Below are 72,089 nucleotides of genomic sequence, written 5' to 3' on the forward strand. Positions count from 1 at the left end.
TTTTCGCGCCTTGAGATGTGGTCTGGTGGGATATTGGGTATTCGTCCAAAAGTCGTTTAAATATTAGTTATATATCATGTGTACATATATTGTCCTAAAAGGTTCTTCCAGTTCAACATATGCCCTTGGGTAGCAAGGGTATACATCCATGTCCATACTTACCAGATAGATAACTAGTAACCTACCATATGGGTAGTTTAGGAAGATACTAGAATAATTACTAGAACGCGATATCATACAATGAGTCAGTTCATTCATAAGTCAATACTTGCTAGGTAGAGTGCACGTACATTTCAGCTAGAACAGTTCATTACATTACACTTACATTAATACGTTAATAAAATTGTGATCCACTGTATGGGAGCATGCCTTAATTGTCATGACCTCGGGTTGTAGCCAGAGTCTCTTGCAGGGAGAGCGTGAGTTTGCGTATAGATCTATACTGGATTGACTATCCTACACCTCACTGCTAGTTACAGCGGGACCGACAGGTCTGCAGGTGCCAAACGTCATACCTTATTTTCGACTATACGTTGTCGTTGTTACCAGTCTATAGTATGGTGCAATTTATCACATAATGCCTTAATATAAATCCGGTTTAAGGAAATTAGTACAGCAGTAGTTCTTATAGAGCTACGTTTTAGTACTACATTAATTTTCCCTGTTCAGATATTTAGTGATCTTCTCACTTAAACTATAAATGTAAAAACTATATTTTGATAATGATAGTTACACTTGGGAAAATTGCACACTTTTACGAGAAAGGAACATTTAGAACAGTTAGGTCTTGGTAGAAGACGCACTTTATATAATAGTAGGAAATTATAGGGATTTCTAAGGTTTTTCAAACATTTACAGTTGTTCTACAAACCTTTTCATACTTATTCGAGCTTTCTTTCAAAACAATGTCAAGTCTTAAAAATTATAAGTTTTACAAATTAAGACAAATTAATACTTATGATCTCACCAGCTTCAAAGCTGATACTCGCTTTCAAAATTTCTTGTATCCTCAGGTCATCATAGACAGGTACTGATGCAAGGAGAAAGGAAGATGGAGCTTGTTCAAGACTTATCTTTCATTTTGATTTATGCTTTAGTGTTTATCAAAATTTGACAGAACACATTTGTATAATAATTATATTATTAATGCAATGGATGATGTTGTTGCTTGTTTACTACTTTACATTGTTGTTGATATTATACATGACGTCCTCCGCCCTAGAACGTTTCCGTCGTTCCTGGTTTTGGGGTGTGACACTTGACCCGACCCGGCATGGTCCATTTGGGTTGCACTTCACCGACACAATTTATATGGATAATCTTTTGAGAATAGTATGTTTATGATTACATATTAATATATTATAAGTTCTAATATATTATTATGGAATCATATTATTTAATTAGTATTGATCAAGAATTAATTTATAATTAATTAAGTGATCAAAAGGAACTAATTAAATATGGACTCTTATATATATGGAATGGGCCAAGTTCATTTAGGTTGGGCTAAGCTTTCATGGATAGTCCATGGAGTGTTTAACCCATGGATCCTAGGAAATGAAAGGTCATGGGTATTAGGGTTTAACCCTAATCCTCCACACTATATAAAGATGTCCTTGGTTGGTGAAATTGGCACTAGTGTGGTACACTATGAAGGGCTAGCCAATGTCACTAGATAGAAACAAGTATTCATATTCTCTAAAGTCTTCCAAGGTGATTTGGTGACTTGTGATTCCATTTGAGGCTTCCACACTATTGGGGCTAAGCTCTTAAAGCTTGAAGACATCAAGCTACATCAAAAGGTATGTCATCTAACTAGTACTTTATAGTATAAGAACTTCATAATATGCTAGTTAGGATTAAAGCCTTGGAAAGTTCTTATTTGCATGTATTATAGAGAAAACATAGATCCAAGGTTTATAGGGTTGCATGTACACCATAGGAGTGTTAGAATGCTCAAAACCCAACAGTGGTATCAGAGCCTAGGCTTGTTTTCTTGTTTTACTTGCAAATTGAGCTAAAAATCGAGTTTTGATGTTGTCTGCCCAGCAGACTCACCGAGTCCATGAAGGGACTCAACGAGTCCAAGGCAAAAAGCATCGAACTCGCCGAGTTGGTTAGTGCACTCGATGAGTTGGACCCCCAGACAGCATAAATTCGACCTTTTTGGTTGGAATTGGACTAGGAACATTACCCTAAGAGGTTTTTGAACTTATAAACTTGTTTTTGATGTGGTAATGTTCATGCTAATCGAATTTCAAAGATAATTGTCAATAGATTCATGTTTTGAATTAGTTTAGTGATTAGGCTAATTAGATGAAAAAGTTTGATTTGAATTATCTTGTTCTTATGAGTTGCTTAGATGAATAGAAAAGTTAATTGATTATGTGTTTTCAATCCAAATTAATCTAAGATTTGATTCTAAAATGTGTTTTTGTAACTTGTCCTCAAGTTGTATGAAGAGTCACATTTAAGTTTCATAAAACTCATAAAAGTTGGCAATGGTTACAAAAGATGAAGAGTCTTGTCCTTAAGTTATGGAGGTTCAAGAGTCTCTTCATTAAATAATAAATAAATAAAAAGTGTAACCTTAATTAATTCCATAAGTTATAAAATAAAGAAAAGTTAATTCTTTTATTAGTTTAAAGTCTTCCATAACTTGTCCTCAAGTTATGGAACTTGAAGTGTTTTTGGATTAAAACTACTTTAAACACATAAGTTATGGAATTAATTAGTTTTGAATAGTTTCAAAACTTGCTCTCAAGTTTTGGAATTTGTAAAGTTTTCTCTTATGAATACTTTAATTCCAAGTTAGCCCTTAGAATTTTACGAGTTAATATTCAACCCTTATACTTTATAATACTATAAGTTAATAATATATATATATATATATATATATATATATATATATATATATATATATATATGTATGTATAAGAGTAAAGTCAGTCTTACCGCTAGTACGCCTCATTCACGAAGCCGGTCTATAAGGTGGGTATAAGGTTGTTGCCTATAAAATGGAAATTTAATGGGTGTCCACTCTCACCCACCACTTGCTTGAGTGGTAGAGGGTCGTTAGCCGAACGGGTTTGACAGGACTATAATTCTCCCTTCATTAAAAGTATTAATGATAAATACTAAGTAACTAAACTCTTAATAATACCCAATCTTAGTTACTTAGGAAAATGTGAATAAGGTGCTAATCCATGAAATTACACTTTGCACTTTGTTTAAGTCGGTTAGTGGAGCGTGTGTGGTTAACCGGCACACTAACTCGTATTTAACAAGGTAGGCAAAGGGTAACTTAATGTTTATCATAGTATCGATGGAGCGTGTGTGGTTTACCGGCACATTGATTGAGGGGTAAACACTTAAGGGTACCAAGTAATTTGCATGGTTACTTCACACCTTGTTTTGTGGTCCTCGGCATCCCAGTCACAAAACTTGAAGGGCACACTCGAGATTGAAACATGCCATTGAACAGTTCAATGAATTTCAAAGATCTAGGAGTTTCAAATCCAATTAAAACCTAATAATACATTTCGTTTATCTTGGTGGAAATTGGTGAATCGTCATTCACCTACCTTCAAATATTTTATAGTTTGGATTACGGCATACCTCTTATAAGTTATAAAATAATTTGTTGGGTCATAGCCTTAATATTTCATATTAGGTGTCATATTAAGGGCTATAAATCAACTATCTTGAATATCTCCCATAACATGTCTGGTTTAGACATTTATGATCTTCCCAAATCTCTTGAAACAAGCTTTCCTAAATGAAGATGAGTTCCCTTGGAAATCATACTTCTTTCACCTCCTCCGATTATTCTCCCTAACCCACAAGTTCTTGAAAAGTTTAAGGTCACTAAAGCCCTATTGGCAAGGCAAGGTCTAGGTGTGATCACATCTTGGAGATGTAGTCACATATTGACAAGTCAGGAGATTTGGGTGTCAAAGTCTTGAGAAAGTTGTAGGTTTAACTACTTTCTAAGTCACATAGTGAGTTCTTTTGGAACACCTATGAAACAGACTATGACAAGACCCTTAATGATTTTATCTATTTGCTAAGATCAACTTCCTAAAACTTTATGGACATTGACAATGATGACATTGGATATCTAGTAAAGCTCTCTCTTCCCAGTGGAAAGGGATCGACCATAGTCAACTCGGTTGACCAAATGGTAAAGAGAAAAGCTAAGTCTGTGATAGTCTCGCGTACCATTATCAAAAGGGTCCATATGTTTATATTGCTAAAGGAAGGGGCATTGGTTGCGAAGTTGCCAAATTTACCTAAGGATGTTAAAGTCAATAAGTTTGACTCTACTCCAGGTAAAGTCGACTATCTAACTCTGTTAAGTTTCTATTATGAGATTCTTGATACATGATGTGACTGGGTCACATGGTGATGTTTTAAGAATTAAGAAAAGTGAAGAAACTTAAAGAAAGAATATGCTGAATCTGATCGAGTAGATGGATTTCTATCGCATACTTTGAAGATCGGATTCTTGAGCTACTTCTTAGGAGTTATGAGATATTGCTTAGGAATAAATAACAACAAGATTTCATATGGATTGTAAGGATAAGTTTTTCCGCAAAGTTTTAAAATAAAAGGAAATTTTTGATTTTATTTATTTTAAAATATCCTTACAATGGCATTTGAGGAAAAATTGTTGCTTATATGATTCCATTAAGAGCAAGAGTGGAAATATGAAATTAAGTATTTCATTTGTGGTAATGTCTAGATTTACCAAATAAGGAAAGATTCTCATCACCCAAGTTTCAATTGGACCAGAACTTGGAATCATGCAAGTTGTATAGTATGATGAACGAGAACCTTCAAGTATTGGAAAATTAAGACTAATTACTTGCTCACATGGATGTGTGAGTCAAGTAAAGGACTAAGGGATCGAGTGCACATCATTGTGCACTGATTAAGTCCACCACAAAAGATTGATAAAACTATTCGCCATAGTTTACTAAAGCTCAGTAAATATGATTATACTTACAAGCTTAAGTGTAATTCTGAGACATTGGAAAAAGGTTCCAATGTAAGGCAGAGTGAATAAGAAGAATCAAATTAGGCAGAAGGATAGAAGTTTCTCAAATCTGAAAAGATGGGAGAGTACTTTAGTATCAGTTTTTGTGATCATCTTAATGATTAAGAAACCATAGCACAATTAGTTCTCTAAGGAAATCTTAGTGCATTCTTATGACTAAGAAGAGGGACTTGAATTGTTGAAATGGTTAAATCAAGAAGATGAGTCATACTTCGTTCAAAAACAATTTTTAGAGTCATACTCTAAGATTGTAACTTGAGTGACATGTCTCAAAGAAGGTTTAAAACACTTGTCAAATGTAAGAGTAAAAGTTTTCTACTATTGTACATTTGAAATTGGTAAGTTGTGATGTTTTGGATAAAACAAAGACCAACTAAGGCCAATTATGTGAAGTGTTTATCTTGATTAGAATCCACACTATCTCTTGGATGCTTGACAAGGGAGTCTTATATGTCAAGAGGACAGTGGGAGTCTTAAAGGTCTTGAAAGTCTCACGAACTAATCAAGAATAAAACCTGAAGTTCTTCACTAGCACACGACTTGAGGTTTATAACCTATCGTGTTGACATATTCTGTGCCCATTCCAGTTAAAGTTGGCTTTGCATATGAGTTCTTAGAATTCTCAATTTGTTGCACAACAACTTGGAAGCAATGGCAGGCCCTTGAGCTGCCAGGTGGCAAGAAATTAAGATTGAGTTCAGTCCATATGAGTTTGGATTTGTCATTATCCTTGTCTTGTGACTATGGTTTTGACAATTCACATGGATAAGAACACATACACCATTAAATCTAAGTGTCATAAGGTTTCTCTCCGAATCATGAAAATGATGGTGAGGAAACACTTTCACTAAGTAGATTTTAGCTAGATAGCAATTGTGATATTTGCGTTCTCAAAGTCGTTAGTGGAGCGTGTGTGGTTAACCGATACACTAACCTGGACTTGTGAGAAGTGGCAAAAAGGTCTAACCATTATGATTACGGCATCCCTCTTCATAATTGTTTAGATACGCAAGTGTGCTATCTAAGGGAATGTGTATGATTTTGTTAAAGTTTTATCAAAACAATCTAGTATCAGAAATCTGAACTTTGGTAAGAAAGTCAGCTGATTTCTGAGTACATGTCAAAGCTAGTGGGAGCATAAGTGTTATGCTAATAATCATCATGTTAGTAGGAGCATGATAATTATGATAAGTATTGCAAGTTAGCAATGTTAATTATAGAAAACAAAAGGTTTCAATTTGGAAAAGTTATTTTGCTATAATTAAGGGAGAGGAAATTATACTTCATCTCAAATCTATAAGCTTAGATCGTGAGGTTTTAATCATTTAGTCAAGGATATATATATATATGAATTTTATGTTGGAATGGCTCAACATAAGGAAATTCTGTATATGGGTCCATTATTTGCGTTCTTAAATTCGATTATGATTACGGCATCCCTTTTCATAATCTGAATTATGAGAACTTGGCAAATAGAAATGGAAATGTTATAGCAAAAGACTGGTTTAGTCTTTATGTGAGACGTCATGAATCGTGTCCCATATTCAAGGATATATATATATATATATATATATATATATATATATATATATATATATATGAATTTTATGTTGGAATGGCTCAACATAAGGAAATTCTGTATATGGGTCCATTATTTGCGTTCTTAAATTCGATTATGATTACGACATCCCTTTTCATAATCTAAATTATGAGAACTTGGAAAATAGAAATGGAAATGTTATAGCAAAAGACTGGTTTAGTCTTTCTGTGAGACGTCATGAATCATGTCCCATATGCTTCGGATATAGGATCGATTACATGTGATATATTCATCCTTTCTAAAAATTTCCAAATTCCTGGGCCATTAAGAAGGGAAAAGGTTTAGAACTGGATATGACTAAAAGGATTAAACAATTGTCAAGGACAATCTAAGGTTTACCAAAGATTGGTTGCTCAAGGACAGTTGGAAGTATAGTGATAATTCTAGAAGGACCATATCGACATAATCTGTAAGGAGACAACTCTTGTTCAGAAGTGATAGTCAAAATGGAATCTGGAAATGTTTCAAAGTTAGAATTTTCAATCTGTTTAAGATTAGGAAACTTAATGCAAGATGGATGTTTATAAGGAGCTGATCTCTTTTGGAATTCTCTGTAATGGTTGTTGTCAAGTCTGTCTGACTTTGTGCATAATCATTACGAGAGGATCAATACATATAAGTTTAAAATCTAACAGATTTCAGTAAATGACATGAATTTGGAATTCTTGTATTTGCAGTAAGGATTTGGGAGTGTGAAAAGAGAATCATTGAAGTTATGTTCAATTGATCTAGTTCACAAAGTAAAGATCATAGACAAACATAGTATGCATACTTGGTGTATGACATGACTAGTGCTTAGAAAACATAGTGTACGTGCTTGGAGCATGGGACAACTATTGTTTTAAATTCAAGAATAAAGTTGATAGCTGAAACAGTATACTATGAATAATGTGTAATCATATGGTGATAAATAAAAGGTGTTTTATTTATGTTCATAGGTTTTGATACCATATTGGATTCAATTATTATTGTGTTTCACTTTTCATGTTTTGACTTCCCGAATAAACTAGGTTATTCTTCCGGAATGACTAAGTTATTCAAACCATCCACAGTCAGTCATATGTTGGAAGTAGATATGAACTAAGACTGTCATGGGTTGGTTTGTAGAGGTCTAAGGTGTTGGACAAAGGGCTACAACACTCATGAGTGCTCATAAGTTCTGAGTATTGGATTCAACCGGCGCTCATTGGAATCACTTCATGGATTTTATCATGAGTGATTATGAGACGATAATATCTTATATTCTTCAAACCTAGAGATATGAGTTGTTACTATGAGTTGGTTGTACATTGATTGCGCGAAAACCACATTTGGTAACTCGGTGCTATAAAACGTGCCTTTGTTTATGATTCAACAAGTAGTAGAACAAGCTATATGAGTCGAAGTTTATCCATTCCTTTTACCTTCGGGATAAAAGCGATATCTGTGGGCCCCTCGATGATTTGATGATGACAAATGGAAGTGCTCGGCCGGGCCATGACTGATTTGATTTTTTCAATTAGTCAGTCGTCATAAATCAGAAATCGGGAAACAACAAATGGACAGAGAGAATGATTATAATCCATGTCTTAGTCCATATGATATCTAGAATGGAGGAATATATGATCCCTTATCTAATGGACAAGTTCGTTGACAAGATCAGAGTTCGACAGCGGCTTTAAGAGCTACGATTGCCAGTTAGGTTTGAAGTCATATGCAATAATAGTTTTAGACTTATCCAAGTGGGAGACTGTTGGATTAATGTCTAAGTCCATAACTATATTTGGTATGTACTTGACCCGACCCGGCATGGTCCATTTGGGTTGCACTTCACCGACACAATTTATATGGATAATCTTTTGAGAATAGTATGTTTATGATTACATATTAATATATTATAAGTTCTAATATATTATTATGGAATCATATTATTTAATTAATATTGATCAAGAATTAATTTATAATTAATTAAGTGATCAAAAGGAAGTAATTAAATATGGACTCTTATATATATATGGAATGGGCCAAGTTCATTTAGGTTGGGCTAAGCTTTCATGGATAGTCCATGGAGTGTTTAACCCATGGATCCTAGGAAATGAAAGGTCATGGGTATTAGGGTTTAACCCTAATCCTCCACACTATATAAAGATGTCCTTGGTTGGTGAAATTGGCACTAGTGTGGTACACTATGAAGGGCTAGCCGATTTCACTAGATAGAACCAAGTATTCATATTCTCTAAAGTCTTCCAAGGTGATTTGGTGATTTGTGATTCCATTTGAGGCTTCCACACTATTGGGGCTAAGCTCTTAAAGCTTGAAGACATCAAGCTACATCAAAAGGTATGTCATCTAACTAGTACTTTGTAGTATAAGAACTTCATAATATGCTAGTTAGGATTAAAGCCTTGGAAAGTTCTTATTTGCATGTATTATAGAGAAAACATAGATCCAAGGTTTATAGGGTTGCATGTACACCATAGGAGTGTTAGAATGCTCAAAACCCAACACCTACATCTAAGAGGTAGTTCGACTGCGTGGTGTACATGCATCCATTATCTCTGATCGAGATAGCAGGTTTACATCCAGATTTTGGCAGTCTCTCTAGAAGGCTCTTGGAACTAAACTAGACATGAGCACGACTTATCACCCTGAGACCGACGAACAAAGTGAGAGAACTATCCAAACCCTGGAAGACATGCTTAGGGCATGTGTCATTAATTTTGGCAAGTCGTGCGACACACATTTTCCATTGATCGAGTTCTCGTACAACAAGAGTTACCATACCAGCATCAAGGCTACTCTGGTTGAAGCCCTCTACGGTCGCAAGTGCAGATCCCCTGTGTGCTGGGACGAGGTAGGGGACACACAACTAGCCAAGAGTCGATTCCCCGACAGTGCTCTCACTGGTCCTGAAATCATCCATGAAACCACCGAAAAGACAAAGACCATCCAAATCCGGGAAAGATTGAAAGCTTCACGAGATCGCCAAAAGAGTTATGCTGACATACGGCGGAAACCTCTAGAGTTCCAGGTTGGAGACCGTGTCCTATTGAAGGTCTCACCCTAGAAAGGCATGGTACGCTTTGGAAAGCGTGGGAAACTTAGGGGTTGTTTGGATAGGAAAAAAAGGTGCTTATTGCTTATTCCCACAATAAGCTAATTTATGTGTTTGGCTAAAATCCAGCTTATTAGGCTAATAAGCTAATTTTAATAAGCATTCCTCCCTATGCTTATTGCTTATTGCTTATTCCCACCACAAATAAGCTATAAGCAATAAGCTAAAAATCTAATCCAAACACCCCCTTAATCCGAGGTACATTGGACCCTTCGAGATCCTCGCCAGGATCGGTCCGGTAGCCTATAAACTTCGATTACCTCACGAGCTCAGTAACATCCATCTCGTCTTCCATGTATCAAATCTCAAAAAGTGTTTATCCGATGAAACCCTCATGATTCCCCTAGATGAGATCGAGATCAACGAAAACCTAAACTTTACGGAAGAACTAATCGAAATCATGGATCGAGAGATCAAACGCACGAAACAAAGTCACATCCCGATAGTGAAGGTTCGCTGGAATGCCAAGCGAGGACCGGAGTTCACTTGGGAGCGTGAAGACTCGATGAAACAGAAGTATCCGCATCTCTTTCCAGATCCATGATTTGTATCTTAATACTGAATTTTGGGACGAAATTCCCTCTAACGGGGGATAATGTGACAACCCGAAGTTCATTCCATCAATTGTAACCCTTTTCGTTTATATATTCGTCGTTTTCGATTTCGTTTCTGTTACGTCAATAAATTAAGTTATAAATGTGGGACTTCTATTATGAATTAATGAGTGTCTAAACATGTTTAGAACACACATTAACACTTCATATTAGTAATCAGAAACATTTTAGAATCGACCATATCGGGTTACGGTAACTTAATCGAGTGCGACAAAAAGCATCGTATAACGCAGGTATCGTGTAGAATTCCACCGTGTCCATCACTTAGAAACTATTTAAAGAGGATTAAGGTTCCATTTGAATATTTTTCTCTCTCTCTCTCTCTCTCTCACTACACTCTCTCTAACCTCTCTCCTCAATCCAAATTCAAGGTCCAAAAACATTGATTTAAGGCTTCAAATCCTTAAGGTAACTTCCCTAACTCATAGTATAACACCTTTAGCCTTCAAATCCGAGTTCAAAAAATCATTTAGGACCATTTTCATGTGTTTATAGCCCTGGAACATGCTCGGGCCGTAAACACACATTTAAGGGGTTTTTGAGCCTTAAACCCTTCCAAACCAACTTTGTGACTTAGATATGACTTAATGGCTTACCAATTCGGACTTAGAACACATGGAACATAATTTTTGAGGAGTAAACATGAGTTTACTACCCAATAACTATTGGGTTTTGAGCATTCTAACACTCCTAAGTGTACATGCAACCCTAAATACCTTGGATCTATGTTTTCTCTATTATACATGCAATAAGAATATCGAAGGTATTATCCTAATCTAGCATACAAAACAATGAGTGTAACAAGATAGAATACATACCTCTTTGATGTAGAAAGTCTTCATGAAGCTTGAGTGCCTAGCCCCAATAATGTGGAAGCCTCAAATGGAATCACAGTTATCAAAACACTTAGAATAACTTGAGAGAGTTCTACACTTCATGAAATCGGCTAGCCCTTTGTTACTCTCACTAGTGGCCGATTTTTGTCAAGAATAATATCTTTATATAGTGTTACAATTAGGGTAAATCCTTAATTGTCATGGCTTTCCATTTCCTTGGATCCATGGGTTCAAATACACCATGGAGCATCCATGGACCATCCTATGGGTTTTAGCCCAACTTGATTATCCATGGAGCATTAGCCCACTATATAAGTATGGATGATTTACACAATCAACCCATATATTTAATTAGTCTTCTTTTGATCACTTAATTAATCCTAGATTAACTCTTGATCAATACTAATTAAATAATCTTATTATTCTTATTATTAATATACTAGAACTTATAATATATTAATAACCATAAGTGTCTTATTTCTCTCATTATAGTCTATCCAAGTGCATGAAGGTTTGCAACCCAAATGGGCCATGCCGGGTCGGGTCAAGTCTTACCAATTATAGTTATGGACTTAGACATTAATCCAACAGTCTCCCACTTGGATAAGTCTAAAACTATTATTGTGTATGACTTCAGGAACCAACTGGCAATCGTAGCTCTCAAAAGCTTCTGTCGAACTCTGACCTTGTAGATGAACTCTGACCTTGTCAATGACTTGTCCATTAGATAAGGGATCATATAATCCTCTGTTCTCATGATATCAGCCGTACAAATACATGGAACAACGTCGTACTTATTGTACACCAGTTTGTTTCCCGATTTTCGATTTGTTTGACAAAGAACTTAATCGAACACATCAATTTAGTTCTGACCGGCCGGTACGTAGGTCACAACAAAATCATCGAGGGGCCCAGATATCGCTTCTATTTCTAGAAGGAACAGATAAACTTCGACTCATATGCTTGTTCTACTACTTGTTGAATTGTACACAAAGGCACGTTTTATAACATCAAGTTACTGATGCGTTTACGTGCAATCAATGCACAACCAACTCATAGGTAACAACTCATATCTCTAGGTTTGAAGATTTATATGATATTACCATCTCACGATCACTCGAGATAAATTCCATGAAGTGATACAAGTGAGCGTGGGTTTATTCCAATACTCATAACTTATGAGCACTCATGAATGTTGTAACAACCATTGCTATGACTAAACCCATTTAGTCATCTACAAACCCGATTCATGATAGTCTTGATTCATACCTACTTCCAACATATGAACGACTGTGGAGTGTTTAAATAACTTAGTCATTTAGAAAGAATAACCTAGCTATTTTGGAAGTCAAAACATGCAAAGTGAAACACAATAATAATCGAATCCAATATGGTCTCAGAACCCTTTTGAATATAAATAAAACCACCTTTTATTTATCACCATATTGATTACACATTATTCAATGTTTCAAATAATCAACTTAAGACTTGAATAAAAACAACAGTCGTCCCATGCTCCTAGCATGTACACTTTGTTTTTCTAAACAATAGTTATGCCATACCCCAAGTATGCACACTATGTTTGTCTATGATCCTTACATTGTGATGTAGATCAATTGAACATGATTCCATTGATACTCAATTCACAATCCCAAATCCTTATTGTAAATGCAAGAATTCCAAATTCACGTCATTTACTGAAATCTGTTAGATTCTAAACTTATATGCATTGATCCTCTTGTAATGATTATGCACAAAGTCAGAAAGACTTGACAACAACCATTACAGAGCATTCCAAAGGAGATCAGCTCCTTGGGAACATCCTTCTTGCATTAATTTTCCTAATCTTACATAGATTGAATAACCTCCACCTATGGAGACATTTCCATAGTCTCATTTTGAATATCACTTCTGAACAAGAGTTACTTTTTTTTTTCAGAATATGTCAATACGGTCCTGCCAAAATTAACACTATACTTCCAAATGTCCCTGAGCAACCAATCTTTGGCAAACCTCAGATTGTCCTCGACAATTGCTTAATCACTTTAGTCATATCTAGTTCTAGACTTTTCCCTTCTCAATGCCTTAAGCATTTGGAAAATTTAGAAAGGATGAATATTATAGCACATGAAATTGATCCTATATCCGAAGCATATGGGATACGATTCATGATGTTTGACATAAAGGCATGATACTAGACCAGTCTTTTTCTACAATATTTTTATTTGACATGTTTTTCAAAATTTAACTATGAAGAGGGATGCCGTAATCCTAATCGAATTTGAAAACGCAATATATATAGAATTTCTTCAAGTTGAACCATTCCAACACAAAATTCATATATATACTTGACTAAAGATGATTAAAATCTCAATCTAAGCTTTAGAAATGAAGTATAATTTCCTCACCCTTAATTAAAGCAAAACAACTTTTCAACCCCTGCAACTTCACGGATTGAAACTTTGTTTTCTATAATTAACATTGCTAGCTTGCAATACTAATCATAATAATCATGCTCCCACTAACATGATGATTATCAACATAACACTTATGCTCCCACTAGCTCTAACATATTTTCAGAAATCTACTAGACTTCTGAAATTTAGATTCATACATCCTTTCTTAGATAGCTCACATGTGTGTCTAAATAATTTTTAGAACTATGAAAAGGGATGCCGTAATCATAGTCTCAATTGCTTAGGCATTTGCGATTTCTCACAAGTCCATGTTAGCGTGCCGGTTAACCACACGCGCTCCACTAACGACTTTTGAAGATGCAAATAACACAATTGCTATCTACGTAAAATCTACTTAGTGAAAGCGTTTCCTCACCATCATTTTCATGAATCGGAGAGAAACCTTATGACACTTAGATTTTATAGTGTATGAGTTCCTATCCATGCGAATTTGTCAAAACAATAATCACAAGATAAGTTTAGTGACAAATTCAGCCTTACATGGATTAAACTTATTCAATTACTTTCTTGTCACCTTGGTAGCACAAGGCCCACCAATGCTTCCAAGTTGAACTCTGATAACTCACATGCAAATCCAACTTATTTGAAGTAGGTACAGAAATGAGAATTATGTCAACACGATAGGTTGCAAACCTTAAGTCGTGTGCTAGTGATAAATTATAGGTTTCTCTCTTGATTAAATCTTGAAACTCTTTCAGGATCTTTAAGGCTCCCACTGTCCCCTTGACATATAAGTTTTCCTAGTCAAGAACCATTCCTTGACAAAACAAATATTGAAGGGATAGTGCGGATTCTTATCAAGACTAACACTTCACACAATTGGTCTTAGTTGGTCTTTGTCTTATCCAAGACATCACAACTTACCAATCTCAAATGTACAAGGGTAGAAACATTTCACACTACATTTGATAAGTGTTTTAAACCTTACTTTATGTCACTCAATGTTACAATCTTGGAGTATGATTTTAAGAATTGTTTTGGAACGAAGTATGACTCATCTCCTTGATCTTAACCAATCCAACAATTCATGACCTCTCTTCTTAGCCATAACAATGCACTAAGACGTCCTTGGAGTATGAATTTGTGATATGGTTTCTAAATCATTAAGATGATCATAAAACTGATACTAAAGTACTCTCCCATCTTTTCAGATTTGAGAAACTTTTATCCTTCTGCCTAATTTGATTCTTCTTATTCGCTCTGCCATACATTGGAACCTTTCCAATGTTACAGAATTATACTTAACCTTATAAGTATAATCATATTTACTAATCTTTAGTAAATCATGACAAATCAATCTTTGTGGTGGACCTTGACCAGTGCACACCCAGTGTACCTAATTCCTTAGTCCTTCAATTGACTCACACATACATGTGATCAAAGAATTAGTCTTAATTTTTCAAAGATGAAAATTCTCATTCATCATACAATACAACTTGTATGATTCCAAGTTTCTGTCCATGTAAAACTTGGGTGATGAAAAACTTTCTTCATTTGGTAAATTCAGACACTACCACAAATGAAAGAATCAAATCCACTTTCCAATATTGCTATTACTGGAAACATATAAGCAACAATTTTCCACAGATGCCATTGTAAGGATATTTTTAAAATAAATAAAATTAAAACCCTTTTTTTCTTTTATTTTAAAACTTTGTGGAAAAACTTATCCTTACAATCCACATGAAAACCTTGTTGTTATCTATTCACAAGCAATATATTATAACTCCTAAGAAGTAGCTCAAGAATCCGATCTTCAAACTACGCGATAGAAATCCATCTACGCGATCAGATTCAACATATTCTTTCTTTAAGTTTCTTTACCTTTTCTTTGATTCTTAAAACATCACCATGTGACCCAGTCACATCATGTATCAAGAATCTCAAAATAGAAACTTAGCAGAGTTATATAGTGGACTTTACCTGAAGTAGAGTCAAACTTATCGACTTTAACATCCTTAGGTAAATTATGGCAGCTTTGCAACCAATGCCCCTTTCTTTGGCAATATAAACATATGGAACCTTTGATAATGGTACACGGGACTATCACAGACTTAGTTTTTCTGTTTACCATTTGGTCAACCGAGTTGACTATGGCCGGTCCCTTTCCATTGGGAAGAGAATGTTTTTCTGGATTTCCTGTGTCACTATTGTCAATGTCCATAAAGTTTTGAGGAAGTTGATCTTAACAAATAGATAAAATCATTAAGGGTCTTTTCATAGTCTTTTTCATAGGTGTTCCAAAAGAACTCACTATGTGACTTAGAAAGTGATTGAACCACCAACTTTCTCAAGATTTTGACACCCAACTCTCCCGGCTTGTCAATATGTGACTACATCTCCAAGATGTGACCACACCAAGACCTTTACTTGCCAATAGGGCTCGAGTGACTTTAAACTTTTCAAGAACTTGTGGGTAAGGGAGAATAATTGGAGGAGATAGAGGAAGTGAAGCATGATGTTGAGGAACATCATCTTCAAGAGATTTGGGAAGATCATAAATGTCTAAACCAGACATGTTTTGGGAGATATTCAAGATAGTTGATTTAAAGTCCTTAATATGACACCCAATATGAAATATTAAGGCTAGGACCCAACAAACTATTTTATAACTTAGAAGAGGTATGCCGTAATCCAAGCTATAAAATATTTGAAGGTAGGCGAATGACGATTCACCAAGTTCCACCATGAAAAACGAAATAATTTATTAGGTTTTAATTGGATTTGAAATTCCTAGATCTTTTGAGATTCATTGAACTTTTCAATGGCATGTTTCAATCTCGAGTGTTCCCTCTCAAATTTTGTGACTGGGATGCCGAGGATCACAAAACAAGGTGTGAATAACCATACCAATTCACTTGGTACCCTTAATATTATCACCTAATCAATGTGCCAGTTAACCACACACACTCCATTGATCTATGACAAACATTAAGTCACCCTTCGTGGTCCTTACTAGTCCAAGTTAGTGTGCTGGTTAACCACACACGCTCCACCAACGACTTGGTAAGGTACAAAGTGTGAATTCCATGGGCTAGCACCAAATTCACATTTTTCCTAAAGTAACTAAGATTGGGAATTATTAACATTTTAGTTACTTAGTATTTATCATTAATACTTTTAATGAAGGGAGAATTTAAAGTCATTGTCCTACCCGTTCGGCTAACGACCCTCCACCGATCAAGCAAGCGGTGGGTGAGAGTATACACCCATTAAGTCGCCATTTTATAGGCAACAACCTTATACCCACCTTATAGACCGGTTTCGTGAATGAGGCCTACTAACGATAAAACGACTTGTTCTTATACATACATACATATATATATATATATATATATATATATATATATATATATATATATATATATATATATATATATAATTAACCATTAATGTTATAAATAGTAGAAGTGTTGAATTTTAACTCTTTAGAATTCTAAAGGCTAACTTGGAATTAAAGTATTCATAAGTGAAAACTTTTCAAATTCCAAAACTTGAGGGCAAGTTTTGAAACTATTCAAAACTAATTAATTCCATAACTTATGTGTTTAAAGTAGTTTTAATCCAAAAAAAACTTTTCAATTTCCATAACTTATGGAAGACTTTAAACTAATAAAAGAACTAACTTTTCTTTATTTTTATAACTTATGGAATTAATTAAGGTTACACTTTATTTATTTATTTATTTATTAATGAAGTGACTCTTGAACTTCCATAACTTGAGGACAAGTTATGGAGTCATAAAAAAAAAACAATGACACAAGACTCTTCATTTTGTAACCATTACCAACTTTTATGAGTTTTATGAGTCTTTAATGTGACTCTTCATGTAACTTGAGGACAAGTTACACAAACACATTTTATACTCAACTCTTAGATTAAAATGGATTGAAAACAACTATTTCAATTAACTTTTCTATTAATCTAAGAAACTCATAAGAACAAGATAATTCTTATCAAACTTCTTCATGTAATTAGTCTAAACCTTAAACTAATACAAAACATGAATCTATTGACAATTATCTTTGAAAATGGATTAGCATGAACATTACCACATTAAAAACAAGTTTATAAGTTCAAAAACAACTTAGGGTAATGTTCCTAGTCCATTTCTAGCCAAAAACCTCGAAAATATGTTGTCTGGGGTCCAACTCGTCGAGTGCATGAACCGACTCGGCGAGTTGGATCGTTTTGATCAATTTTTAGGCATGGACTCGCCGAGTCCCTTGATGGACTCGCCGAGTCTGATGATCAAACATCAACACTTTCGATTTTTTAAGCATCTATTGCAGGTATAACAAGAAAACAAGCCTAGGCTCTGATACCACTGTTGGGTTTTGAGCATTCTAACACTCCTAAGTGTACATGCAACCCTAAATACCTTGGATCTATTTTTTCTCTATTATACATGCAATAAGAATATCTAAGGTATTATCCTAATCTAGCATACAAAACAATGAGTGTAACAAGATAGAATACATACCTCTTTGATGTAGAAAGTCTTCATGAAGCTTGAGTGCCTAGCCCCAATAATGTGGAAGCCTCAAATGGAATCACAGTTATCAAAACACTTAGAATAACTTGAGAGAGTTCTACACTTCATGGAATCGGCTAGCCCTTTGTTACTCTCACTAGTGGTCGATTTTTGTCAAGAATAATATCTTTATATAGTGTTACAATTAGGGTAAATCCTTAATTGTCATGGCTTTCCATTTCCTTGGATCCATGGGTTCAAATACACCTTGGAGCATCCATGGACCATCCTATGGGTTTTAGCCCAACTTGATTATCCATGGAGCATTAGCCCACTATATAAGTACGGATGATTTACACAATTAACCCATATATTTAATCAGTCTTCTTTTGATCACTTAATTAATCCTAGATTAACTCTTGATCAATACTAATTAAATAATCTTATTATTCTTATTATTAATATACTAGAACTTATAATATATTAATAACCATAAGTGTCTTATTTCTCTCATTATAGTCTATCCAAGTGCATGAAGGTTTGCAACCCAAATGGACCATGCCGGGTCGGGTCAAGTCTTACCAATTATAGTTATGGACTTAGACATTAATCCAACAAGAACATGCTTGGGTCATAAACTCACCTTCATGGGGAGTAAACTCAAATCCTAGTGTTTAAAAACCACTTAAACACACCAATGGCCTTGGAAGAAATTCTAGAATCAACCACAACCAGTTTGGAGGCCTTAAACATGATGAAATCACCTCATTTGAGTGTTCACGGTCATAAACTACCAAAGAATGAGTTCCTGGGCCGTGAACTCCCTTACACAAGTTATATGATGCTTAAATCTCATTCAAGGGCTTGTATAAATTGTTAGAATCACATGTGATTAATCTAAGGCCATTAAATCAACAATTTAAGGAGGGCATAGGAGCTTACGGCCGTAAAATCCTTGTTTAGGGCCGTAAACTCCCTTTGATGGTTCCTTTGGTGGTAAAACTCATTCATATGCCATAGATTTAATCGTAGCAAGCCTTCCCATGTGTTAATTGACCATCTGGCACCATAAAACCTCACATTCATGATTTCACGGCCGTGAACTCATATGGTTATGGTCTTAGGGCTGTAAACTCCCTAAGGATTTTACTCTTGAAGTCCCAACTCATTTTCCAAGCCATACACGTCCGTAGATGTCACCTGGGTCACTACAAACACTTGATTTTGAAGTGTTTTCGCATTTTGGAGTGTGTAGTCATATCTAATTAGTGAATTAAAGTCTAATTAGATACATTTGTTTACCATTTCATATTACATAGGAACCTCGCACATTATCAAGCCCCGAACTGACACATAGCATCCAAACTGTCACGTTGTCTCGTCTGGTGATTTCATACCCCTACCCATTTTCAATGTTTTCACTGTTTTCAGGGGGGAATACAAGCAAAGTACAAGTAATACTTGCACTCAAAACTTGTTTTATATACATTGTGTTTCATATTACATATTCTTTTAACACTAACAGTCGTAACAAACAACCATTTGAACCTACAAAATACATTATCATAGTATTTGTGAAATACATTATAAATTGTTGTGTTTATATTTTCACAAATTTTTTTCCACATTATAACAGTTAAAAGCATAACATTTGGACATGGTTTTGTCCTTGGTAACACTCCACAGAGATACGGGAGTGGAGGATAGTCATTTGATCTTTCAGTATTATTACTAGTAAATTTGTTATTCCTATAAATTGGAGACACGTCCTCGGTGAACACTCCATAGAGATACGCGAGTGGAGGACCGCCTCCGTAACCAGAATCTCTTGGATAGGGAGCGTGACTTGAGTGTATAGATCTATACGGGGCTGACTACCCCACACCTGGCTGCTAGCTACATCCGAACCGAAAGGTTCAAGGGTGACGAAAGTCATAAGGATGTGGACTACATATTGCCATATCTAGTATATTGTATGGTTTTGGAGTTCGTAATTTTGATAACAGAGATTTACATATTAGTAATAATGGGTTTAGTAACTAGTTTACTTGGTATTTATTAGTTTTATAAACGTCTTAAAACTAATACATTTTCAGTGTACATCTTTTACATTACATTTCGGGTTGGTAAACTAACATGTACTTTACAAGGATAACCAGGTTTTCCGTATACATCTTTCACATTAGGAAAATATGGGATTTTCCTGGGATCACAGTTAAACATAACCAGAACCGTGTTACCTAACAGTTAAGTAAACATTACTTTTAAGAAAATATGGGATTTTCTTGGGTCGTAACATTTTCAGAAACCAAAAGGAAACTCGTACATTTTCACAAAATAATACTGCTTATGAACTCACCAGCTATATGCTGATTTTCAAACTGCTTGTATTCTCAGGTCCGCATTAGACAGGTACCTGATGATCCTTTTGCTGAAGACGGAGTGCATCGAAGACACGTCTTGCTTTTGTTTATATATACATATGTATAACAATGTACAACTTCACTTTTGAACAAATGTAAATTTCTATATGTAATGTAATGGTTGTTTACTTTGCTTACTATGTGCATTGTGCATTTGATTTGATACTCATCGTGCAGTCCACCACGAAAATATTTCCGCCTTTGTTTTCGGGGTGTGACAACACTCCCATCTTTTCAGACTTGAGAAACTTTTATCCTTCTGCCTAATTTGATTCTTCTTATTCGCTCTGCCATAAATTGGAACCTTTTCCAATTTCTCCGAATTACACTTAAGCTTGTAAGTATAACCATATTTACTGAGCTTTAGGAAATTATGACGAATAATCTTATCGATCTTTTGTGATGGACTTGACTAGTGCAAAAGAATGTGTACTCGATCCCTTTGTCCTTCACTTCACTCACATATACATGTGAACAAGGAACTAGTCTTAATTTTCCAAATATGAAAAATTCTCACTCAGCATGCTATACAACTTGCATGATTTCAAGTTCCTGTCCAATTGAAACTTGGGTGATGATGATCTTTCCTTATTTGGTACATTATTACAAATGAAATAATCAATTTCATATTTCCACTCTTGCTATTAATGGAATCATATAAGAAACAATTTTTTTCCTCAAATGCCATTATAAGGATATTTTAAAATAAACAAAATCATCATTTTTCCTTTTATTTTAAAACTTTGCGGAAAAACTATCCTTACAATGCAAAGGAGCATGAAAACTTTGTTGTTATCTATTCCTAAGCAATTTGTCATAACTCCTAAGAAGTAGCTCAAGAATCCGATCTTCAAACTATGCGATAGAAATCCATCTACGCGATCAGATTCAACATATTCTTTCTTTAAGTTCCTTCACTTTTCTTTGATTCTTAAAACATCAACATGTGACCCAGTCACATCATGTATCAAGAATCTCATAATAGAAACTTAGCAGAGTTAGATAGTGGACTTTACCTGAAGTAGAGTCAAACTTATTGACTTTAACATCCTTAGGTAAAATTGGCAGCTTCGCAACTAATGCCCATTCCTTTGGCAATATAAACATATGGACCCTTTGGTAATGGTATGTAGGACTATCACAGACTTAGCTTTTTTCTTTACCATTTGGCCAACCGAGTTGACTATGGCCGATCACTTTCCATTGGGAAGAGAATGCTTTTTCTGGATTTACAATGTCTTCATTGTCAATGTCCATTAAGTTTTAGGAAGTTTGTCTTAGCAAATAGATAAGATCATTAAGGGTCTTGTCATAGTCTGTTTCACAGGAGTCCCAAAGGAACTCACTATGTGACTTAGAAATTAGTTGAGCCACCAACTTTTTAAAGAATTTGACACCCAACTCTCCCGGCTTGTCAATATGTGACTTCATCTCCAAGATGTGATCACACCTAAACCTTGCCTTGCCAATAGGGCTTTCAGTGACCTTGAACTTCTAGGTTAGGGAGAATAATTGGAGGAGGTGAAAGACGTATGATTTCCATGGGACATCATCTTCATTTAGGAAAGCTTGTTTCAAGAGATTTGGGATGATCATGAATGTCTAAACTAGACATCTTTTTGGGAGATATTCAAGAAAGTTGATTTAAAGTCCTTAATATAACACCCAATATGAAATATTAAGGCTAGGACCCAACACAGTACTTTTATAACTTCGAAGAGGGATGCCGTAATCCAAGATATAAAATATTTGAAAGTAGGTGAATGACGATTCACCAATTTCCACCAAGATAAATGAAATGTATTATTAGGTTTTAATTGGATTTGAAACTCCTAGATCTTTGAGATTCATTGAACTTTTCAATGGAATGATTCAATCTCGAGTGTGCCCTTCAAGTTTTGTGATTGGGATGCCGAGGATTACAAAACAAGGTGTGAAGTAACCATGCAAATTACTTGGTACCCTTAAGTGTTTACCCCTCAATCGATCTGTCGATTAAACACACACGCTCCATCGATACTATGATAAACATTAAGTTACCCTTTGACTACCTTGTTAAATACAAGTTAGTGTACCGGTTAACCACGCACGCTCCACTAACCGACTTAAACAAAGTGCAAAGTGTAATTTCATGGATTAGCACCTTATTCACTTTTTCCTAAGTAACTAAGATTGAGTATTTATAAAAGATTTAGTTACTTAGTCTTTATCATTAATACTTTTAATGAAGGGAGAATTATAGTCTTTGTCCTACCCGTTCGACTAACAAACCTCCACCAGTCAAGGAAGTGGTGGGTGAGAGTGGACACCCATTAAACTGCCATTTTATAGGCAGTAACCTTATACCCCCTTATAGACCGACTTTGTTAATGAGGCCTACTAACGGTAAGACTGACTTTACTCTTATATATATATATATATATATATATATATATATATATATATATATATATATATATATATATATATATATTAACTTATAATATTATAAAGTATAAGGGTTGAATTTTAACTTTTAAAATTATAAGGGCTAACTTGGAATTAAACTATTCATAAGTGAAAACTTTTCAAATTCCAAAACTCGAGGGCAAGTTTTGAAACTATTCAAAACTAATTAATTCCATAACGTATGTGTTTAAAGTAGTTTTAATTAAAAACTCTTCAAGTTCCATAACTTGAGGACAAGTTATGGAAGACTTTAAACTATTAAAGAGTGTAACTCTTCTTCTTTTGTAACTTATGGAACTAATTAAGGTTACACATTTTTATTATTAAATGAAGAGACTCTTGAACCTCCATAACTTGAGGACAAGTTATGGAGTCATAAAACCATTTAATGAGAAAAAGACTCTTCATTTTGTAACCTTTGCCAACTTTTATGAGTTTTAAGAAACTTAAATGTGACCTTTCATGTAACTTGAGGACAAATTACACAAACACATTTTAGAATCAATTCTTAGATTAAAATGGATTAAAGACACAAAATTAATCAACTTTTCTATTAATCTAAGCAACTCATAAATCAAGGAAATATAAAACTTTTGGCGATCCATAACTTATGCAGTTAAATGCTTGTTTTATGATGAAACTTTTCATGTTCCATAACTTAAGAATAAGTTATGGAATTCTTTAGAACATTAACACCAAATTTTGTAACTCCATAAAAACTTTGAATCAATTTTTAAAACCTTTTCATATCCATAACTTATTGAGGTTTAAAAAAATAATAAATAAATAAATAAACTCTTTAGATCAAACTTTTAAAACTAATAAAATAATCATATCATTTTATCTTTTACTAAATTTGATCTAATTCAACTCATATATCAAATGATTCAAATTTTAAAAATAATTAGTTTTTCACAAAAACAAGTAATTATCTTAAAATTTGACAAATGTCATGTTTTTTTTTTTTCAACTTTGAAAATAAAACATTTGCATCAATATAACAGAAAACAACCCATGGCTCTGATACCAGTGTTGGGTTTTGAGCATTCTAACACTCCTAGGTGTACATGCAACCCTAAATACCTTGGATCTATGTTTTCTCTATTATACATGTAAATATGAACTTTCCAAGGTATTCATCCTCACTAGCATAATAACATTGATTCATATGAATATCTCAAGTTAGAATTACATACCTCTTTGATGTAGAATGTCTTCATGAAGCTTGAGTGCCTAGTGCCCCAGGTGTGACACCTAAAATGGTTCACACAACACCAAATACACATGGAATGACTTGAGAGAAATTCACACTTCATGTAAATCGGCTAGCCCTTCCTATCACTCATAGTGTGCCATTTATTGAGCCATGGGATTCTTTTATATGGTGGCTATTAGGGTTACAACCTGTAACTCATAACTTTACCCATTCCTTATGCTCCATGGATTTTACCCTCCATGGAGTATCCATGGGTCACCCCATGGACTTAGTCCAACATAAGGAATCTTGGATCACAAGCCCACATATAAAAGAATGAATGATTTACACAATCAACCCATATATTTAATTAGTCTCCTTTTGATCACTTAATTAATTCCAAATTAATTCTTGATCAATACCAATTAAATAATCTTATTAATATGTTAGAACTTAATATATTAACAAAGCTTAAGTGTTATTTCTCTCATTTTAGTCTATCCAAATGCATGATGCCATGCAACCCAAATGGACCATGCCGGGTCGGGTCAAGTCTCACCAATTATAGTTATGGACTTAGACATTAATCCAAGAATGACATCAAGAGTACCAAGCACATTTGCATGGTTATTCACACCTTGTTTGTGATCCTCGGTATCGAGTCACAAAATTGAAGGGTATAATCAAGATTTAAACATACCATTGAAAATTCAATGAATCTTAAATTAATCTAGGAATTTCAATCTAATTAAAATCTAATAATCAGTTTTGTTTTTGATGGTGGAAATTGGTAAATCGTCATTTACCTACCTTCAAATTTTTTGCAATTAGATTACGACGTCCCTCTTCCAAATTGTAAAATATTGTGTTGGGACCTAGCCTTAATATTTCATTTGGGTGTTATATTAAGGATTATTATCTAATTTAAACTTTTCCTTTCTTTTCAAATGTTTTCCAACACTGCTTCTGGCTCAAACCCTACTGGCTCTTTCTCCCTAATGAAATTGTGTGGGGGAGTTATCTTTGATGGATCCAACTTCAGTGATTAGATCTGGAACATCAGGATGGTTACTCGTTACGAGGACAAGGAATATGTCCTTGACGAAGAGCTTAAGGAAATTGATGAGTCGTTTGCTACTCCTGAGGAGATTGCTGAGTATAGGACTAATGAGAAGGATGCCACCAAGGTGTCTTATATCATGTTGGCCACTATTACAGCTGAACACCAAAAGTCCTATGAGGACTATTACCCTTTTGCGATGCACCAAAACCTGGTGGAAAGATACCATCAAAGTGCTCATCAAGAGAGGTATGAAATCATCGCCACCATGATAACAACAAAGTTGAAGGATGGAGAGTCCATCATGACCCACCTGCAGAAAATGAAAAGGTTTGTGGACTGCTTGCTGAAGTTGAATGTCAAATTCGATGAAGAGTTTGCCATAGATATCATTCTACACTCTTTACCTCCCTGTTCTGATCAGTTTCATATGACCTATCATATGAACAAGGAGGAGGTCACTCTTAGAAAGATTCAAGGACTTTTGAGGACTTCTGAAAGTAGTCTCAAAGGTAAATCTGCTACTACTACTCCTACTGTAACTGCCCCTGTCTTGGCAATTGGACATGGGAAAGGGAAGAAGAGGAAGGCTCCCTCTAAGAGCCGCAAGGGAAAGTCTCTTAATGGATCCTCTTCCAGTGGGACCAAGGCTAGTTCTACAAATCCCTATACCAATGTAAAAGAAGCAGAGTGATTCTACTGTCATGATAAATGGCATTGGAAGCGAAGCTACCCCAAATATTTCCATGATGTCAAGGATGGGAAAGTAAAACACACCTATACATGTATTTATACTATTCTATCTAACAAATCATCACATTCTTGTTCTTGTGTTCTTAATACATGTTGTGGTTTCCACATTTGTTCTGATTTGCAGGGACTAAGAAGAAGTAAGGATATGGAGCACCGAAAGATTAACTTGATTATGGGGAATAGGAAAATATCTCCTTTCACCAAGAATGGAGTTTATTCCTTATTTATTAGTAGTGGGTTAGAACTAGACTTGAATAATTGTTGCTACTCGTCTGATATGGCGAGAAATATTATTTCTTTTCATGGTTTATACAAACAAGGTATTAGTTTTTCATTTGATAATGAAATTGGTGCTATTAATGCTTTTTGTAATGATGTTTTTTTTATTTTAAAGCATTGTCTTGTAATGGTGTATATGACACTATGATGGTTGTAGACAACTTAGGAAATAATGTGTTGTATATTGATTCTTCCAATAGTTTGGATAAGGCATGCTTGTGGCATTGTCGTCTTGGACATGTCAACAAGAAGCGCATAGGCCAACTCCAAAAGGCTGGAGTCTTTGAGTCATTCGATTTAAGGTCAGATGACACTGGTACTTGTGAAAGGGGTGAATCTTTTTTGGATCTCATACACATCGAGGTGTGTGGACCTTTTAGAACCACCACAAGGGATGCTAACCACTTATATGTGACTTTTACTAATGATTATAGCGGATATGGGTATATCTACTTAATCAAGCATAAGTCAGAAACCTTTGAAAAGTTCAAACAGTTTAAACAAGAAGTGGAGAATCAGCTGGGAAGGAAGATAAAGATGCTATGATCCGATCGGGGTGGTGAGTATCTTAGGAATGACTTCCTAGACTATCTTAAAGAATGTGGAATTGTTTCACAGTTGACGCCATCTATGACACCACATCTTAATGGTATGGCTAAGAGGCGCAATCGAACCTTGTTGGACATGATTCGTTCCATGATGAGTCGGGCTTTATTACCCATCTCATTTTGGGTGTATGTCTTAGGGACTGTCGCCCATATCCTTAATCTAGTACCAACTAAGAAGGTTGCCAAAACACCTCACGAGATGTGGACAGGGAATGTTCCCTTTTTAGCACACATCAAAGTTTGGGGTTGCAAGGCTTTCGTGAGACGTGAGACTCACAACAAGCTCGAACCTCGTAGTGAGCATTGTATTTTCATCGGCTACCCACATAAATCCCTTGGATATCTCTTCTATATACCAAGTGAAAATGTTGTCTTCGTTGCGAGGAGAGGAGTCTTTCGTGAGAGAGAAGTCATATGCCAATGGGATAGTGGGAGGAAAATTGACCTTGAAAAGTTTCAAGAGTCAAGCAATGAAGGAACCTCAAACACTAACAATCAACCTGAGGAGGAAACTCCTGTTGAACCGATTGACGAGTTCGTACCTCTGAGGCGTTCCAATAGAGTTAGAGTTCCACATGAGTTTTATGGTTTCTATATTATTGCAGAAGGTGATACATTTATCAGTGATAACACACTAGTAAATTTAGATGAACCTAACAACTACAAGGAAGCCAAGATAGGCCTCAAGTCTACAAATTAGAAAGAGGTTATGGACAGTGAAATTCAATCCATGTACGACAATCAAGTTTGGAACTTGGTTGACAATGTACCGGTTCATAAGACGGTCAGGTGCAAATGGATTTTCAAGAAAAGACCGACATGGATGGGAAAGTACACACATATAAGGCACGACTGGTTGCGAAGGGCTTTACTTAAACTCATGGAGTTGACTATGATAAGACCTTCTCACCAATAGCGAAGAGTAGATATATTAGGGTTATGCTAGCCATAGATGCATTTCGTGATTATGAATATGGAAAATGGATGTCAAAACCACTTTCCTTAATGGGAACTTGGCTAATGATGTTTACATGAGTCAGCAAGAGGGTTTTATCAATGCAAAGTACCCTAATAGAGTGTGTAATCTTGAGAAATCCATTTATGGATTAAAACAAGTATCACGCAGATGGAATCTTTGTTTCGATGAGAAAGTCAAAGAGCTTGAATTTTCGAGAAACAAGGATGAGTCCTATGTATATGTCAAAGCTAGTGGGAGCATAGTGAGCTTTCTGGTGTTGTATATGGATGCCAAACTCCTCATAGGAAATGACATCCCAACCTTGCAGGTAGTAAAGTCCTCGCTTGGGAAGTGTTTCGCTATTAAGGACCTTGGGGAAGCTGCGTAAATCCTTGGGATAAGGATATTGAGATACAGGAGTAAAAGACTAATTGGACGTAGTCAAAGTACCTACTTGGACAAGGTGTTGAATAGATTCAACATTGAGAATTCCAAGAAAGGTAACTTACCTATCCAAATCAATACCAAACTAAGGCTCAAAGTCCGAATATAGTGGCTGAGATAGCTGAGATGAGTTGAGTACCATACGCTTCTGCAGTTGGCTCGAGCATGTATGTTGTGACTTGTACTTACCCTGATGTGGCCTTTGCTTTGAGCATGGTCAGCATATATCAATGGAATCCTGGTAAAGCTCAATGGACTGTGGTAAAGTACATTCTTAAGTTCTTCCGGAGGACTAAGGACTAGGTCCTTACCCTCGGTGGGAGTGATGACTTAAGAGTGATGGGGTATACTGACGCCAGTTTTCAGTGCAACAGAGATAATTTCTGCTCTCATTCGGGCTGGGTATTTACCCTGAATGGAGGAGCAATAACTTGGAAAAGTTCCAAATAGGAGACTATAGCTGATTCAACATGCGAATCAGAGTACATAGCAGCAAGTGAAGCGTCGAAGGAGGCGATATGGTTGAAGAACTTCATCGGACACCTTGGAGTTGTACCAGCTATAAAGGAGCCTATGGAAATTTTCTGTGACAGTGTGAGTGCAGGCGCCTTAGCCAAGGAACCAAGGGATCACGGCAGATCCATGCATATCGACAGAAAATATCATTTCATAAGATATTGGATAAAAGGACTCCTTGGGTTAAAGAGGGTATCATCAGATGAGAACCTAACAGATTCCCTCACGAAAGGACTAAGTACGGTTAAGCATTTGCAGCATGTGAGGAGCATTGGGCTAAAGGATGATATTAGTTTTAATGATTAGATAGATATTTAGAAATGTGTAATAGATAAAATGTAATTCACATTTGATGACTAAATAAAAGGTGTTTTATTTATGAGTATAGTTACTATCTTGTGTCAATTGTTTACTATTTTTTTATTTTGCATGTTTTGACTTCCAGAATAATCACATTATTCAAACTTTCCACAGTCGATCATACTTTGGAAGTAGGTATTGAGGCAAGATTGTCATGAATTTGGCTTATGGATTTTCTAAGGTGTTTAGACATAATAAAAGTTTGCTACAACATTTATAAGTGCTCTTAAGATCTCAGTACATGATTAAACCCACACTCACTTGAATCACGTCATGGAATTTATCACGAGTGATTGTGAGACTATAATATCATATAAGTATTCAAACCAACATATATGAGTTGTTGACTATGAGTTGGTTATACATTGATAGTGTGAAAACACATCAGTAACCTGATGTTATAAAACACATTACTGTGTATGATTTAACGAATAGTTAGTACAAGCATATAATCTCGAATTTTATTTCTTCCTTATAATTCTTATAGGATTAAAAGTGATATCTTGGGCTCCTTGATGATTTTGTTTTGACTTATGTGTCGGCCTAGTTAGAACTAAATTGATGTGTTTGATTAATTTCTCTGTCAAATAAATCGGAAATCGGGAAAGCAACTGCTGGACAATAAGTATGACTACGTTCCATGTATTTCTCCGACTGATATCATGAAGAATAGAGGATTATATGATCCCTTATCCAAATGGCTTGTCAAAGTTAGAAAAGGCTTTTAAAAGCTACGACTACTAGTCGGCTTATTAAGTTGTACTTGAAGTTATAGTTATTTGACTTATCCAAGAGGGAGACTATTGGATTAGGTGTCTAAGCCCATAACTATAATTGGTATATACTTGACCCGAGTGTAGCATGGTCCATTTGGGTTGCATTTCCCCAGAACAATCTGATAGGATGGACGTTTGAGAGAAAGGTTGTTTATGATTTACAAATATATTGTATGTATAATATATTGAGAAATCATATAATTTAATTATTGTTGATCAAGAATTAATTTGGAATTAATTTGTTGATCACAACAAACTAATTAAATTAATGGGGACTAATTGTGTAAATTATATATATATATATATATATATATATATATATATATATATATATATATATATATATATATATATATGGTTTGGGCTTATGATACACGATGTACAAAGTTTATGGATGAATCCATAAAGAGTTGGTTCACATGGGTCATGGATCATGGATAATAAGCCTAAGGGTATGGATTAGGGTTATAACCATGACCCTTAGTATTCTACCATATATATATATATATATATATATATATATATATATATATATATATATATATATATATATATATAATTTACCCTAGAGATACATGTATGTTCTTAGAGTTCATAAGCCGATTTAAGTATGCAAGAAACTCTCTCTCAAGTCCTCCATTGTTGGTGGTGTTTTATGAAGCATTTGAGGCATCACACTTAAGGTGCTAAGTTTTTAAAGGCCAGAGTCAACTAGCAACAACAAAAGATAATGTTTCTTACTAGTTATTATTGGATTAGATGTCTAAGCCCTTAACTATTATTGGTATGTACTTGACCCGAGAGTAGCATGGTCCATTTCGGGTTGCATATCACCAGGACAATTTGATAGGATGGATGTTTGAGTAAGAGGTTACTTATGATTTATTAATATATTATAGGTTCTAATATATTAACATGAAATCATATTATTTAATTAGTATTGATCAAGAATTAATTTGTAATTAATTTCGTGATCAAGAGAGACTATTTAAATATATAGGTATTGATTTGGTAAATTAGTTATTGTTATAGTGTGGGCCAATTGTTATTTAGGATAGGCTAAACCAATATGATAGTCCATTGATAGTCCATGGAGGTTTAACCCATGGAGCATTAGTAATGTGAAAGCTCATGGTGCATTAAGGTTTGCATGGATGTTACCCTAGTCTTTGCCACACTATAAAAGGACTCCCTTAGCTCCTAAAATCGGCCTAGAAGTGTTCTTAGAATTCATAGGAGCCGATTTTGAAGCTATCAACCTCTCACTCAAGTTCTCCTTTATCCTAGATGTGTTGTGAACCGGTTGAGGCATCACACTAGGGTTGCTAAGTTCTTAAAGGCCAAACACAACAAGATACATCAAGAGGTAATCATATAAGTCATTCTTATGTTGTTTATGTCGATATTATGCTATTAGTGGGCTTAATGCTTTGGAAACAATATTACATGTATAATTAGAAAAAATATAAATCCAAAGCATTTAGGGTTGTATGTGCACCATAGGATGTTTTAGTATACAAAACCCCAACAATGGTATTAGAGCCAAGGGTTGTTTTCTATTATATTTGATGGTTGGTTAATTTTCAAAGCTAAAAAAATCAAATTTCTGGCCTCGAACTGATGAACTCGCCAGGTCCACTGGCTGACTCAATGAGTCCACTCACTATAAGGTCAACTCGGCGAGTTATGTTCATGCACTTGACGAGGTGATGCTTCTAATGGCAGATTTTCAGGATTTTTGGCCTGTTTTGGATTAGGATCATTACCACAAAATGTTTTAGTTCATATAATTTGATTTTGTTGATATGGTAGTCATCATGCTCATCTAATTAAAAGATAATTGTTAATATTTCAAGATTTGTATTAGTTTATAAGATAGGCTAATTTCTTGTAAACTACTGATATGACTTATCATGACTTATAAGTTTAACTAGATCATAGACACATTGTTTGATTCTTGTTAGATAGAATATTTTATCTAAAATGGTTTTAATGAAATCCGTAACTTGTCCTCAAGTTATGGAAAATGAAAATCCTCATTTTTTTTAAAAGTCATATTAAATGGTTTTAAAGACTTCCATAACTTGTCCTTAAGTTATGGAACAGTGAAATGTTTTTCATAAAAAGCACATTAAACACACAAGTTATGGAAACCAAAAGTTTTGAAAAGTTTCAAAACTTGCCCTCAAGTTTTGGAATTTGTAAAGTCACACTTATGGATACTTTAATTCCAAACCCTAGAATTTTAAAAGTTAAAATTAAACCCTTATACTATTATAATATTAAAAGTTAATACTTATATATATATATATATATATATATAGAGAGAGAGAGAGAGAGAGATGTAAACACCTCTATATAACGTGGGTTTGTCCACTTGTAGAGGTGTGCTTGAGAGATATATTCATAATGATTAGTGAGTGAGATATTTATAAAGCTCTAGACTAGATCCCTTTTTGTACTCATTTACTATGATCGAATATATCTTTTAGCACCCAAATCACCATGTTTAATTGTGCAAGCTTTAATTCCGCATGCCAAACCATGTTCTTTGTCACAACACACACACACACACACACATATATATATATATATATATATGTATATATATATATATATATATATATATTTATATATATATATATATATATATTAGAATATGTCAGTCTTACTGTCAGTAGGCCTCATTCACGAAGCTAGTCTATAAGGATGGGTATAAGGTTACTGCCTATTAAATGGCAGTTTAATGGGTGTCCACTCTAACCTACCACTTCCTTGACAAGTGGAGGGTCGTTAGCCGAACCGGTAGGATAGGGCACCAATTCTCATTATAAGTACAATGATAATTATAAAATAACCAAACTTTCATAAAATTCCCAATCTTAGTTACTTTAGAAAAAATGTGAATATGGTGCTATCCCATGAAATTGCACTTTGCACCATGTTAATTCGTTAGTGGAGCATGTGTGGTTAACCAACACACTTATCTGGTACTGATAGTGTGACATCCCCATTTTCACATCAAGTAAAGACCAATTTTTTAAAGCTTTAGTTCGAAATCAGAGTACATTTTTAAATAAAAGTGTTGCTGAATTTGTTCCCAGAAAAACATGATAAATATGTTATCCAGGCATTTTCCGAAGACAAGTATTTTATTCATTTTAAAACTTTGGGATGTCATCATTAATACAGAAACATAAGTATAAATAGAACTTACTTTCCTCTACATTAGTGATCTACATCTCTTTAAATCTCTCGGTGTGGTGTGGCGGGATGGGAAGCCTGGTGAGTACATAACTTTTTCAACCCACAATAATAAAGTTGTGATGTTTTATTATCAAACAATTAACCCAATTACCCATCACTATTATCTTCTTTATTTATTAAAGATCTACCCTAAGAAATCATCTATCACTCGTTCCTAAGGATTCTTCCTCAGGAATAGGCACGAAGTACATCATCGCCATGGTTTATACAACAGAAACTAATTCCATAATTACCAGGGTTCATCCAACGGGTGCTAAGTCAATAGCTCTCATTTATCGACAATATTATTTGCGGGAGTCCACCTGCAATACATGTCAATGGGTTTCACAACACCTACAGGGTGCGAACCTGCTAGTGTTCCACGGAGTGCCTAGGGTAGTCCATGGTTGTCATCCATACCCTGCTAGATGACGGGGCCTATATTTGGGTAAGGGCTTATCTGATTTTTCACCCCTCACCCTCATTTCATATTTTATATCACCTTTCATCTCATCCTCCAACTCATCTTTCTTCACACACCAGCTATTTCATCTACCCATGTTCTACCCAACATATTTGTAGATATAAAATACATATATACTTCATATCTTAAAAAAACAAAGTTTAAATCTTTCATCCGGTGTAGATCTCAAGTAAACAGATAGTATGCACTCACCTGATAAGGTGGTGATTCTAACATCACTTCGCTTCTTAAAATAATTCTTTGATGAAACTACGAGGTTTGCTCAAAAACCAGGTTTTGCTCGGACAAAGTTTCGACTCAAAAAACTCTTTTTCTTGTAGACTTCAGGCTCTCCGAGGCTTTCTTATGGTGCTAGGAAGGTACCCTTGGCTTTGGGGGGTTTTATTGTAACTTACAAGATAGTAGAGGGTGGAAACATACAAATTTTGTAAAAAAAATCGGGAGGTATTGCTCTTTATTTATAGTGGCCAAAGCCTTGCATTACAAGGGGCGTAATCTTTAGGTATGTGGGGCGTACTGCCTTACAAAGCTCTATGTCAGGCGTACTCACGTACGTTGGGCGTAGGAGTGGATTACTTCGGACTTGTTCATCACGTGTCAAGCATGCGAAGGGTGTATATTGGGAAATTCTAGACCAAGAAAATATAAGTATGCTGGGCATACAGACCTTGTACGTTGGCCGTACATCAGTACCCTTAGTGTACCCCTTAGTACGCTTGGCGTTCTTCCAGCCTTGAAGTTTGTGACTCAAACTTCAAAAATTCATAAGTTTTACATACAAGCTCCATTTTGGCGTTCTTTATATGCACGTGTAGGTAAGATCGTGCTCTACAACTTTCGTTTCGACCCCATCGGCTAATTATGAATTAATTTTTAAAGTTATCTTTTAACCGACCGAGACATGAAAATTCCGTTAAAATTTAATAACTTCTTCGTCCGACATCCATTTTTATCTGTATTTTTACCGTTAAACTACTATTGACAAGATCTTCGATTCTCGTTTAGGTTGTGTTGGCTAGAAATTGCTCGATCTATAATTCGAATTCTGGGCTACATATAGCTATGCCAAATCTTAGAAAATTCATAACTTCCTCATACGAAGTCAGATGTGGACATTCCTTTTATACACACTCTTGGTTTAACATGTACTACGACTTTCATTTAGATTGCTAAGGCTAAAAAGCACTTTATCGTAAACTCACTTTTTACGTCACACATCGTGATGCCGGTTCTGTCGTGAAACTTCGACATGTCATAACTTCTTTGTTATAACTAGGATTTCGGCGTTCTTTTTATATCCGGAATTCTCGTTTCGACAACTACAACTTTATGTATAGATATCGGATTTATCTAACACTTCATTTTCAATGCTTATTTTTATTATATCTTTATAAACCAATATATAAGCACATAAAATTACATAATTCTCACATTATTCAAGTAATTCATCTTTATTATTTCAAAACGAGTTACAAAGGTTGACTTAGACTGTAACATCATCTTTAATTTTTTTTGCCCAAAAACACGGGCATTACAATTCTCTCCCCCTTAGGATGATTCCATCCCCGGAATCATACATCAGCAAACAAATGCGGATAGCGACTCATCATGTCACTCTCTGTTTCCTAGGTGAGATTTGGTCCATTCGTATGTTTTCATCGCACAAGGACTGAATCAACCATCTTGCATCACGAATTCTTAGTCTTACAGACAACAATTGCCTCCGATTCTTGAATCAGCCTCTTGTTTTCATCCAACCTTAATTTAGAAATTGAAATTATGTCGGGAACTTCTCTCGTGAACTTCCTTAAATAACATAAGTGGAAAGTGTTATGAATACCATCTAGTTCTTATGGTAGTTCTAACTCGTAAGCTTGGTTCCTAATCCTCTTAATAACATTAAACGGTCCAATAAACCTTGGACTCAACTTTTCTCTTTACCAAATCTTATAAGTCCCTTCCATGTTAAGACTTTAAGTAAAACCAAATCTCTAACTTCGAATGTTATCAATTGTCTTTTCTTGTCATCCTAGCTCTTTTGACGATCCTGGGCTACTAAGATCCTTTCCCTAATTACTTTCAACTTTTCAGCAATCTGATGAACTATCTTGGATCCCATAAACTGCTTTTCTCCAGCTTCAAGCAAACATGACGGCGTTCGACACATTTGTCCATACAAAGATTGATAAAGTGTCATCTTGATGCTTGAGTGGAAACTATTATTGTAGGAAAATTCTACCAAAGGTAAACGTTCATCCCAGTTACCTTGGAATTCCAGGGTGCATGCTCTTACATATCCTCCAATGTATGAATTATTCATTCGCTCTGACCATCGATTTGCAAATGGTAGGTTGTACTTAGACAAAATTTTGTACCTAATTACTCTTGTAGACTTATCCAAAAACTTGACATGAAATGACTATCACGATCTGATACAATCTTTAAAGGAACACCGTGAAGTCTTACTATCTCCTTCATGTAAGCATTTACAAGTTTATCCATAGACCATTTCTCATTGGCTGTTATGAAGTCTGTACTTTTAGTGAACCGAGCAATGACCACCCAAATCATGTCGTGACTGCTCTTCGTTCTGGGCAATTTAGTCATAAAATCCATGGTGATGTCTTCCCATTTACCCATACGTATAGGTAAAGGTTCTCAACTCCCATACGGTTTATGATGTTGTGCCTTAACCCTCGCACATGTCTTCACATTTACCCATGGTGATGTCTTCCCATTTACCTTGGATCTATGTTTGTCTAATTATCATGCAAAGTTGAATTCCAAGGTTAGATTCGTATCTAGCATACAATGTGAACAGTTTTAACTTGAATGAAAGATAAAGTAACTTACCTTGTTGTTGCTTATGTTCCTTGAAACCTTGTGAGCCTAGCACCCCAAGTGTGATGCCTCAAATGCTTCACACAACAGCAAATGCTCTTGGAAAGACTTTTGAGAGAATACACACTTCTTGAAATCAGCCTAGCCCTCTTGTTTCATATGTGTAACTGATTTTGGTGGAGAATGGGATTCTTATATATTGTTAACACATCTAGGGTTACACCATGTAAACCTAAATGTTTCATGACTCTTCATTTCCATGACCCATGGGTTTGTAACTCCCATGGAGCATCCTATGGGTGGAACCCAACTTGGTAATCCATGGAGCCTCTTAGCCCACTATACAAGATATGGATGATTTACATAATCAACCCATATATTTAATTAGTTATCTTTTGATCACTTAATTAATTCTAAATTAATTCTTGATCAAACTAATCAAATAATATTATTAATATATTAGAACATATAATATATTAATAATTCCCAAATGTTATTTCTCTCATTTAGTCTATCCAATTGCATGGTGCCATGCAACTCAAATGGACCATGCCGGGTCGGGTCAAGGACATATTAGAAATAGTTATGGACTTAGACACCTTATCCAACAGTCTCCCACTTGGATAAGTCTAATAACTATTACTGAAAGTATGACTTCAAGAACTGATCGGCAATCGTAGCTCTTTTCAAGGTTTCTCGGAACTGAGAAGATGATGGTACGCCATTTAAGATAAGTGATCATATAATTCTCTGTTCTGGATATCAGCCGGACAAATACATGGAACAATGTCTTACTTATTGTCCAACAGTTTGTTTCCCGATTTCCGATTTGTTTGACAAAGAACTTAATTGAACACATCAACTTAGTTCTGACCGGGCACGGTACATAGGTCAAAAAAAAATCATCGAGGGGCCCAGATATCAGCTTCTAATCCAAGAAGGAACAGATAAACTTCAACTCATATGTGTTAGATAAAGTGTCTAAGTCCATAACTTATTTGGTATATACTTGACCCGACCGGCATGGTCCATTTGGGTTGCATCTCATCCAAACTATTATGGATAATTTTGTGAGAGTTATACACATATGTTTATTAATATATTATGAGTTATAATATATTAATATGAAGTTACGTTATTTAGTTAGTTTTAGTCTTAAATTAATTATGAATTAATTTAGAGATTAAAAGGAACACTAATTAGATTATGGGCTATTTGTTTTATATAGTGTGGGCTAATACTCATTTGTTAATGGGCTAGGCTTATGTGGAAGTCCATGGATGATCCATGGAGCTTTTAACCCATGGATCCTTGGAAAGGAAAATACATGGGTTATTAGGGTTTCACCCTAACCATGCACACTATATAAGCATGCTTATGGAGCATGAAATGGAGCCTAAGAGAAAACTAGTGAACTAGTGTGTGTGTGTGCATGTGTGTGGCCGATTTTATACGAGGGTATATACTCTCTCAAAGTTTTCCAAGAGTTTGTGGTGTTTGTGGTGTTTGTGATTCTGTTTGAGGCATTCACACTATTGGTGCTTGGCCCTCAAACTCCTTAGAACCAAACTCACCAAAAGGTATGTAATCTCTTCTAACTCTTTTATGTTGAAATGTTCCCCATGCCATGTTAGATAGGTTATAAACCTTGGAAAATTATTATTTTGCATGTATTTAGACAAACATAGATCCAAGGTTTATTAGGGTTGCATGCACACTTAGGAAGTGTTAGATTGCTCAAAACCCAACAGTGGTATCAGAGCCTAGGCTTGCTTGTTTGATACTTGATGCAAAATAGTGAAAAAAGTCGAAATCGTTTCTGTCTGCATGGTGGACTCGCCGAGTCCATCGGGGGGACTCAACGAGTCCAAGGCAAACTTCAACCTACTCGACGAGTCAGTTCATGCACTCGACGAGTAGGATCGAAAGAATGCAGATTCTCGACTTTTGCTGCTGGAAATGGAATAGAAACATTACCCTAAATTGTTTTGGTGTTATGAAACTTATTTTAGTTGGTGTAATGGTTGTTCTAATCCATTTGCAATAGCATATATCAAAATTCCATGATTTTATGTGTTCATATAATTCTTGAATTTTTGATGATCATGTTCATGTTCTTATGAATTTAGAAAATGATAGGAATTATTTGCTGAATTGTTGAGGATTAATTCTTTATCATTTATGTGTTTTAATGGAGTTCATAATTTGTCCTCAAGTTATGGATTTCCAAAGGTCACTCTTATTTAACACACACTTAAAACACATAAGTTACATGAAAATGAAAAGTCTTCATTTTTATGAACCTTTAATTCATAAGTTATGAAATGAAGAGTTTTGCAAAGTTACAAAACTTGCCCTCAAGTTTTGGAATTTGTAAAGTTTCACAAACTTTAATAAACTTTAATTCCAACCCTTAGAGTTTTAATAGTTAAAATTCTACCCTTATACTATTTATAACATTAATGGTTAATTATTATATATATGTATAAGAATAAGTCGTTTTACCGTTAGTACGCCTTATTCACGAAGCCGGTCTATAAGGTGGGTATAAGGTTGTTGCCTATAAAATGGCGACTTAATGGGTGTATACTCTCACCCACCGCTTGCTTGCTCGGTGGAGGGTCGTTAGCCGAACGGGTAGAACAATGACTTTAAATCCTCATTAAAAGTATAATGAATATTATAAAATAACTAAACTCTTTTAATTCCCAATCTTAGTTATTTTAGGAAAAATGTGAACATGGTGCTAGTCCATGGAATTCACACTTTGTACCTTACCAAGTCGTTGGTGGAGCGTGTGTGGTTAACCGGCACACTAACTAGGACTAGTAAGAATCACGAAGGGTGACTTAATGTTTGTCATAGATCAATGGAGCGTGTATGGTTAACTGGCACATTGATTAGGTGATAATATTAAGGGTACCAAGTGAATTAGCATGGTTATTCACACCTTGTTTTGTGATCCTCGGCATCCCAGTCACAAAACTTGAAGGGCACAATCGAGATTGAAACATGCCATTGAAAAGTTCAATGAATCTCAAAAGAATCTAGGAATTTCAAATCCAATTAAACCTAATAAATCATTTCGTTTTCGTGGTGGAAATTGGTGAATCGTCATTCACCTACCTTTCAAATATATTATTACTTAGATTACGACATCCCTCTTCTAAGTGTAATATATTGTGATTGGATCGTAGCCTTAATATTACATTTGGGTGTCTTATTAAGGATCCTAAATATCTAATCTAAACTTACTTTCTTCTTTCAGATGTCTTCCAACACTGATGCTTCAGGCTCTAACCCAACTGGTTCTTTCTCTCTCATGAATCTTTGTGGGAGGGTCATCTTTGATGGTTCCAACTTCATGGATTGGATTATGAACATCAAGATGGTTGCTCGTTATGAGGACAAGGAATATGTCCTCGATAAGGAGTTAAAAGAACTTGATGAGTCTACTGCTGCTCCTGAGGAGATCGCTGAATTCAGGACTCATGAGAGAGATGCTACTAAGGTGGCATGTATCATGATGGCCACGATGACAGCCGAGCTCCAAAAGTCATATGAAGATTTCTACCCTTTTGAGATGCACCAAGACCTGATGGAAAGGTACCATCAGAGTGCTCGTCAGGAGCGGTATGAAATAATCTCCTCCATAATAACTACCCGCATGAAGGACGGTGAATCTGTCACGAGCCACATGCAAAAGATGCAAAGGTATGTGGACCGTTTGCTGAAGCTGAATGTTAACATCCCCGACGAGTTGGCAATTGACATCATTTTGCACTCCTTGCCTTCTTGTTATGATCATTTTCGAATGAAATATCATATGAACAAGGAGGAAGTTACCCTCAGCAAGCTTCAAGGACTCTTGAAGACCGCGGAATCCGGTCTTAAGGGTAAGGCGGTTGTTACCTCTACTACTCCTACTCCTACATCTACCCCTGTTTTAGCTATCGGGCAAGGCAAAGGGAAGAAGAGGAAGCACCCTTCGAAGGGTACCAAGGGAAAGTCTCTTGAAGGCTCCTCATCAAAGACCAAGAATGGTTCTGCCACTCCTTCTGCCATTCCCAAGGATGCTGAATGCTTTTATTGCCATGAAAAGGCACACTGGAAGCGAAACTGCCCTAAGTACTTGCAGGATCTAAAGGATGGGAAAGTGAAACCGACCCATGCAGGTATTTACACTATATTGTCTAATTACTCAACATATTCTAACTCTTGGGTGCTTGATACAGGATGTGGTATTCACATATGTTCTGATATGCAGGGTCTAAGAAGAAGTGAGGATGTGGAGAACGGGAAGATAAACTTGATCATGGGGAATAGGAAGGTTTCACCTGTTTCCAAGATTGGGGTTTATACTTTGTTGCTTAATAATGGGTTAAAATTAGATTTGAATAAATGTGTGTACTCGTCTGAAATGGCGAGGAATATTATTTCTTTTCATGCTTTGTACAAACAAGGTTTTACCTTTCGTTTGATAATGAATGTGGTGGTATTAATGCTTTCTTTAATAATGTGTTTTATTTTAAAGCATTACCTTGTGATGGTGTGTAAGAAACTGTGTCGATTGTAGAAAACTTAGGAAGTAATGTGTTGTATATTGATTCTTCTACTAGCCTAGATAAAGCATCATTGTGGCATTGTCGTCTTGCACATGTAAACAAGAAACGTATAGGCCAACTCCAAAAGAGTGGAGTCTTGGAATCATTTGACCTTAAATCGGATGATAGTTGTGAATATTGTCTACTTGGAAAAATGACAAAATCACCCTTCACTGGAACTTGTGAGAGGGGTGAGGGTTTGTTGGACCTAATACATATTGATGTATGTGGACCATTCAAAACTGCCACAAGGGATGCTAATCGGTATCATGTGACTTTTATTGATGATTTTAGTAGATATGGGTATGTCTACTTAATCAAACATAAGTCAGAAACCTTTGAAAGGTTTAAGGAATTCAAACAGGAAGTAGAAAATCAATTGGGCAGGAACATTAAGATGCTTCGATCCGATCGAGGTGGTGAGTATCTTAGTACCGAGTTCCTTGACTATCTTAAGGAGTGTGGGATTGTCTCACAATTGACTCCTCCCAGGACACCACAGCTGAATGGTGTAGCTGAGAGGCGTAATCGAACCTTGTTGGACATGGTTCGCTCTATGATGAGTCAAGTTTCGTTACCAATCTATTTTTGGGGGTATGCCTTAGAGACTGCCGCCGATATCCTTAATCTAGTCCCTACAAAGAAGGTTACCAAAACACCTCATGAGATGTGGACTGGGAAGGTTCCCAATTTGGACCACATCAAAATTTGGGGTTGCGAAGCTTTCGTGAGGCGTGAAACTCATGATAAGCTTGAACCCCGAAGTGAAAGGTGTATTTTCATCGGCCACCCACGGAAATCCTTCGGTTACCTCTTCTACAGACCCAATGAGAATGTGGTCTTTGTAGCACGAAGAGGGATCTTTCGCGAGAAAGAGTTTATAAGCCAAGGAGACAGTGGGAGGCAGATTGATCTTGAAGAAATTCAAGAATCAATTGGTGAAGGAACCTCAGACACTAGCAATCAACCTGAGCAGGAAACTCCTGTTGATCCAGCTGACGAGTCTGTACCTCCAAGGCGTTCTACACGGGTTACGAACACACCTTCATTTTATTATGGCTTCCATATTACTACGGAAGGTGATACGTTTATTAGTGATAGTACACTGGTAAATTTGGATGAACCTAGCAGTGTTAAGGAAGCCATGGTAGGCCCGGAGTCTACTAAATGGAAGGAGGCTATGTACATCGAGATACAGTCCATGTATGACAATCAAGTTTGGAACTTGGTTGATAATGTACCAGGTCGTAAAACAGTCGGGTGCAAATGGATCTTCAAGAAGAAGACAGACATGGAAGGAAAAGTGCATACTTATAAGGCTCGACTGGTTGCGAAGGGTTTTACTCAAACTCAAGGTATTGATTATGATGAAACCTTCTCGCCGGTAGCAAAGATTCAGTTTATTAGGGTTATGTTAGCCATTGCAGCATTTCATGATTATGAAATATGGCAAATGGATGTCAAAACCGCTTTCCTTAATGGAAAGTTGGCTGAGGATGTGTACATGAATCAGCCAGAGGGTTTTGTCAGTGCAGAGTACCCTAATAGAGTATGCAAGCTTGAGAAATCCATTTATGGATTAAAACAAGCATCTCGTAGCTGGAATCTTTGTTTTGATGAGAAGGTAAAAGAGTTTGGCTTCTCGAGAAGCGAAGATGAGTCTTGCGTGTATGTCAGAGCTAGTGGGAGTATAGTTAGCTTCTTGGTATTGTATGTGGATGACATACTACTCATAGGAAATGACATCCCAACCTTGCAGGAGGTTAAGTCCTGGATTGGAAAGTGCTTTGCTATGAAGGACCTAGGGGAGGCTACCTATATCCTAGGGATAACGATATTAAGAGAATGGAGTAGAAGACTAATTGGACTTAGTCAGAGTATCTACTTGGATAAGGTGTTGAAAAGGTTCAACATGGAGAATTCCAAGAAAGGAGATTTACCGATCCAAAGCAATACCAAACTGAGTAAGACTCGGAGTCCGAGTACAGAGGCAGAGATAGCTGAGATAAGCCAATTACCATATGCTTCCGCAGTTTGCTCGATCATGTATGCTATGACTTGTACCAGTCCTGATGTGGCATTTTCTTTGAGCATGGTCAGCAGGTATCAGGGGAACCCTGGCAAGGCTCATTGGACCGCAGTAAAGAACATTCTCAAGTACCTACGGAGGACTAAGGATTGGATACTTACCCTTGGTGGCAGTGATGACTTGAAAGTATTAGGGTATCGTGATGCTGGTTTTCAGACTGATAGGGATAATTTCCGCTCTCAGTCGGGCTGGATCTTTACCTTAAATGGAGGGGCAATTTCTTGGAAGAGTTCCAAGCAGGAGACGGTGGCTGATTCGACTTGTGAATCAGAGTATATAGCAGCGAGTGAAGCAGCGAATGAGGCGATATGGCTAAAGAACTTCATCGGAGACCTTGGAGTTGTACCAGCTATTAAGGAACCTATAGAGATTTTCTTTGACAACAATGGTGCGGTTATCTTAGCCAAGGAACCAAGAAATCATGGCAGATCCCGACACATTGATAGAAAATATCACTTCATAAGACACAAGATTGAAGAAGGACTCCTTGTGACAAGGAGGATAGCGTCAGATGAGAATCCTGCAGATCCCCTTACGAAGGGACTGACGAGGGTTAAGCATTTTCAGCATGCAAGACGCATCGGGCTGAGGGACGATATTAGTTTTACAGATTAGATAGTTTTCCTGAAACTTGTAAAATGTAATCGACGTTTGATGATGAATAAAATTTGTGATTTATTTATGAGTAAAGTGTTACTATCATTGTCAATTATTTACTATTGTTTCAGTTTTGCATGTTTTGACTTCCAGAATAATTAATTTATTCAAACCTCCACAATCGATCATACGTCGGAAGTAGGTATGAATCAAGATTGTCATGAATTGGGTTTGTAGATGCCTTAAAGGTGTTTAGACATGGCAATGGTTGCTGCAACATTCATGAGTACTCATAAGTTATGAGTATTGGTATAAACCCACGCTCACTTGTATCACTTCATGGAATTTATCTCGAGTGATCGTGAGACGATAACATCATATAAATCTTTAAACCTAGAGATATGAGTTGTTACCTATGAGTTGGTTGTGCATTGATTGCACGTAAACACATCAGTAACTTGATGTTATAAAACGTGCCTTTGTGTACAATTCAATAAGTAGTAGAACAAGCATATCAGTCGAAGTTTATCTGTTCCTTCTAGAAATAGAAGCGATATCTGGGCCCCTCGATGATTTTGTGTTGACCCATGTACCAGGCCTAGTCAGAACTAAACCGATGTGTTCAGTGAAGTTCTTCGTCAAACAAATCGGAAAATCGAGAAACAACTGCTAAACAATAAGCAAGACATAGTTCCATGTGTTTGTCCAGCTGATATCATGAGAACAGAGGATTATGTGATCACTTATCTAAAATGGCGCTTCATAGTTCAACAAAGTCTTCATAGTTCGAGGGAGTTTTCGAGAGCTACGATTGCTGGTTGGTTCCTAAAGTTATAGGCAAATACAGTTATTAGACTTATCCAAGTGGGAGTCTATTGGATAAGATGTCTAAGTCCATAACTTATTTGGTATATACTTGACCCGACCGGCATGATCCATTTGGGTTGCATCTCATCCAAACTATTATGGATAATTTTGTGAGAGTTATACACATATGTTTATTAATATATTATGAGTTATAATATATTAATATGAAGTTACGTTATTTAATTAGTTTTAGTCTTAAATTAATTTAGAGATTAGAAGGAAGACTAATTAGATTATGGGCTATTTGTTTTATATAGGGTGGGCTAATACTCATTTGTTAATGGGCTAGGCTTATGTGGAAGTCCATGGATGATCCATGGAGCTTTTAACCCATGGATCCTTGGAAAGGAAAAGACATGGGTTATTAGGGTTTCACCCTAACCATGCACAATATATAAGCATGCTTATGGAGCATGAAATGGAGCCTAAGAGAAAACTAGTGAACTAGTGTGTGTGTGCATGTGTGTGGCCGATTTTACACGAGGGTTTATACTCTCTCAAAGTTTTCCAAGAGTTTGTGGTGTTTGTGATTCCATTTGAGGCATTCACACTATTGGTGCTTGGCCCTCAAACTCCTTAGAACCAAACTCACCAAAAGGTATGTAATCTCTTCTAACTCTTTTTTGTTGAAATGTTCCCCATGCCATGTTAGATAGGTTATAAACCTTGGAAAATTATTATTTTGCATGTATTTAGACAAACATAGATCCAAGGTTTATTAGGGTTGCATGCAAACTTAGGAAGTGTTAGATTGCTCAAAACCCAACAATATGTTTGTTCTACCACTCATTGAAATTATACACAAAAGTACGTTTTATAACATTGAGTTACCAATGCGTTTTCATACAATCAATGCATAACCAACTTGTAAGTAACAAATCATATCTCTAGGTTTGAAGACTTATTACCGTTTATTACCGTCTCACGATTACCAATGCGTTTTATTACCGTCTCACGATTACTCGAGATAGAATTCCATGAAGTGATTCCAGTGAGCGTGGGTCGAGGCCAATGCTCAGAACTTATGAGCTCTCATGATTGTTGTAGCCTTGTCCAACACTGTAGACCTCTGCAACCAATCATGAAAGTCTTCATTCATACCTACTTCCGACATATGACCGACTGTGGAGGTTTGAATAATATGTTATACCAAATAAAATTATTCTGGAAGTCAAAACATGCAAAAGAAATATAGTAAATGATCGACAAGAGATAGCAACACTTTAATCACAAATAAAACACCTTTTATTCATCATCTAATGTCAATTACACTTTACAAATTTCAAGGTTATCTAACTACTAAATCTAATATCATCCTTCAACCCTATGCTCCGAGCATGCTGGAGATGCTTAACCCGAGTCAGTCCCTTCGTGAGGGGATCTGCTGGGTTCTCATCCGATGATACCCTCTTTTCCACGAGGAGTCCTTCTTCTATTCGATGTCTAATAAGATGGTATTTTTTGTCGATGTGTCTGGATCTCCCGTGATCCACTGGTTCCTTGGCTAAGGCAACAACGCTTTCACTATCACAAAAAATTTCCATTGGCTCTTTAATAGTTGGTACAACTCCAAGGTCTCTGATGAAGTTCTTTATCCATATAGACTCCTTTGCCGCCTCGCATGCTGCAATATAGTCTGATTCACAAGTTGAATTAGCCACTATCTCTTGCTTGGAACCCTTCTAAGAAATTGCTCCTCCGTTTAGGGTAAAGATCCAGCCTGAGTGAGAGTGGAAATTATCCCTATCAGTCTGGAAGTTAGCATCACTATACCCTACAACTCTCAAGTCATCACTCCCACCGAGGGTAAGGACCCAATCCTTAGTCCTTCATAGGTACTTGAGGATATTCTTTACCGCAATCCAGTGTGCCTTGCCAGGGTTCCCCTAATACCTGCTAACCATGCTCAGGGCAAAGGCTACATCAGGTCGAGTACACGTCATAGCATACATGATCGATCCTACAGCCGAAGCATAAGGTATTCGACTCATTTCTGCTATCTCAACCTTAGTGCTAGGGCTTTGTGTCTTACTCAATTTGGCGTTACTCTGGATGGGTAACTCTCCTTTCTTGGAGTCCTGCATGCTAAATCTCTTCAGCACCTTATCCAAGTAGGTACTCTGACTAAGTCTAATTAGTCTTTTACTCCGATCTCTCAAGATCTTTATCCCTAGAATATAGGCAGCTTCACCAAGGTCCTTCATAGCAAAACACTTCCCAAGCTAGGACTTTACTTCCTGCAGGGTTTGGATGTCGTTTCCTATGAGTAGTATGTCATGCACATACAATACCAAAAAGCTAACTATACTCCCACTAGCCTTGACATAAACAGAAGATTCATCTTCATTCCTGGAAAAGCCAAGTTCCTTGACCTTTTCATCAAAGCAAAGATTCCATCTGCGAGGTGCTTGCTTTAATCCGTAAATGGATTTCTCAAGCTTACACACTCTATTAGGGTACTCGTTGCTGACAAAACCTTTTGGCTGACTCATGTAAACATCTTCAGCCAACTTTCCATTAAGGAAAGCGGTTTTGACATCCATTTGCCAAATTTCATAGTCATGAAATGCAGCTATGGATAACATAACCCTAATAGACTTAATCTTGGCTACTGGAGAAAAGGTCTCGTCATAATCCACTCCAGGAATTTGAGAGAAGCCCTTTGCGACTAGTCGAGCCTTATAAGTGTGTACATTACCATCCATGTCGGTCTTCTTCTTGAAGATCCATTTGCAGCCTACTGTCTTACGACCTGGTACATTCTCAACCAAGTTCCAAACTTGATTGTAATACATGGACTGTATCTCACTATTCATAGCCTCTTTCCATTTAGCAGACTCGGGGCCTGCCATGGCTTCCTCGTAGCTGTTAGGGTCATCTTGACCTACTAGTGTCCCATCACTAATAAGTGTGACACCTTCTGCAGTAATATGGAAACCATAGTAATGCGTAGGTGCACTCCTAACTCTCGTGGAACGCCTCAGAGGTACAGATTCGCCAATTGGCTCAACAAGAGTTACCTCCTCAAGTTGAGGGCTAGTGTTGGAAGTTCCTTCACCACTTGAATCTTGAATTTCTTCAAGATCAATTTGCCTCCCACTGTCTCCTTGGCTTATAAACTCTCTTTCTCGAAAGACTCCTCTTCTTGCTACAAAGACCACATTATCACTAGGTTTGTAGAAGAGGTAACCAAAGGATAGTTGTGGGTAGCCGATGAAAATACACCTCTCGCTTCGAGGTTCGAGCTTATCATGAGTCTTGCGTCTCACGAAAGCCTCGCAACCCCAAATCTTGATGTGGTCTAGTTTGGGTACTTTACCAGTCCACATCTCGTGAGGAGTTTTGGCAACTTTCTTTGTAGGGACTAGATTAAGGATATGGGCGGCAGTTTCTAAGGCATACCCCCAGAATGAGATTGGTAGGGAAGCTCGACTCATCATGGAACGAACCATGTCTAACAAGGTTCGATTACGCCTCTCAGCCACACTATTCAACTGTGGTGTCCTGGGAGGTGTCAATTGTGACACAATCCCACATTCCCTTAGATAGTCGAGGAACTCTGAACTAAGATACTCACCACCTCGATCGAATCGAAGCATCTTAATGTTCCTGCCCAATTGATTCTCGATTTCCTGTTTAAATTCCTTAAACCTTTTGAAAGTCTTTGACTTATGCTTGATTAAGTAGACATATCCATATCTACTATAATCATCAGTAAAGTCAAATAATAACGATTAGCATCCCTTGTGGCATGTTTGAATGGTCCACACACATCCGTGTGTACAAGGTACAACAAACCTTCACCTCTCTCACACGAGCATGTGAAGGGTGACTTTGTCATTTTTCCAAGTAACCATGATTCACAACTATCATCTGACTTTAGGTCAAACGATTCCAAGACTCCATCCTTTTGGAGTTGGCCTATGCGTTTCTTGCTTATATGTCCAAGACGACAATGCCATAATGATGCTTTATCCAAGTTATTATTATTAGAAGAATCAATACACAAAACATTATTTCCTAAGTTATCTACAACAGATACAGCTTCATACACACCATCACAAGGTAATGCTTTAAAATAAAGAACATTATTAAATAAAGCATTAATCGAACCAACTTCATTATCAAATGAAAAGGTCAAACCTTGTTTATACAACGCATGAAAGGAAATAATATTTCTTGCCAATTCTGGCGAATAACAACATTTATTCAAATCTAAATTTAACCCACTACTTAGCGACAAAGTATAAACTCCAATCTTGGTGACAGGTGTAACTTTCCCATTCCCCATGATTAAGTTTATTCTTCCTTGCTCCACATTCTCACTTCTTCTTAGTCCCTGCAAGTCACAACAAATGTGAATACCACAACAAATGATGGTAAGGAGTGCAAAATAATATCTATTGCAAGCTCCTCAGGGAAGTTCACATTAAGCTTCAGCAATTGATCCACATACCTTTGCATTTTCTGCATGTGGCTCATGATGGAATCCCCGTCCTTCATCATGGTTGTTATCCTGGAGCAGATGATTTCATACCTCTCTTGTCGTGCACTTTGATGGTATCTTTCCATCAAATCTTGGTGCATTTCATAAGGGTAGAAATCCTCATAGGACTTTTGGAGTTCCGCTGTCATCGTGGCCATCATGATGCATGCCACTTTCGTACCATCCCTTTCATGTGCCTGAAAGTCAGCGATCTCCTGAGGAGTTGTAGTGGTCTCATCAATCTCCTTAAGCTCCTTGTCAAGGACATATTCTTTGTCCTTGTAGCGGGTAATCATCCTGATGTTTCTGATCCACTCATTGAAGTTGGATCCATCAAAAGTGACATTCCCACACAAGTTCATAAGGGTAAAGGAGCCATTAGGATTAGAGCCAGAAGCAGCATTGTTTGAAGACATCTGAAGGAAGAGGACAAGATTAGTTTAGATATTAAGAGAGTCCTTAATAAAACACCCAAATGTATTATTAAGGCTAGGATCCAATCACAATATATTATAACTTAGAAGAGGTATGCCGTAATCCAAGCTATAACATATTTGAAAGGTAGGTGAATGACGATTCACCAATTTCCACCACAAAAACGAAATATTAAATATTAGGTTTTTGATTGGTTCTTAGAAATTCCTAGATTCTTTGAGATTCAATGAACTTTTCAAAGGCATGTTTCAATCTCGAGTGTGCCCTCCAAGTTTTGTGACTGGGATACCGAGGATCACAAAACGAGGTGTGAAGTAACCATGCAAATCACTTGGTACCCCTCACTCAATCGATGTGCCGGTAAACCACACACGCTCCACCGACACTATAATAAATCTTAACTCACCCTTTACCTACCTTGTTAAGTCCAAGTTAGTGTGCCGGTTAACCACACACGCTCCACCAACGACTTAAACAAAGTGTAAAGTGTAACTTTATGGATTAGCACCTTATGCACATATCTCCTACAGTAATTAAGATTGGGAATTTAATAAAACATTTAGTTACTTTATAATATTCATCATACTTTTAATGAGAATTTATAAGTCCTTGTCTTACCCGTTCGGCTAATGACCCTCCACCAGTCAAGCAAGCGGTGGGTGAAAGTGTACACCCATTAAGTTGCCATTTTATAGGCAACAACCTTATACCCACCTTATAAACCGACTTCGTGAATGAGGCGTACTAGCGGTAAGACGACTTTGTTCTTATACATACATACATACATATATATATATATATATATATATATATATATATATATATATATATATATATATAATTATTAAATTATGATAATATAAGTATAAGGGTTGAATTTTAACTTTTAAAATTCTAAGGGATGGAACTAAAGTTTTAACATGACTTTACTTGTTCCAAAACTTGAGGGAAAGTTTTGTAAACTTTCAAAACTTTTCATTTCTTGTAACTTATGAGTTTAATAGAGTAATTAAAAATGAAGACTCTTCATTTTTCTAACTCTTGTGTTCTTTTAATGGTTTTAATTCAAGTGAATTTTGGTTTTCCATAACTTGAGGACAAGTTATGGACTCTATTAAAACACATTATGATCAAAAATTAATCTACCACATAGGTTACAAATAATTCCTATGATCATCTAAACATCATAAGAACAAGAACATGAATATGAACACTTTCATAAATCAAAATTACACTTAAAACTTTGTAATTTTGATGACTAGTTGTTGTAAATGAATTAGCAAAGACATTACACCATCTAAAACAAGTTTTCAAGTACCAAAACAGTTTAGGGTAATGTTTCTAGTCCATTTCCAGCAACTAAAGTCGAAAATCTGCACTCTGTGACTCCTACTCGCTGAGTGCATGAACCTACTCGACGAGTAGGTTGAAGATACAAGTGAACTCGGTGAGTCCCCCCACGGACTCAGCGAGTTCAGCAGGCAGACAACAACTTTTTCGACTTTTTTCAACTTTTTAGCACAAATAACAAACAAACAAGCCTAGGCTCTGATACCACTGATGGGTTTTGAGCATTCTAACACTTCCTAAGTGTACATGCAACCCTAATAACCTTGGATCTATGTTTGTCTAATTATCATGCAAAGTTGAATTCCAAGGTTATATTCCTATCTAGCATACATGGGGAACAATTTTTAACTTGAATGAAAGATAGACTAACTTACCTTGTTGTTGCTTATGTTCCTTGAAATCTTGTGAGCCTAGCACCCCAAGTGTGATGCCTCAAATGCTTCACAAAACACCAAATGCTCTTGGAAAGACTTTTGAGAGAATACACACTTCTTGAAATCAGCCTAGCCCTCTTGTTTCATATGTGTAACCGATTTTGGTGGAGAATGGGATTCTTATATAGTGTTGACACATCTAGGGTTACACCATGTAAACCCTAATGTGTCATGACTCTTCATTTCCATGACCCATGGGTTTGTAACTCCCATGGAGCATCCACGGAGCATCCTATGGGTGGAACCCAACTTGATAATCCATGGAGCCTCTTAGCCCACTATACAAGATATGGATGATTTACATAATCAACCCATATATTTAATTAGTTATCTTTTGATCACTTAATTAATTCTAAATTAATTCTTGATCAAACTAATCAAATAATATTATTAATATATTAGAACTTATAATATATTAATAATCCCCAAATGTTATTTCTCTCATTTAGTCTATCCAATTGCATGGTGCCATGCAACCTAAATGGACCATGACAGGTTGGGCCAAGTGCATACCATAAATAGTTATGGACTTAGACACCTTATCCAACATCGAGTACATGGTCTTGTGAGCTTCCTCCATCAGAAGATCCCTTACTCCTCCCATCTTAGCTTCCCAAATCCTATCTTTGAATACCTTCAATCCTTGATTGTTTGTACCAAACTCCAACATTTTGCCTAAATGTTTTTCATTGCGGTCATTTTTATCTAAAGCTTCTTCCTGAGCATTCTTTATGCTTTCCACAATTGTCGAGACAACTTTAATTCTTAACGTTGTTGGCCTTTTCCTTTCAAAGTTTACTTTCAGACTTAGAGCATCGGCTACAATATTGGCTTTACCAGGTTGGTAACGTATCTCACAATCATAGCCCTTGAGTAATTCTAGCCAGCATCGTTGTCTCATGTTCAATTGCTTTTGATTAAAGAGATACTGGAGACTCTTACGATTAGTGAAAAATTTGAACTTTATGCCATATTGATAACATCCTTGTATCTTCGGAGCGAATACTACTGCTGAAAACTCCTGATCATGAGTGGGGTAGTTCTTTTGATGTTCTAATGTGATATAATCATATTCTAACATGAAATACTTCTAGATATAATCTTCTTATTTTAACAATGATTGTAGTACTTCAATCGTCTTGTTTGAGTGGGATACGACATCGGACTTGGTTCTCTGAACCACATGACTAACTCATCTCGGTCGGACATGATTCGATATGACCTCTAGGTCGGAATAACAATTATCTTTTTAGTCATTACTGAAAAGATGGTACAACAGATATGAACAAAACATAATCAATTACTAGCTTCTTCGTAACCTTGTGACCTTCCCTGATCCAAGTGTGAGTCCTGTGCTTCCGGTAGTATAGGCCTCTACTACCATTCAAACCTACTCATACTCGTCCCAGGTATTGTCTCGCAGTTTTCGAAGTCACTGTTCAATACTTTAGAACATAGTGTACTTCTATGGCAAGATCATCACTGGTGTGATCGCCATTCCGAAGTGCCTAATGATCTCTCTCATACTGGAAGTGTAGTCCTTCAGGTTGTTTCTAGATGATCAGATGGATTGTGTGTCTACGCGTACTTGTTTGTTGCAGAGTGTCTATCTCAATCTTGTGCAAAATGGACCTGCACTTCTGATTTTTGAGATATTTCCAATGGAAACCCTAAGTGTCGGGGAGATAGGGTTTCACCAGACGAGTATTGGACTATCCCGGGAGGTGGATCTACTATTTCTGCATGAGATAGTATTCGTGGAACACCTAGTAGTCCAATGAATGTCTAATACTTTTGTTTATTTCAGTGCGGAAAGCGGTTGCTCTTGTATAACCCATCGACTAACACCTAGACTGGTGTCAAGTCTATAATCTCTTTGGGATCTGGGTTATAAGGCTTAACGCAACTACCTTCGCACTTTGATCAAGTATTCTTGGCTGCGAAGGTTATCCTGTGGTTCTCGGTATTCTAGTGTTCGCTTCGGAGAATGCAGTCTATCGCCTACAAGGCGGTGGTGACTTCCTCCATGCGAGAGGGTAGAGGATCCTAGGCACTACTCATCTGTAACGGGGTGGACGAAGTGCCTGAGTAGTGCGAATACCTTCTGCAACTACTCTTTCGAAGGTTCTGAGTTTTCTCAGTCTAGGTCAAATCTAGTGAGTATAGGTTCCCATCATTCAGAACTTTAATCTCTTCATCCACTCTTCTCAGGGCTTAACCTATCTCAGTTTCTGGATTTCCATGATATCCGTTGAGATGCTTAATTTTTGGGGTTAAGCGTGAATGGATGGTCGTAGTCAATGTCCTTGACTCTGACGACTCAGATTTCTTTTTCAACTAAGGGTGTTGGCTACAATGTTTTCTTGACGGAGATAACCAAAAACTTCGGATTTGTGGTGATTATAGTAGCTCAACCCGTAGGGGTTCTCTTGACTCTAGTTCCTATTCCATGGAACATGATGAAGGGTCTTACTATGAGGTTCGTGGTAGGGCTCCTACTCGGTTATAGTGGTTAGTCTCATGAGTTCTATCCTCTCAACTCACGAACCTGATTGTGAGGTTCGAAGGGTCTTTTTGGGAAATTTACGAGGTATGCTTTGGGTGGTTATCGTCTTCTGGAATTCCTGTAGTATTTTTCGCTTCGTTTCTGTCTGTCTAAGAAGGGTTGGTTAACAGCGCACGATATTCTTCTCATGGGTACTTCGGGATGTTTGAAATAAGAGTGACGACTGACAAATCGCATTAGTCTTTATTATTTTTATTTTGTTTAGGTTCGGAAGAACCTTTGTTTCCCGAAATGGTTACACAGAAAGTTCTTTTTACACAGAAATAGGGGGTTACACATGGTTTCACGAAGTCGAACCATGATTGATAGAGGCGTCGAAGTAGGCATACTTCAACATGATATAGAATGAGGGTGAATAGAGTCATGTGCTGAACGGGCACACAAGTTCTAGGCGTCTCGGGTTTCGTCCCGTGTATCAATATCGTGGATGCTTGGACGGATAGAGTCGACGCAGAACTATAGAGGGTCCTGAGTGTTTCTGAGTAAAGTACCTTTTCATGAATGGATTCTCACGAGGCATTTCTATAATGGCCTCACATATACTAGTCATGTATAATTAAGGTGGGGAGGACTATTGACTGAGCGACTCCGTCTTAAATCCACAACCAAACGAGGAACAGGAAATGAGGCGGCCTTCACTCACTCTAGGTCTATCCATCTGAATTATACAAGTCTGTAACATATATATTTAGCCGTTATAGTTTTACCTGATGAGATTTTAAATCTTATAACAGTCCTGCGACTTTCGTCTTAATGGGAAAGTATTTACATTTAGAATTAGCTTTTTAATGTTTTCGGTTAGTTAGCTGAGATTGAGAGACGCACCAAAAATCTACCAGGTTCCTTGCTACTTCTCCCTAAGCATTTGAGTTAGACTCCTCGTGTGTCCTTGTTGTTTCCTTCGGTTGGACAGTCCTTCTTGAAGTGTCCAATCTCACCACATAGGTGGCAAAATGCATTGGTCGCCACGTTGGTGGTTGATGTAACAAACTCAACCGGGGTTCTGCAGATGCGAGCAGTATGCCCCTTAATGTGGCACCTAGCATAATAGAGCTCCCAACATATACCATGATGATGGTAGCTGCACTTGCTGCAGCGGGGAAGGCTTCCTAAGTATGGTCTTGTAGGTGTTGGGATGGAAGGGTTGGCAGGGGTATTGACTGTCTCAGCTCATTGCCCTTCGGAAGGTCCTTGAGCCGAGGTACTTCCCTCCTCGATCTTGATTTTTCTCTTCAGTGGATTCAAGTGAGGTTCTTGGGTGGCTGGGTATACATAGGTTGGTTGCTGCTGCCCACTACTAGGATCAGAATTTCCGATAGGGCTCTTGCTAACATTGGCGTTGTTAGCATTCAGTTGAGCCATGACAGCTGCTACGGCTTCCAAAACTGCAGCTTGGAGCGTAGCTTCATAGAACAGGAGAGTCGGTTTCTTGCCGGCGGATGGGTTACGCTTCCTCGGAGGCATGGTTTTCCTCACGGAAAGGAAAACAAGATGATGAGAGATGATGGTTAACCCTGGACATATTTATCTTTACTGTATTAGGCATAAATTTTTCCCGTGCCTCGGATATTGGTTGTCTGAGTGTCGACCTACATCCCTACGATGTAGTCCTGGTATTCAAGGTAGGAGTATGAGTATCGGAAAAAGCCATAAGATGGGATTCGTTCCTACTAAGTTACCTTTATACTGGGAAAGGTTTCACTCTCCGGTCTGGAAATATTTGAGAACAGGTCGGAACGAAGTCCGCGGGAAGAGAAGCTGATGAAGATTTATGGCTAAATGTCCTCAATAGTGGTGTTGGGATCCGCTCTAATCGTGTTACTAGCATCGGGAAATGGCGATTTACCTAACACATACTGTGAGTACTGCAATCACTAACTCACTAAATAGTTATGTTTTATGGGTGTATTAGCGTGACGAACACGAGGAAAAGACACTTCTGGGGTTCCATGTACTGGCTCCCTCTGTCTACCTCGTATTTTTGACTGGGACCGGCGTTGGTTTCCTTCGGGTAGTTACCTAGGTTTCTCTCCTCGTATGGACATATCGAATGTCTACTCTTCCTTCCTTCTGATTCCGACTCTGAGTGTCATCGCTTCAGGATGGATGACTGGAAATCTCGGAAGTTTAGGCGAATTTCCCACCATGTCCCTAAAGAGATATAGGCACTTGGTGATTTCAATAGTCTTGTCTTGGTTTATTTACTTCCTAACTGTAAATCTTCTCAATGAATCTCTTCGGGTCCGAATCAACTCTCCTGCCGAGTACTGAAGTGGATAGTGTTTTCTACAGGGTTCATGCGAGAATGGAAATGTCTAAAGAATCCAAAGAGATTATTAACATTTCATTGAGTGATCCATATCGAGTCCTACTACGATTACATACGGTACACAAATCATATATAGCTTAGATCCGATAGTCCTTTGAATATGTGACACTTCTCTATATCCACATCCAAACAAGGAAAAGGAAGTAGGGCGAAACCACACATTCATAGCCTATGGGATCCTTATTATATATAACCTTGGGAGTATACCCTCTGTAATTGTAGGTATATCAATAAGGATCTTTTGAGTTCTTCACACAAGGTTATCTAAGGATTCTAAAATACCCCTATGGTATTTTTAATCTCTTGTTTGTTTCTTATCTTCTGAATATGATTCTAGGAATAGTATGAGTCTTTTAGTATTTCAAACTTTATGTTTGGGACTAGCATTCCTAGTTGGTAAGTTTCAGACCTGGTTCAGCACCACTATCACTCCCAGGCACACGTTCATCACATCTCGAATAAATGCAGTTGATCAGGTTACATTTATTCCAGCTTACGATTACATAACTGCCCGGGTTTAACGGTAATGCTCAACATCCGAAGACTTTTATTCTTGTTCTTCTTGTGATACTTGTGCTCGAGTGTTCAGATTTTGGATGTTCGTATACTTTTGTAAAATATGGTTATATTTTAAAGTATAATTCTTGGTCAAAGTGATTTATCCCTATGTATATATAGGTTGTATATGTTATATGAATTGATATACTTAGCTCACTATAAACAATGCTCCGATACCAATCTGTCACACCCCAAAACCAGAACAACGGAAACGTTCTGGGGTGGATGACGTCATCTCAAGTATCACAACATATGCAGTATAGAAATCAAAGTACAACTACAATTGCATTAATAGTAATAGTGTTAGTTGGTTTACATTACATTACATCATCAAAGTAATACAAGTAATAATATAGATGCAGCTTGGTACTAAACTGTCCTCATCCAAAAGCTCCTGGAATGTACCTATCTAAAGCTGACCAGAGAATACAAGTTATTTGAAAAGCGAGTATCAACATTTTTATAAATGCTGGTGAGTTCATAAGTATTTAGTGTCATTTCATCCAAATAACTTTATATAAGTAGTAGTTTTAAAGTATACAATGAATTAGATTCCTTTCCATAAAATCCTATATTTTCAAATTAAAAGCAGTCTTTTACCAAGATTGGACAGAGTTATACGGTAAAAAGTAATTTTTCCTTAACACTATCATTATCAAAATGTGGAATTGATTTTGAAGGAAAGTAGGAGAATATCAGGGAAAATAACATATGCCTCAGCAGTGAAGACTGCTGACTAAGGCAAAAGAAATCATAGACTCCTGGGGAGTATCAAATGAACGGTACGCGTGGCTAAGTCTAACAAAAAGGGGACGCAGACCCCAGACAATATCAAATGAAAGATACGTCTTGCAAGGTCTAAAAACAGTGAACACAGACCCCAGACAGTATCAAATGAATGATATGTCTAGCAAGGTCTAAATATAGTGAAGACAGACCCCAGACAGTATCAAATGAATGATACGTTTAGCAAGGTGTAAATACAGTGAATACAGTGTTAAAAACCGTTACGTTAAGTCCATGAATTATATGGTAACCCCAAGATACTCGCAACCATACTAATAGACATCATAGAGCTTGACGCCCTACAAGCGTCGGTAATAATGTGACATATGTCACCCTTTGGGCTTGGTAGGATGGGGATTGTAGCTTGCAGTCAGGGTGCGGGGGTGTCAATCCCGTATAGATCTATACACATAATGCCCTCTCTCCCTACAAGAGACTCTAGTTACTATCCTGGCAATGGAGAAGGCTGTGTACTGATGATGTATCTCGTGTAGTGAGATCTGATGTGAAATATTGTACTAATGACAAAGACTCACAACTGAGATGACTAATGTAAACCTATATGTCTATGCTTGTATACATAATGTATAACTAATGTTCAAACGACCTTCGGACGGGTATTCGATCCCACCAGACCACATCTCAACGATGAAAAGGAAATACGGCGAACTAGCCTTCCTATGTCCTTTAAAAATTATTTATATAAATACACAAGCATAGGAATACATTTAACTAAGTTTAATGTTTAATGAAGTAGGAGTGTTTCCCAAGGTATAAGAGTTAACGAATACGGGCATATCGTGAAGTAGAAGCGTATCGTGAAGTATAAGCGTATCGTGAAGTATAAGTGAAACGTGAAGTAGAAGTGTATCATGAAGTATAAGCGTATCGTGAAGTATAAGTGAATCGTGAAGTATAAGTGTATCTTGAAGTATAAGTGTATCGTGAAGTATATGTGTATCGCGAAGTATAAGCGTATCATGACGTATAAATGTAACTTGAAGTAAAAACGTATCGTGAAGTAAAAGCGTATCGTGAAGTATAAGCATTAACAAAGTAGTAGCATTAACTACGAGGAAGTATAACGAAGCAGTAGTATCTAACAAAGTAGGAGTATAAAAACATGGAATAAAACTTTGGTGAAAAACTTTGGAAAAACCTTTATACTTAAGTTTCAAAAGGAACTTTGATAAAACATTTTGAGTAAAGAAATCCTTTGTTTAACATACTGCCATAACGGGATTTTAAGTAAAACATACAATGTGAGAAACAATTTGAGAAAAGCTTTGTATAAATAAAGATGTTTTGGCCGACCATTTACAGTATCATACTTGGCAAAACAGTTAACAGTGTAATAAATCCTTGTACATGTGGGTTATCAATCACATGTGATTGATATGATAACTGGAATGTTTAACTTGTACTCCCCCCTTAAAAGCATGTAAAAACATTTAAAAGGTTAATTCAGGGGTATGGACTCACCTGTTGTAAGTGGATCCGACGAAGGTGCCGGTTGGGTGCTCGGTGTCAAGTAAAGACTTGAACACACTTAGTGTCCTATTAAACATATGATAACATTTGTTTACACACAATTAGCAAATATAATACTAATTAAACACGTATACGCATCCTAAAGTGCGGAAAACACCTTGGTTAAGTGCTTGGAGTGTCTCGGGTAAATTCTAAGGGTGTGTATGGCTTAGATCGGGAGTTTACTCTTCAAGAGTAAACTCTTTATGGAGTTCACGGCCCTGGGACTAAATCTGCATGAGTTTACGGCCGTAAACTCATGGTGAGGGTGTTCTAGGATGCCAAAGTGTCTTATATCACTCAAGGAATTAGGCTAGACTCAAATCTAGGGCTTATGAAGGGTTTAAGGCATCACCTGGACAATTTTGGGAGTTTACGGTAGTAAACATGGAGTTTACGGCCGTAAACTCCCACTCACCGTTTCCTTTTGTGTTTTGAGTTCTTAAATGGTAGAGAATAAAGTTCTATGCATTTTTCCAAGTCAAATGGGGAGTTTAGGGCATCATTTGGGCACCATTTAGGAGTTTACGGCCAATGGACCTTTCCTAGGGGTGTTTACGGTCTTAAACTCCTATTTCCTTGGTTTCTTTAATGCTTAAAGCATTTACATTCGTGGAATTGCTTCTAGACATTTTTCCAAGGCCAGAGGAGGTGTTTAGGGGCATTTCCAACACTTAAACTTGAGTTTACTCCCCATGAAGAGGAGTTTATGGCCCAAGGAAGTTCTTGGGCAGTAAACTTAAGTTTACTCCCCAAAATGTAAGTTCAATGTGTTCTAAGTCTGTTTCCATAAGTCATTTAGCCATATCTAAGTCTTAGGGGTAGTTTAGAGGGGTTTTGGGGCTTAAAAACCCCATTTAATGGTGTTCACGGTCCAAGAGTGTTCTTAGGCTGTAAACACATCATTTTTGCCTATGTTTGATGTCTTAAACACAAATTTGCATGTTAACTAAACTATACAACAAGTTAGGGTAGATTGCTTACTCGTTTGGGGATCGAAAGGGACGTTTTTGGCTTGAAAACAAGTCGTAGAGAGAGAGTGGAAAAGGTGGAAATGGAGTTTACTCTCCCTTATATAGGGGCTTGAGTTGGGGCTTAGTGCAAATCTACCCTATACTGCTGTTAAACGGGGCTTTTGGTCGCACCCGATTTAGTGGTTGAATTTTTGACTTGGTTGAAACTAAACATTTTTAAGGGTATTTTGTGGGTGTTTATAATTTGTTTCAAGCCTTACCAAGTCATTATAAAAGTCCCACATAATTTAACCAGTCCAAAAGTTAACAGACAGTTAATTAAAACGAGGTTTATTAACGGAAGAAGGGGTTAAAAAATGACGGAATAAATTTCGGGTTGTCACATCATCCCCCCGTTAGAGGGAATTTCGTCCTGAAATTCAGATTTAGGCAAGGAAGTAGGTATGAATGACCGAGTAAAGGCAGGAGGGTACTTCCTATTCGGTTTGCATTGCACTCCCAAGTGATCTTTGGCCTGTGTCTGTCATTCCAACAAACCTTCACCGGTGGGATGCGGACTTCCGTCTCGTGAAGTTAGCGAATTCCTAAGGGTATGTCTACGAAGTTAGGATTCTCAATGGTTTCTATCAAGATGAGTGGGATACGAAGAGTGACATCGGGAAAGCACTTATCAAGTCTAAGGAGTGGATCGATCTAGGATTAAGCTAGTGGAATCTCCAAAAGTAGTAGTGGTCTGACGAGGGTTGGACCAATTTTCATAAAGAATCTTGGATGGTCCTAAGCTCTCGGAAAGGTAGAGCTTTTCAGTACTTTAGAACATAGTGTACTTCTATGGCAAGATCATCACTGGTGTGATCTCCATTCCGAAGTTCCTAACGATCTCTCTTATACTGAAAGTGTAGTCCTTCAGGTTGTTTCTAGATCATCAGATGGATTGCGTGTCTACGGGTACTTGTTTGTTGCAGAGTGTCTATCTCAATCTTGTGCAAAATGAACCTGCACTTCTGATTTTTTAGATATTTCCAATGGAAACCCTCATGGTCGGGGAGATAGGGTTTCACCAGACTAGTGTTGGACTATCCCGGGAAGTGGTTCTACTGTTTCTGTGCGAGATAGTATTCGTGGAACACCTAGTAGTCCAATGAATCCCTACTACATTTGTTTATTTCATTGCGGAAAGCGGTTGCTCTTGTATAACCAATCGACTAACACCTAGATTGGTGTCAATTCTATAATCTCTTCGGGATGTGGGTTATAAGGCTTAACGCAACTACCTTCGCACTTTGATCAAGTATTCTAAGGTGCGAAGGTTATCCTGTGGTTCTTTATATTCTAGTGTTCGCTTGGGAGATTGCAGGCTATCGCCTACAAGGCGGTGGTGACTTCCTCTATGCGAGAGGGCGGAGGATCCTAGGCACTACTCGTCTGTAACGGGGTGGACGAAGTGCCTGAGTAGTGCGAACACCTTCTGCAACTACTCTTCCTAAGGTTCTGAGTTTTCTCAGTCTAGGTCAAATCTAGTGAGTATAGGTTCCCATCATTCGTAACTTTAATCTCTTTGTCCACTCTTCTCACGGTTTAACGTATCTCACTTTTAGGATTTCCATGATATCCGCTGAGATGCTTAATTTGTGGGGTTAAGCGTGAATGGATGGTCGTAGACAATGTCCTTGACTCTTACGACTCAGATTTCTTTCTCAACTAAGGGTGTTAGCTACAATATTGGGTTAACAGAGATGACAACAAACTTCGGATTTGTGATCGTTATAGTAGCTCAACCCGTAGGGGTTCTCTTGTCTCTAGTTCCTATTCCATGGAACAGGATGAAGGGTCTTACTATGTGTTTCGTGGTATGGCTCATACTCGGTTATAGTGGTCAGTCTCATGATTTGTATCCTCTCAACTCATGAACTTGATTGTGAGGTTCGAAGAGTCTTTCTGGGAAATTGACGAGGTATGCTTCGGGTGGTTATCGTCTTCTCGAATGCCTGAAGTGTTTGTCGCTTCGGTTTCTGTCGGTCTAAGAAAGGTTGGTTAACAGCGCGCGGTATTCTTCTCCTGGGTACTTCGGGAGGTATGAAATAAGAGGGACGACTGACGGATCGCATTAGTCTTTATTATTTTTACTTTGTTTACATTCGGAAGAACCTTTGTTTGCTGAAATGTTTACGGAGAAAGTTCATTTTACTCAGCACTAGGGGGTTACACATGGTTACAAGAAGTCAAACCATGATTGATAGAGGCGTCGAAGTTGGCATACTTCAACATGATATAGAATGAGGGTCAATAGAGTCATGTGTTGAACGGGCACACAAGTTCTAGGCGTCTCGGGTTTCGTCCCGTGTATTACTGTTGTGGATACTTGGATTGATAGAGTCGACGCAGAACTATAAAGGGTCCTGAGTGTTTCTGAGTAAAGTACCTTTTCATGAATGGATTCTCATGAGGCGTTTCTATAATCGCCTCACATATACTAGTCATGTATAATTAAGGTGGGGAGGACTGTTGACTGAGCGACTCCGTCTTAAATCCGCAACCAAATGAGGAATAGGAAATGACGCGACCTTCACTCACTCTAGGTCTATCCATCTCAATTATACATGGCCGTAACGTATATATTTAGCCGTTATAGTTTTACCTGATGAAATTTTAAATCTTATAACAATGTTGCGACTTTCGCCTTAACGGGAAAGTATTTACATTTAGAATTAGCTTTTTAATGTTTTCGGTTAGTTAGCTGAGATTGAGAGACGCACCAAAAATCTACCAGGTTCCTTGCTGCTTCTCCCTAAGCATTTGAGTTAGACTCCTCGTGTGTCCTTGTTGTTTCCTTCGGTTGGACGGTCCTTCTTGAAGTGTCCAATCTCACCACATAGGTGGCAAACTGCATTGGTCGCCACGTTGGTGGTTGATGTAATAAACTCAATAGGGGTTCTGCAGATGCGAGCAGTATGCCCCTTAATGTGGCACCTAGCACAATAGAGCTCCCGGCATATACCATGTTGATGGTAGCTGCACTTGCTGCAGTGGGGAAGGCTTCCTAAGTATGGTCTTGTAGGTGTTGGGATGGAAGGGTTGGCAAGGGTATTGACTGCCTCAGCTCGTTGCCCTTCAGAAGGTCCTTGAGCCGAGGTACTTCCCTCCTTGATCTTGATCTTTCTCTTCAATGGATTCAGGTGAGGTTCTTGGGTGGCTGGGTATGCATAGGTTGGTTGCTACTATCAACTACTAGGATCGGAATATCCGATAGGGCTCTTGCTAACATTGGCAGTGTTAGCATTCAACTGAGCCATGATAGCTGCTACGGCTGCCAAAACTGCAGCTTTGGAACATAGCTTCATCGAATAGGAGAGTCGGTTTCTCGGCAGCGGATGGGTTACGCTTCCTCGTAGGCATGGTTTTCCTACGCGGAAAGGAAAAACAAGATGATGAGAGATGATGGTTAACCCTGGATATATTTGTCCTTACTGTATTAGGCATAAATTTTTCCGGTGCCTCGGATATTGGTTGTCTGAGTGTCGACCTACATCCCTATGATGTAGTCGTAGTATTCAAGGTAGGAGTGTGAGTATCGGAAAAAAAATCCATAAGATGGGATTCGTTCCTACTAAGTTACCTTTATACTGGGAAAGGTTTCACTCTCTGGCCTGGAAAGATTTGAGAACAGTTCGGAACGAAGTCCGCGGGAAGAAACTATCATGAAGATTTATGGCTATATGTCCTCAATAGAGGTGTTGGGATCCGCTCTAATCGTGTTACTGGCATCGGGAAATGGCGATTTACCTAACACATAATGTTAGTAGTGTAATCACAAACTCACTAAATAGTACGGTTTTATGGGTGTATTAGCGTGACGAACACGAGGAAAAGACCCTTCTCGGGTTCCATGTACTGGCTCCCTCTGTCTACCTCGTATTTTTGACTGGGACCGGCGTTGGTTTCCTTCGGGTAGTTACCTCGGTTTCTCTCCCCGTATGGACATATCGAATCTCTACTCCTCATTACTTCTGCTTCTGACTCTGAGTGTCATCGCTTCAGGATGGATGATTGGAAATGTCGGAAGTTTAGGAATTTCCCACTATGTCCCTAACAAGATATAGGCACTTGGTGATTTCAATAGTCTTGTCTTGGTTCATTTATTTCCTAACAGGAAATCTTCTCAATGAACCGCTTCGGGTCTGAATCAACTCTCCTACCGAGTACTGAAGTGGATAGGGTTTTCTAAAAGGTTCGTGAGAGAATGGAAATGTCTAAAGAATCCTAAGAGATTATTAACATTTCACTGAGTGATCCATATCGAGTACTACGATTACATACGGTACACAAATCATATATAGCTTAGATCCGATAGGCCTTCGAATATGTGACACTTCTTTATATCCACATCCAAACAAGGAAAAGGAAGTAGGGAGAAACCACACATTCTTAGCCTATGGGATCCTTATTATATATAACCTTGGGAGTATACCCTCTGTAATTGTAGGTATATCAATAAGGATCTTTTTAGTCCTTCACAGAAGGTTATCTATGGATTCTAAAATACCCCTATGGTATTTTTAATTTCTTGTTTGTTTCTTATCTTCTGAATATGATTCTAGGAATAGTGTGAGTCTTTTAGTATTCCAAAATACCCCTATAGTATTTTAAACTTTATGTTTGACACTAGCATTCCTAGTTCGTAAGTTTCAGACCTGTTGCAACACCACTGTCACTCCCAGGCACACATTCATCGCATCTCGAATAAATGCAGTTGATCAGGTTACATTTATTCCAGCTTACGATTACATAACTGCCCGGGTTTAACGGTAATGCTCAACATCCGAAGACTTTTATTCTTGTTCTTCTTGTGATACTTGTGCTCGAGTATTTAGATTCTGGATGTTCTTATACTTTGGTAAAATATGGGTATATTTTAAAGTATAATTCTTGGTCAGAGTGATTTATCCCTATGTATATATAGGTTGTATATCTTATATGAATTGATATACTTAGCTCACAATAAACAATGCTCTGATACCAATCTATCACACCTCAAAACCAGAACGGCGGAAACGTTCTGGGTGGATAACGTCATGTCAAGTATCACAACATATGCAGTATAGAAATCAAAGTACAACAACCATTGCGTTAATAGTAATAGTGTTACTTGGTTTACATTACATTACATCATCAAAGTAATACACGTAATAATATAGATGCAGCTTGGTACTAAACTGTCCTCATCCAAAAGCTCCTGGAATGTACCTATCTAAAGATGACCTGAGAATACAAGTTATTTGAAAAGCAAGTATCAGCATTTTTACAAATGCTGGTGAGTTCATAAGTACTTAGTGTCATTTCATCCAAATAAATTTATATAAGTAGTAGTTTTAAAGTATACAGTGAATTAGAGTCCTTTCCAGAAAATCTTGTATTTTCTAATTAAAAGCAGTCTTCTACTAAGACTGGACAGAGTTATATGGTAAAAAGTAATTTTTCCTTAACACTATCATTATCAGAATGTGGAATAGATTTTGAAAGAAAGTAGGAGAATATCAGGGAAAATAACATATGCCTCAGCAGTGAAGACTGCTGACTAAGGAAAAAGAAATCATAGACTCTAGGGGAGTATCAAATGAATGGTACGCCTGGCTCAGTCTAACAAAAAGGGAGACGCAGACCCCAGACAGTATCAAATGAAAGATACATCTTGCAAGGTCTAAAAACAGTGAACACAGACCCTAGACAGTATCAAATGTATGATACGTATAGCAAGGTCTAAATATAGTGAACACATACCCCAGACAGTATCAAATGAATGATACGTCTAGCAAGGTCTAAATACAGTGAATACGGTGTTGAAACCCGTTACCTTAAGGCCATGAATTATAAGGTAACCCCGAGATACTCGCAACCATACTAATAGACACTAGAGAACTTGATGCCCTGCAGGCGTCGGTAATAATGTGACATATGTCACCCTCTGGGCTTGGTAGGCCGGGGACTGTAGCTAGCATTCAGGGTGCGGGGGTGTCAATCCCATATAGATCTATACAGATAATGCCCGCTCTCCTACAAGAGACTCTAGTTACTATCCTGGCAATGGAGAAGGCTGTGTACTGATGATGTATCTCGTGTAGTGAGATCTGATGTGAAATATTGTACTAATGACAAAGACTCACAACTGAGATGACTAATGTAAACCTATATGTCTATGCTTGTATACATAATGTATAACTAATGTTCAAACGACCTTCGGACGGGTATTCGATCCCACCAGACCACATCTCAACGATGAAAAGGAAATAAGTCGAACTAGCCTTCCTATGTCCTTTAAACATTATTTATATAAATATACAAGCACAGGCATACATTTAACTAAGTTAAATGTTTAACGAAGTAGGAATGTTTCCAAGGTGTAAGAGTTAACGAATAGGGGCGTATCGTGAAGTAGAAGCATATCGTGAAGTATAAGCGTATCATGAAGTATAAGTGAATCGGGAAGTAGAAGTGTATCGTGAAGTATAAGTGTATCATGAAGTATAAGTTTATCGTGAAGTATAAGTGTATCGTGAAGTATAAGTGTAACACGAAGTATAAGCGTATCGTGAAGTATAAGCGTATCGTGAAGTATAAGCGTATCGTGAAGTAAAAGCGTATCGTGAAGTAAAAGTGTATCGTGAAGTATAAGCGTTAACAAAGTAGTAGAATTAACTACGAGGAAGTATAACGAAGCAGTAGTATCTAAAAAAGTAGGAGTATAAAAACATGGAATACAACTTTGGTGAAAAACTTTGGAAAAACCTTTATACTTAAGTTTCAAAGAAAACTTTGATAAAACATTTTGAGTAAAGAAATCCTTTGTTTAACATACTGCCGTAACGGGATTTTAAGTAAAACATACAATGTGAGAAACAATTTGAGAAAAGCTTTCTACAAATAAAGATGTTTTGGCCGACCATTTACAGTATCGTACTTGGTAAAACAGTTAACAATGTAATAAATCCTTGTACATGCAGGTTATCAATCACATGTGATTGATATGATAATTGGCATGTTTAACTTGTATTCCCCCGCTTAAAAGCATGTAAGAACATTTAAAAGGTTAATGCAGGGGTATGAACTCACTGTTGTAAGTGGATCCGACGAAGGTGCCGGTTGGGTGCTCTGTGTCAAGTAAAGACTTGAACTAACTTAGTGACCTATTAAATGTATGATGACATATGTTTACACACAATTAGCAAATATAATACTAATTAAACACATATACGTATCCTAAAGTGCGGAAAACACCTTGGTTAAGTGCTTCAGTGTCTCGGGTAACATCTAAGGGTGTGTATGGCTTAGATCGGGAGTTTACTCTTCAAGAGTAAACTCTTTATGGAGTTCACGGCCCTGAGACTAACTCCCCATGAGTTTACGGCCGTAAACTCATGGTGAGGGTGTTCTAGGATGCCAAAGTGTCTTATATCACTCAAGGAATTAGGCTAGACTCAAATCTAGGGCTTATGAAGGGTTTAAGGCCTCACATGGACCATTTTTGGGAGTTTACGGCAGTAAACATGGAGTTTACGGTCATAAACTCCTACTAACCCTTGCCTTTTGTGTTTTGTGGTCTTAAATGGTAGAGAATAAAGTTCTATGCATATTTCCAAGTCAAATGGGGAGTTTAGGGCATCATTTTGGCACCATTTAGGATTTTACGGCCCATGGACCTTTCCTAGGGGGTTTTACAGTCGTAAACTCTTATTTCCTTGGTTTCTTTAATGTTTAAAGCATTTATATTCATGGAATTGCTTCTAGACATTTTTCCAAGCCATAGGAGGTGTTTATGGGCATTTCCAACACTTAAACTTGAGTTTAATTCCCATGAAGAGGATTTGACGGCCCAAGGAAGTTCTTGGGCAGTAAACTCAAGGTTACTCCCCAAAATGTAAGTTCAATGTGTTCTAAGTCCATTTCCATAAGTCATTTAGCCATATCTAAGTCTTAGGGGTAGTTTAGAGGGGTTTTGGGGCTTAAAAACCCCATTTAATGGTGTTCACGGTCCAAGAGTTTTCTTGGGCCGTAAACACATCATTTTTCCCCTATTTGATGTCTTAAACACGAATTTGCATGTTAACTAAACTATACAACAAGTTAGGGTAGATTGCTTACTCGTTTGGGGCTCGAAACGGACGTTTTTGGCTCGAAAACAAGTTGTAGAGAGAGAGAGGAAAAGGTGGAAATGGAGTTTACTCTCCCTTATATAGAGGCTTGAGTTGGGGCTCAGTGCAAATCTACCCTATACTGCTGTTAAACGGGGCTTGTGGTCGCACCCGATTTAGTGGTTGAATTTTTGACTTGGTTGAAACTAAACATTTTTAAGGGTATTTTGTGGGTGTTTCTAATTTGTTTCAAGCCTTACCAAGTCATTATAAAAGTCCCACATAATTTAACCAATCCAAAAGTTAACAGACAGTTAATTAAAACGAGGCTTATTAACGGAAGAAGGGGTTAAAAAATGACGGAATAAATTTCGGGTTGTCACATCATCCCCCCGTTAGAGGGAATTTCGTCCTGAAATTCAGATTTAGGTAAGGAAGTAGGTATGAATGACCGAGTAAAGGCAGGAGGGTACTTCCTATTCGGTTTGCATTGCACTCCCAAGTGATCTTTGGCCTGTGTCTGTCATTCCAACAAACCTTCACTAGTGGGATGCGGACTTCCGTCTCGTGTAGTTAGCGATTTGCTAAGGGTATGTCTACGAAGTTTGGATTCTCGATGGTTTCTATCAAGATGAGTGGGATACGAAGAGTGACATCAGGCAAGCACTTATCAAGTCAAAGGAGTGGATCGATCTAGGATGAAGCTAGTGGAATATCCGAAAGTAGTAGTGGTCTGACGAGGATTGGACCAATTTTCGTAAAGAATCTCGGATGGTCCTAAGCTCTCGGAAAGGTAGAGCTTTTCAGTACTTTAGAACATAGTATACTTCTATGGCAAGACCATCACTGGTGTGATCACCATTCCGAAGTTCCTAACGATCTCTCTTATACTGGAAGTGTAGTCCTTCAGGTTGTTTCTAGATCATCAGATGGATTGTGTGTCTACGGGTACTTGTTTGTTGCAGAGTGTCTATCTCAATCTTGTGCAAAATGAACCTGCAGTTCTGATTTTTGAGATATTTCCAATGGAAACCCTCAGGGTCGGGGAGATAGGGTTTCACCAGACGAGTGTTGGACTATCCCGGGAGGTGGTTCTACAGTTTCTGCGCGAGATAGTATTCGTGGAACACCTAGTAGTCCAATGAATCTCTAATACGTTTGCTTATTTCAGTGCGGAAAGTGGTAGCTCTTGTATAACCCATCGACTAACACCTAGACTGGTGTCAAGTCTATAATCTCTTCGGGATGTGGGTTATAAGGCTTAACGCAACTACATTCGCACTTTGATCAAGTATTCTTGGCTGCGAAGGTTTTCCTGTGGTTCTCGGTATTCCAGTGTCCACTTCGAAAAATGCAGTCTATCGCCTACAAGGTGGTGGTGATTTCCTACATGCGATAGGGCGGAGGATCCTAGGCACTACTCGTCTATAACGGGGTGGACGAAGTGCCTGAGTAGTGCGAACACCTTTTGCATCTACCCTTCCGAAGGTTCTGAGTTTTCTCAGTCTAGGTCAAATCTAGTGAGTATAGGTTCCCATCATTCGGAACTTTAATCTCTTCATCCACTCTTCTCACGGTTTAACCTATCTCACTTTCTCAATTTCCATGATATCTGCTGAGATGCTTAATTTATGGGGTTAAGCGTGAATGGATGGTCTTAGTCAATGTACTTGACTCTTACGACACAGATTTCTTTTTAAACTGAGGGTGTTAGCTACAATGTTGGCTTAACAGAGATGAAAACAAACTTCGGATTTGAGGTCATTATAGTAGCTCAACCAGTAGGGGTTCTCTTGACTCTAGTTCCTATTCTATGGAACAAAATGAAGGGTCTTACTATGTGGTTCATGGTAGGGCTCATACTCGGTTATAGTGGTCAGTCTCACGAGTTCTATCCTCTCAACTCACAAACCTGATTGTGAGGTTCGAAGGGTCTTTCTGGGAAATCAACGAGGTATGCTTTGGGTGGTTATCGTCTTTTGGAATGCCTGCAGTGTTTTTCGCGTCGGTTTCTATCTTTCTAAGAAGGGTTGGTTAACAGCGCGCGATATTCTTCTCCTGGGTACTTTGGGAGGTTTGAAATAAGAGTGACGACTGACGGATCGCATTAGTCTTTATTATTTTTTCTTTGTTTACGTTCGGAAGAACATTTGTTTGCCGAAATGGTTACAAAGAAAGTTCTTTTTACACAACACTAGGGGGTTACACATGGTTGCACGAAGTCGAACCATGAGTGATAGAGGTGTCGAAGTTGGCATACTTCAACATGATATTGAATGAGGGTCAATAGAGTCATGTGCCGAACGGGCACAAAAGTTCTAGGCGTCTCGGGTTTCATCTCGTGTATCACTATCATGGATACTTGGACCGATAAAGCCAACGCGGAACTATAGAGGGTCCTGAGTGTTTCTGAGCAAAGTACCTTTTCATAAATGGATTCTCACGAGGAATTTCTATAATCGCCTCACATATACTAGTTATGTATAATTAAGGTGGGGAGGTCTGTTGGCTGAGCGACTCCATCTTAAATCCACAACCAAATGAGGAACAGGAAATTAGGCGGCCTTCACTCACTCTAGGTGTATCCATCACAATTATACATGGTCGTAGCATATATATTTAGCCGTTATAGTTTTACCTGATGAAATTTTAAATCTTATAACAGTGCTGCGACTTTCTCCTTAACGGGAAAGTATTTACATTTAGAATTAGCTTTTTAATGTTTTCGGTTAGTTAGCTGAGATTGAGAGACGTACCAAAAATCTACCAGGTTCTGTGCTGCTTCTCCCAAAGCATTAGAGTTAGACTCCTCCTGTGTCCTTGTTGTTTCCTTCGGTTGGAAAGTCCTTCTTGAAGTGTCCAATCTCACCACATAGGTGGCAAAATACATTGGTCGCCACATTGGTGGTTGATGTAATAAACTCAACCGGGGTTCTGCAGATGCGAGCAGTATGCCCCTTCATGTGGCACCTAGCACAATAGAGCTCTTAGCATATATCATGATGATGGTAGCTGCACTTGCTGCAGTGGGGAAGGCTTCCTAAGTATGGTCTTGTAGGTGTTGGGGTGGAAGGGTTGGCAGGGGTATTGACTGCCTCAGCTCGTTGCCCTTCAGAAGGTCCTTGAGCCGAGGTACTTCCCTCCTCGATCTTGATCTTTCTCTTCAGTGGATTCGAGTGAGGTTCTTGGGTGGCTGGGTATGCATAGGTTGGTTGCTGCTCTCCACTACTAGGATCGGAATATCCGATAGGGCTCTTGCTAACATTGGCGTTGTTAGAATTCAGCTGAGCCATGACAGCTGCTACGGCTGCTGAAACTAATGCTTGGAATGTAGCTTCATCGAACAGGAGAGTCGGTTTCTTGCCGGCGGATGGGTTACGCTTCCTCGGAGGCATGGTTTTTCTACACGGAAAGGAAAAACAAGCTGATGAGAGACGATGGTTAACCCTGGACATAATTGTCCTTACTGTATTGGGCATAAATTTTTCCCGTGCCTCGGATATTGGTTGTCTGAGTGTCGACCTACATCCCTATGATGTAGTCGTAGTATTCAAGGTAGGAGTGTGAGTATCGGAAAAATCCATAAGATGGGAGGCGTTCCTACTAAGTTACCTTTATACTGGGAAAGGTTTCACTCTCCGGCCTGGAAAGATTCGAGAACAGTTCGCAACGAAGTCCACGGGAAGAAAAGCTCATGAAGACTTATGGCTAAATGTCCTCAATAGAGGTGTTGGGATCCGTTCTAATCGTGTTACTGGTATGGGGAAATGGCGATTTACCTAACACATAGTGTGAGTAGTGTAGTCACTAACT

Source organism: Lactuca saligna, chromosome 7 (genome assembly GCF_052625555.1).
Source record: "Lactuca saligna cultivar CGN05327 chromosome 7, ASM5262555v1, whole genome shotgun sequence".
Lineage (NCBI taxonomy): Eukaryota > Viridiplantae > Streptophyta > Magnoliopsida > Asterales > Asteraceae > Lactuca > Lactuca saligna.